The following is a 72,089-nucleotide window of genomic DNA, read 5'->3' as shown; positions in this document are numbered from 1 at the left end:
AAGCAACCTGATCTGATATTTATGGAAGACTCCATAAAAGGAAGAGAGAACACGTTCTCTTTTCAAGCATATATTGAATATTCTCCAGACAATACCATATGTCAGGCCACAAAAGGAAATATGTATTTGGGACATACCATCAAAAGCACATCATTTGTATTGTGGCAAAGATATTTTAGGGTGATCAACCCTGTACCAACCAGCCTTGAGTAGCCAGGAAGTTTGTGTACAAAAAAGAAAATATTTGTAAATAAAGAGATACTAAATGTTCTCATCAATAAATTTGGTAAAAATCAAAATTAGTTTTACACTAGTTTTATATGTTTATTTTTCCTGTCTGCCTCTAAAAGTGAAACAGATACACATTGATTTAATTGCTAAACTTACAAAGATGTTTTGGGTGCCTTGTAATTTAAAAAAACAAATGAAAATTAGATGCATAGGTTAAAGCTTACTTTTTTTTTAATACTGTCTCAAAGAATACCTTTCCCCATACCCTAACTGAGCCAAGGCCCAGTTTGCATTAATTTATTAGGCATGGAAACAAAAGAAACTTGAAGGCTGATTGGAATCTTGGAAGCTCCACATTTGATGCCTCTATATTGTGGACCCTAGAAATTTAATTGCCACTTACGTTGCAAACATAGCACCTCAAATTCTATTTCTCTGTGGCAAAAGATACTGAGGTAGAAATAGTAGCAGTGTTAGTAACCTCTTACTGTACATAATTCTCTTTACTGGCCTACCTAGGATGAAAGTAATATAACCAAGGTAGGTAGATTTTTCTTCTGAGATTATATTAATTCTGAGAAATCATCCAAAGATAACTCAGGTTTGAAATAAATATTTGCACTGTCTTTCACTCCAAGTATTTAGGATAGAGTTTTCAGGCTTCCTCTAGGTGAGTATAGTGAAGGGGCTACAGAAAACACAGAAAGACTCCTTTTCTCTGTTTTTATTCCTTGCTTAATAAAGAGATATCCATTAGCACATTGAATGTCTGACTGTTAGGTTCTATCTTGGGTGCGAGAAATACAGATGAAATGTGAGAAAATCCATGCTCTCATGGAATGTACAGTCATAGAAAACATTATGGAAGACAAATAATGATCAAGTAAACAAAGAAATAATTATGAGTCACAATTAATGCAATTGAGAACAACTGAAGGTGAAGGATACCTGTACATAGCATAGTCGGGATACATCAACCCAAGAAAATGAACTCTTAGCTGAGACTTGAATGACAAATATAATCTAGTCATGCAACATCCTGGAGAAATAACATCTCCAAAAGACGGCAGAGCAAGTAAGTGCAAAGACCTTAAGGAGCAAATGTTTGAGAAAGTGTGATAAAGGTCTGAATTACCAAAGTGTGATGAGCAAGGAGTAAATGGCAGGAGATCATGGTCAAGATCATAAAAAGGCCTTGTAGGTCGTGAGAGGGAATTTGGATTTAAGTGCAATGGAAAGACATTGAAGAATTTAAAGCTATGTGCAACGTAATTTGACTTAAATATAGATTTTAGTTCACTTTAGTCATAGGAAGAATACTCTATACTTTGGTGAGGGAGTACAATTAGGAAGACCAGCTGGTAAGTTATTACAGTAAGCAGTCCATATGAGATATCATGGTGATTCAGATCTGATGGTGGCAATAGAGTTAGGAGATTTTCTTAATGAATGATTTCTACATATTATGTAGGTAAAGCTGATAGGTCTTGCTGAATGATTAGATCAATGCAGGAATTGAAGGACAAGAGGATTCAAAAAAACTTTTTTATTATCATTATACCTTAAGTTCTGGGGTACATGCACAGAATGTGCAGGTTTGTTACATAGGTATACAAGTGCCATGGTGGTTTGCTGCACCCATCAATCCATCATCTACATTAGGTATTTCTCCTAATGCGATCCCTCTCCTAGTCCCCCACCCCCTGACAGGCCAAAATGTGTGATGTTCCCTCCCTGTGTCCATGTGTTCTCATTGTTCAATTCCCACTTATGAGGGAGAACATGTGGTCTTTGGTTTTCTGTTCTTGTGTCAGTTTGCTGAGAATGATGGTTTCCAGCTTCATCCATGCCCCTGCAAAGGACATAACAACTGGGAGTACATGGCTACCTAGGATTGAGGGAGTAATTACTAGAAATAAAAATTCTATTTTTTACATGTTATGCTTGACACATCTATGAAATGACCAAGTGAAGAGTCCAGATAGATAATTAGATATATGAATCTGTAACTAATGATAGAACATCAGAGATATAAGTTTCAAAGTCATCGCCATATAAATGAGATTACCTTTAAAAATAAAAAGAGGTCATTGATGAGGAAGTGACATCATATCTGAGCCCTGAGATGTTTGAATCTGTCGAGGTTAGATTGAGAAAAATAAACCAGCAAAAGAAAATGAGAAGGATCTCATTTGTTATCTTCTGTTAGAAAGGTAAGAGAAAAGCAAGGAGAGTGTGGTGGAATGGAAATGTAGTAAAGAAATGTAACACATGTCACTGTGTTACAAGGAGGGAGATACCAGCTTTTCAAATGATACTGAGAAAAACTAAATTGACAAAGTAGCCATCGGATTTAGCAACATGGATAAAATTGGTGACCCCAACAAGAGCAAAGGTAGTGGAGTGTAGGGGCAGAGGCTAGGTCAGTGGGGAAGGTTAAGGAGAGAATGAAATGAGAAAACACAGACAGGGTAAATACATAATATTTTTAGTAAGTTTTGTTACTGAGGAAAATAGAGAATGGAGTGTGGAAATGAGGCAAAGTTTTAGAGTTTTCATTGGTTTTATTTTTCTGTAGGATGATATGGTGAGTGCATGCAAATTGAAATGATTTAATAGAGGGGGAAATATTAATAATATAGGAGAGGGTTGGTAATTGCTGGAACAATTATGTTACAGTCATGGTCCTGACCCCAAAAAGTAAACCCTCAGACCAGAGATAAGGATATTCAGGTGAATGAGGCTGAAAATATTTAGCTCCCAGATTCCCTGAAACTTCAAGATCACCAGCAGCAGATTCCTCCCCATTGCAAGAGAAGAACAGCCACCCTATTCCTAGATACTGTTCAACTATCTCAACCTCAGGCAAATTAACATTTGTTCTTCACAAGATCTGCCCTACCAGTCCTCAGTATTTCAGATCAAGATTTCAGCACAGCCCAACCAATTAAGCACAGTTTCTCTTATAAAGGAAAATAGCTTCAAGCTAATACTATCTTATACTGCTAATATCTCAGTAGGAATAGGGGAACATGCTGGAAATGGGTCTTGAGGGTACTGAACCAAGAGGTCCTCTTTACTTAGCTTGTATTCAGTTGGTGCAAAACTAACTCCGGTTTTGCCATTAAAAGTAATCGGCAAAAACCGCAATTACTTTTGCACCAACCTAATATATGGAAAATTTATTGAATGAGGGCCTTTCAGTAATGACTTGGGACTCAATATGCTGGCATAGGCACATAAATCCAGACCTCATATTTTATTTGGATGGCTCCATGGAACTTGGACACACTGATGACTGGTATACAAGTTGGAGTTGCTGCAACTTCCTTCATATGATACTAAGAAGGGATCAGGGAAATTCAGGGAGATGGGAAAGACAAACTACATAAGACCTGAGAAACTACCACCTGACTAGGTGCCCTGAGAGATCACAAGGGACATCTGTTTACTGAGACATAATGAATGCCCTGGTGAGGAGAGCACTGGCAGCAATGAGAACTCAGTGATGGACTGCTCTCTGTAAGCCAGAGTTGCCTAGTGGGAGAGCCTGTCAAGAAACTGGACTCCCAAGTGCCAGTGAGTTTGCTGGAATTGCTATGTGCAGTATTCAATGATTGTTACTACATTTGACAACAAGGCCAGCCAGAGATAATCAGAATACCATGATGTACAGGAATCTGCTGTAATCACTAACAGAAATGGTGTTCTTAGAATTCAGATAGAAAGTGAAAAAAATTGTTTCTTGAATTACATAAGAAAAAATAAAATGCCAAGAAGCTACTGCAATGAAAAATCACTGTTCCTCCTCAAGCTTCAAGTACAAAGTCACTTCACTAAAAGTCCTTTGATTGAGGAGGAGGCTGTGTCCTGTTGAGCAAAGACCCTGTAAAGAAATGCATGGCTAAGTCTATGCATAGCTCACGGCATTTTCACTGATTTAGGAACACTGAATACTCCAGCAAAGCTGAATAGAAAATAAAGGAAGGTAAAGTTGGAAATGTGGGTTAGTTTCAAATTGTTGAAAGACACTGATGTAAACAGTAAATTGAATTCATTATTTATTCTGCAGACAGAGACTTTTAAGAGGGCGTAAGATGATCATTCTTTTGCAAATACTTCAGACTGGGATATAAACTATTTAACATTATAAAATTTTGCTTAAAGAAAAGGGGTAGCTCTTTATCAAGAAATTTACTTTAGAAGATGGCAGACAGGAGGCAGGACTAGCTTGAAGTTCCTGCTCTGATCAGCAGTGTGTGGAGACTCACATTGTGAACTTTAGCTCCAAGAACTACTGCAGAAACATACTAGGAAAGCCAAGAGAATCCACAGACCCTTTGAAGGAACTGGATCACCACTTCAGGCTCCCTGAGACACTGAGAAACCGTGCTTGTATCCACAGCTGCAAGACCTGAAGACAGATCATATCATAGGACTCTTTGCAGACACTCCCCAGTACCAGCCCAGAGCCTGGTAGCTCCGCTGGGTGGCTAGACCCAGAAGAGCAGAAACAATCACTACATTTTGTCTCTCAGGAAGTCCCATTCCTAGGGGAAGGTGGAGCACCACATCAAGGGAGCACCCCGTGCAAAAAAAGAATCTGAAGAGCAGCCCCTGAATCCAAGATCATCCCTATGACATAGTCTACCCAAATAAGAAGGAACCAGAAAACAATTCTGGCAATATCACAAAACAAGGTTCTTCAACACCTTCAACAGATCATACCAGCTCAGCAGCAATGGATCCAAACCAAGACAAAAATCTCTGAATTGCCAAAAAGAGAACTCAGGTCGATTATTAAGGTAATCAAGGAGACACCAGAGAAAGGTGAAGTTCAACTTAAAGAAATCAAAAACATGATATAGGATATGAAAGGAAAATTCTTCAGTGAAATAGATAGCATAAATTAAAAACAATCACAACTTCTGGAAATCAAGGATATGCTTAGAGAAATGCAAAATGCATTGGAAAGTCTTAGCAATAGAATCGAATAAGCAGAAGAAAGAACTTTGGAGCTTGAAGACAAGGCTTTTGAATTAACCCAATCCATCAAAGACAAAGAAAAAAAAATTTTTTTAAGTCTCCAAGAAGTTTGCAACTATGTTAAACATCCAAACCTAAGAATAATTGGTGTTCTTGAGGAAGAAAAGAAATCTAAAAGTTTAGAAAACATATTTGAAGGAATAATCAAGAAAAACTTCCCCAGTCTTGCTAGAGATCTAGACATCCAGGTACAAGACAATGAGAACACTTGGACACAGGAAGGGGGACATCACACACTGGGGCCTGTTGTGGGGTGGGGGGAGGGGGGAGGGATAGCATTAGGAGATATACCTAACGTAAATGACAAGTTAACGGGTGCAGCACACCCATGGCACATGTATACATATGTAACAAACCTGCACATTGTGCACATGTACCCTAGAACTTAAAGTATAATAATAAAAAAAAAAAGAACACCTGGGAAATTCATCGCAAATAGATCATCGCCTAGGCACATAGTCATCAGTTTATCTAAAGTCAAGACAAAGGAAAGAATCTTAAGGACTGTAAGGCAAAAGCATTAGGTAATTTATAAAGGCAACAAGTTCAACACAATGAATAGAATAGTACCTCACATCTCAATACTAACATTCAATGTAAATGGCCTAAATGCTCCACTTAAAAGATGCAGAATAACAGAATAGATAATAATTCACCAGCCAACTTTCTGGTGTCCTCAGGAGACTCACCTAACACAGAAGGATTCACATAAACTTAAGGTAAAGGGGTAGAAAGAGATATTCCATGCAAATGGACACCAAAAATGAGCAGGAGTAGCTATTCTTATTTCAGGCAAAACAAACTTTGAAGGAACAGTGGTTAAAAAGAAACAAAGAAGGACATTATATAATGGTAAAAGGCCTTGTACAACAGGAAAATATCACAGTCCTAAACATATATGCACCTAACACTGGAGCTCCAAAATTTGTAAAACAATTACTACTAGACCTAAGAAATGAGATAGATGGCAACACAGTAATTGTGGGGGATTTTAATACTCCACTGACAGCACTAGACACGTCATCAAGACAGAAGGTCAACAAAGAAACAACAGACTTTAACTATACTCTACAACAAATGGATTTAACAGATATTTACAGAATATTCTACCCAACAACTGTAGCATATACATTCCATTCATCAGCACATGGAACATTCTCTAACATAGACCATATGATGGGTCACAAAGCAAGTCTCAGTAAATTTTAAAAAACTCAAAATTATGTCAAGTACTCTCTCAGACCACAGTGGAATAAAATTTGAAATCAACTCCAAAAGGAACCTTCCAAACCATGCAAATGCATAGAAACCAAATAACCTACTCATGAATGATTGTTTGATCAACAATGAAATCAAGATGGAAATTTAAAAATTCTTTGAACAATAATAGTGACACAACCTATCAAAACCTCCAAGACACAGCAAAAGTGGTGCTAAGAGAAAAGTTCATAGCCCTAAATGCCTACATCAAAAAGTCTGAAGGAGCACAAATAGACAATCTAAGCTCACACCACATGAAAATGGAGAAACAAGAGCAATCCAAACCCAAACCCAACAGAAGAAATAATGAAGATCAGAGCAGAGCTAAATGAAATTGAAAGCAAAATACAATACAAAAGATAAATGAAACAAAAAGCTGGTTCTTTGAAAAGATAAATAAAATTGATAGACCATTAGTGAAATTATCCAAGAAAAGAAGAGGGAAGATCCAAACAACCTCAATTAGAAATGAAATGGGAGACATTACAACTGTACCAGAGAAATACAAGGGATTATTCAAGGCTACTATGAACACATTTATGCACATAAACTAGAAAACCTAGAGGAGATAGATAAATTCCTGGAAATATACAACCCTCCCAGATTGAACCAGAAAGATATAGAATCTCTGAACAGACCAATAACAATCAGTGAGGTTGAAATGGTAATACAAAAATTGCCAAAAAAAAAAAGATTTCTAGGACCAGATGGACAGAGCTGAATTCTCTATCAGGTATTCAATGAAGATTTGGTACCCATCCTATTGACACTATTCCAAAAGATACAGAAAGAAGGAATTCTCCTTAAATCATTCTGTGAAGCTAGTATCACCCTAATACCAAAACCAGGGAAGGACATAACAAAAAAAAGAAAACTACAGACCAATATCCCTGATTAACATAGATGCAAAGATCCTCAGTAAAATACTAGCAAACTGAATCCAACAGCATATCAGAAAGATAATACACCATGATCAAGTGGGTTTCATACCAGGAATACAGAGATGGTTTAACATACATGTCCATAAATGTGATACACCACATAAAAAGAATTAAAAAGAAAAATTACATGACCTCTCAATAGATGCAGAAAAAGCATTTGACAAAATCCAGCATCCCTTTATGATTAAAACCCTCAACAAAATCAGCATAAAAGGGACATTCTTAAGGTAATAAAAGCCATCTATGACAAACCAACAGCTGACATTATACTGAATGGAAAAAAAGTTGAAGGCATTTCCCTTGAGAACTGGAACAAAATACGGATACCCACTTTCACCACTTCTATTCAACATAGTACTGGAAGTCCTAGCCAGACAAGAGAAAGAAATAAAAGGCATCCAAATTGGTAAAGAGGAAGTCAAACTGTCAATGTTTGCTGATGATATGAATGTATACCTAGAAAACCTTAAGGACTCATTCAAAAAGCTCCAGAACTGGTAAATGTATTCAGTAAAGTTTCAGGATACAAAATTAATGTACACAAATAAGTAGCTCTGCTAAACACCAACAGTGACCAAGATGAGAATCACATTAAAGACTGAACCCCTTTTACTATAGCTGCAAAAAAAAAAAAAAAAAAAAACACTTAGGAATATACCTAACCAAGGATGTGAAAGACCTCTACAAGGAACACTACAAACCACTGCTGAAAAAAATCATAGATGACACAAACAAGTGGAAACACATCCCATGTTCATGGATAAGGAGAATTAATATTGTGAAATGACCCTACTGCCAAAAGCAATCTATAAATTCAATGCAATTCCCATCAAAATACCACCATCATTCTTCAGAGAACTAGAAAAAAAACAGTTCTAAAATTCAAATGAAATTTAAAAAAGAGCCCACATAGCCAAAGCAAGACAAAGCAAAAGGGACAAATTTGGAGGCATCACTTTATCTGACTTCAAACTACAATATAAGGCCATAGTCACCAAAACAGCATGGTACTGGTATAAAAATAGACACATAGACCAATGGAAAAAAATAGAGAACCTGGAAATAAAGCCAAATACTTATAGCTAACTGATCTTCAAAAAAGCAAACAAGAACATAAAGTGGAGAAAGGATACCCTATTCAACAAATGGTGCTGAGATCATTGGCAAGCCACATGTAGAAGAATGAAATTGGACCCTCATCTCTCTTATACAAAATCAACTGAAGATAGATCAAAGACTTAAATCTAAGACCTGAAACCATAAAGATTCTGGAAGGTAATATCAGCAAAACTCTTCTAGACACTGAGTTAGCAAAAGACTTCATGACGAAGAACACAAAAGCAAATGCAACAAAAACAAAGGAAAATAGATGGGAGTTCATTAAACCAGAAAGCATTTGCACAGCAAAAGAAATGATCAGCAGAGTTAACAGACAACCCACAGAGTGGGAGAAAATTTTCAAAATCTATACATCTGACAAAGGACTAATGTCCAGAATCTATAAAGAACTCAAATTAGCAAGAAAAAAAAATCTCATCAAAAAGTGGGCTAAGGACATAAATAAACAATCCTCAAAAGAAGGTATGCAAATGGATACCAAGCATATGGAAAATGCTCAACATCATTAATTATTAGGGAAATGCAGATCAAAACCACAATGTGGTACCACCACACTCTTGCAAGAATGGCCATAATCAAAAAATAATAGACATTGGTGTAGATATGGTGAAAAGAGAACACTTTTACACTGTTAGTGAGAATGTAAACTAGTACTACCACTATGGAAAACAATTTGGGGACTCCTTAAAGAACTAAAAGTAGATCTACCATTTGATCCAGCAGTCCCACTATTAGGTACCTACCCAGAAGAAAAGAAGTCATTATATGAAAAAGATACATGCACATGCATGTTTGTAGCAGCACAATTTGCAATTGCAAAAATATGGAAGCAGCCCAAATGCCCATCAATCAGTGAGTGGATAAAGAAAATGTGCCATATATATATATGACATATATATATGGCATTTATAAATACATACGTACATTTATACATACATTTCCATTTTATTTGTGAACATCCTTGCCTATTTGCTATGCTTGTATTACACAAACTTTATTGATTGGATATGGGACATGATCTTTGCTGGCCAATATTTTGATTGAAATTGTACCAACTCATCACCAAGTAAATTATTGTCAATTATCTGTAATATCTAATGTTATTGTGAGGTTCGTTGGTTTTTATTTTTTACCTTTTTTATATCTTCAATAAATGTTTTAATGAAACATTAGAAAAGATCCCAAATAAGGCTCCTAGTCTGCTTGCAACATAAAAATAAAACTTTATTCTTTAATCCTCACCTTAATCAGTTCCAAATGTTTCTACCCTCAGGTTTATCTGTTTTAGTATATTTTGAATTGATTACACTCATGTATGTTTGAACATGAATCCACTCATATTCATCCGCAGAGTGGTCATATTACTTCAGAAACTAGAGGGAAATTCTATCAGGAATCCAGGCACTGAGAAAAACAGGACAATCAAATCTTAATTTTGCTTCCAAGAAAAAGGTCAGTTCTAAATCTGATTCTAGAATTAAACGTGATCGTGCACGTGGATATCAACAGAATTAAATGGTTTTCATTTCTCCTTCTATAAATTCTTCTTTAATCCTAATATTAAAAGTAAACTATTTATAACCTTAGTAGAAATGCCATTTGAGCCTTCATTTTTATCCTTACCTGATTTTAGAGTTAATCTTTTTTTGGGGTCTTCTGCATTCACGTGGGTGATTCCTCGTAGGTATAACTATATTTTGACACTCAGAAAAGCAAAGAAATTCTCAGCTAGGCACAAACACTAGTTTGACTGTTAGCCCAGCAACTGAGAGATGCATGCCGGTAACACCTCTCTCTGTTGACCTCCACTAAGGCTCTGGAGGCAGAATGGAATAAGAACAGTGTAATTATGCTATGTTCATTCTTTAAAAACAAATCTGATAGGTGAATTTTCTCACAGCATTAGTTTGCTAGGGCTGCTATAACAAAGTACCCAGTGATTGGGTGGCTTAAACTACAGAAATATGTTCTCTCACAGTTCTGGATGTAATTCGAGATCAAGTTATTGACTCAGGATGGTTCTGTGTTAGGGCCATAAGGAAAAATCTGTCCCGCGCTTCCATCCTAGCTTCCTGTGGTTTGCTAGTGATCTTGGGCATCCCTTGGCTTCTGCTGTATCACCCCAGTCTCTGCGTTGATCTTCACATGGTATTCTCCGTGTGCATGTCTGTGCCCAAATCTCCACATTTTGTAGACACCAGTCGTTGGGCTGTCAGCCTCTAATCATGTAAGTCATCTTAACTAATTAAATCTACAACAACCCTATTTTCAAATAAGGCCACATTCTGAGATATTGAGGTTAGATCAGGAACATACAAATTTTTGGAGGACACATTCTACCCATTATATGCATCTTCTTCTATACTTTGCCTAGTTCTGGTACCATCACCAGGTTTTACTCACATAATTCTCACCTATGCATATATGCAGAATTAAGTAAGTCAACTGTATGATCTCAAAATATTGTATGAGGTATATCTGTATGTCTATAAAGTAAGGGGAAGTTTGCCTGATTGACATCTGATTGGTAAGTCATCTCTAACAGTGCATGCTGAGGTCCTGCAGGCCCTCATGAATCCCAGCTATAAACAAAAATGGAACAAAATGGCACATGTGCCTTGATACATTGCCATTGACCAAGGAAGTTCACAAGGTAGGTTTCTCCATGTTTGAACTGAGAAAAGCATATGTGTATTGATAATCTAGTTACTATTGTGAAGAATAAAAATCATCTGATTTCAAATATTGCTGGTAGTTAAGCCCTCATAAAAATATTAAAAGCTGAGCTCCCTTAAAGCTCCACAATATGGACCAGTTGGAGTCCAGTCAGGGCCCTGTATCTCCCTATCTTTCTGTCCCTTGACTAAGAACCATGACCTAAAAGGCAAATAAGAGCCAAGGCTTTAATGCTAATGACTTTATTGATGTTTGGTAGTTTGAGAAAGGAAAGACCCAGAAATTTACACTTTCAAAAGGTCTTTCGTCACCAGTTGATCTCCATCAGTTTCTGAAGCAAAGAGAAAGATTTTAGATAGAAGTAATAAATTAACCTGGGCATAATCTATGCCTGATAGCTCTACCATTAAGTGGTCTCCCTGCACGAGATACCAAGAGAGAAAGGAGAAGAAGGAAGGGGGAAGGGGAAGAAGGAGAAGGAGGCTAGGAGAGGAGGAAAAGAAGAAAGGAGAAGAAAAAATAGGAGAGAAAAAAAGAGTAGAACTTGGGTAGACTATGGGCTAATATAAAAGTAAAAGTGTCAGAAAAAACTCACAGTGGAAATAGCACTTGCTCTTATAAAAATTAAAGGGACTTGTCTTTGGGTAAGGTTGAAGCAAGGAAAATTGTGGTAAAGACAAATCTGGACAAAGACTTTAAGGGAGATTAAAGTCAAGATTTTTTAAATAAGAGAAATGAAAAGCAACAAGAAGACAGAATTATGGAATTTAAAAAGAAATTCAGTAGATTATTGAATAAAATACAATTAGGATTTAGGGAATTACAGAAGGCCATCTTTAGCTGGTTTCCCTTGTCACTGGCCAAGAGGAGGGCCTCTCTACTGAACGCCCTGGCCACCTCTTCCAGGCTGGCCTCTCTAGCTACCTCTAACATCTCTGCCACCCTGGGCAACCTGGCAATCTCAGCCTCCTATGTCACCTCCACCATGCAGCTTTCACATGAGCTGTCCTGGCCTCCCTGGACAGGCTGCTGTCCCTGGCCTGTCTTTTTATTTTTGCCCTTCTTGCCACACTGGCATCTGAGCTCTCCTTGAGGTTTGAGTTGTGATTCCTCCTGAGTTTCTTCAATTAATTCATTAGCAGCTTAGGTGAAATGACACAGACCCAGAAAAGAACAAGTAAACAGCAATGTTAGCCATAAACTTAATTAAGGCGAATATAGAATCTACCATAGTATAAACTAAGTGAGAAGTAATATTTTACTGGTTTAAATGGCATTAGGTGGTGACCAGGGCCCAGGCCCTAGAAGAGAAGTGGAAGAAAAATCCTGACTCTTGAGAGAACACGCACTTGGGTTGGGCACCTCTCGCTTGCCGCATCACCGAGTACTCTTCAGCCCTCCATATACTTGGGTTCTGCATCCACAGATTCAACCAACTGTGGATCAAAGGCATTTGAAGAAAATAATAGAACAATTAAAAATAATGCAAATTTTAAAACATACAGTTTAACAACTACTCACATAATATTTACACTTCATTAGGTACAAAAGTAATCTACAGATTATTTAAAGTACATCAGAGGATTGTGTAGGTTGTGTGCAAATACTACCCAATTTTATATAATGGACTTAAGCATCTCAGATTTTGATATCCACAAGGGGTCTGGAAGCAATCCCCCATGGTTATAAAGAAGTGACTATACAATACATGAAATCATCCATAAACTTCCAGGCTTCTCATGGTGTCTAAGAAAAACCACCAGACAGAGCCACTGTGTCTACTTATAAATATACATGATACCTTGACACAAGTCTATTGAACAGGGGATAATTATCAGCCACCTTGTCTGTGCCAATAGCAGAGCAATCATACAAGGCCCACTCTCCCACTGTTTCTATTACTTTCCACAAACTATTAAGTCTATAGTTTCACAAAAAGAATATATAAATAAAACCCAACCCATATTGTATCTTTTTCAAATTTCTAGTACCTATAATTAAATCCAAGCCCTCACCATCTTTACTTTTTTTTTTGGCTCAAAAAACAGCAACTTATTTTCACAGTTCTGGAGGCTGGAAGTTTGAGATGAAAGTGTCTGTTAAGTTTGGTTTCCTCCGAGGCCTCTCTAGCTGGAGAGGCCACCCTCTTGCTGCCTCTTAACATGGCAGTCCCTTTGTGCATGGGTGCTCCTGGTGTCTCTTCCTCTTCTTACAAGGACACCAGTCATACCGGGCTAGGATGCAACCCTAAAGGCCTAATTTTAACTTAATCACCTCTTTGAGGGGCTTATCTCCAAATATGGTCACATTCTGAGGTACTGGGGCTTAGAACATTGTATTAGTCTGTTCTTACACTGCTGATAAAGACATACCCAAGACTAGATAATTTATAAAGAAAGAGAGGTTTAATGGAATGACTGTTCCACGTGGCTGGGGACGAGGCCCCACAATCATGGCAGAAGGCAAAAGGCATGTCTTACATGGTGGCAGGCAAGAGAGAATGAAAGTGAAGCAAAAGAGGAAACCCCTTATAAAACCATCAGATCTCGTGAGATTTATTCACTACCATGAGAACAGTACGGGGGAAACCACCCCCATTATTCAATTATCTCTCACCAGGTCCTTCCCACAACATGTGGGAATTATGGGAGCTACAATTCAAGATGAGATTTGGGTGGGGACACAGGCAAACCATATCAGATGTCAAGATATGAATTTGGGGGGAACGCAATTCAGCCCAGAACACACTCTTCTACTTCCATGTTTTTCACTTACTACTGGCTCTTCTACCTCAGTAAAGGACATTCTCAAATCCTTTTCATATTTGAACCACCAACAACCCACTCCTAATTCAGATCTTCCCCCTGTTGTATCTAGATGACTGCCATCACTGTCAAGGTGTGAAAATACCCTAAGCTAGGAATCTCAAACTCAAATATAGAGGAGCCAGGGGAATCATGAGTGGACCAGGTGGTGAACAAGAGAGTACTACCAGTGCCATGTAAAGGTAAAGACCACTGTCTATTGCCAGGTAACTTCAGTCAGGTATGAAAACAGAGTCTAGGGTATCCTGTTCTGTTTTTTCAGAGAACCCAGAAATATATTTATATGAAGTTTCCCAAGTTTTATATGCTGGTAACAAAAACAGAAACTCCCCCAAAAACTGTAGGCCCTCACTGTCTTTCGTATCAACTTTCAATTACTTCTTTGTGATCTCATGGTCATGACTCTTACTTACGATCATTCTCTTGCAGACTAACATACTTTTAATTGCATACCCTAGATGTGTCAAACACTAAGATTCAAAGAACCAAAGGCAGTCTGTGTCCTCAAGCTGCCTTCATTGTTGTCAGGTGAACAGAGAAATGATTGTGTCACTCTGCTCTTCAAAAATCTCTTTGCCACAAAACTAAATAACAAATTCAAGTTGCCATTTGTAACAACCTTCACAATCTGGAACTCACCTGCATTTCCAACTTCATTATCTTTTATTTTCATTTCAGCCATATAGGATTATTCTATGTTCCTAAGCCATTGAAAATGCCATGAGATATGTGTAGATTTAGCTGTGCATTTCCTTCTGTTCCCTTCCCGGCACTCTCCAAGGCACAGATCACATATCACTTCCTACATGAGACTTTCCCTTTCATCTCCTGCTCTGAACTTTCATAACACCCTTTTTTGCCACTCTTTTGATGGTGATCATCATTAGGTGTTATGTCCAAGCTACATCTTCCATTAGATTCTGAATTCCTTAAGGACAGTGACAGTGTTTAATTTACTTTTTTGTATCCCCAGTGCAGAGAATAGGGCCCTGCCTGAGTGATTGTGAAGCATTGAATTTTATTGAATTAATATTGGGGAAGAATAATGAAAATATTTCTTTCAGAAATCATCAAATAGGCATGGCCAAACAACACCAGCCAAGGCCAGATACCTTAGGCAAGAAAAAAATTAGAAAGAAAACAGGGACCTCACACTGGACCTCAGAGAGCCCTCGTATCTAAAGCAAATCATTCTTTTTTTTTTTTTTTTTTCTTTTTTGAGTCTTTTTTTTGAGATAGAGTCTTGCTCTGTTTCCCAGGCTGGAGTGCGGTGGCGCAATCTCCACTCACTGCAACCTCTGCCTCCCAGGTTCAAGTGATTCTCCTGCCTCAGCCTCCCAAGTAGCTGGGACTACAGGTGTGTGTCACCACGCCCGGCTAATTTTTGTATTTTTAGTAGAAACAGGGTTTTTACCATGTTGGCCAGGCTGATCTCAAACTCCTGACCTCAAGTATTCGCCCTTCTCGGCCTCCCAGAGCGCTGGGACTACAGGTCTGAGCCACCGCACCTGGCCTTTTTTTGGTCTTTTGTTTTTCTACAATGTGGAACCAAAATCTAATAGAATGGTTGCGAAAAAAAGTTTTCATGGTTAAACATGATTATTTGTATTACAGTAAAAACTTGTAGAAATGTTTTGTTAGAACAGTAATCCAGAGGTTCATTCAATTCATTTAGAACAATTCTTAATAACTTAATTGAACTCGAAATAGCTCACATGGTAGTTAGGTCTTTTCATCTTCCTCTTGAGAGGCTCCTTCAAAGAAAGAAGAGAAAAAGAATGAAGTTTGAAATGACATCATAAACTCAATAGAAGGGTCATTGACAAGTCAGAAACAGGGGAAAAAAATCATTAAGCGTAAAAGTTTTCTTTAAACAACAAAATTGTTGGTTTACTCACTTACTCACTTCTGCCACTTCTTTGGTGGCATAATTCATTAGCTCTCTCATGTACTCTGGGCATGTATTATATCCTTCCTACACAGAGTCTCTCCCCAGGCCATTAGAACGGACTTCAAATTTTTCATGTAAACTGTGTGTGACTAACAGTGGCTTTAAATTTCACTCACTCTGAGACAAATTAGTATTTAAGCAGATATCAGGACTTGAAAACTAAAGAATGAAGCATTTGTGTTTTAATTCAGAGTGGCAAAAGAAAGAAAGTGCAATGATACATTCACTGATTGACTACAATAATGTAGGCAAATTTTACGTATCTTTATGCTTCAAATTAGTTATATGTCAAGGGAGATATTGCTCTTGCAAAAATGAGAGATTTGTGTTATTCAATCATTAGCCATTGGTTGTAGAAAGATTTAGAGAAAAGCATTTACAAATAAGTACTGTGTCTATATTCTGCTGATGTTCAAATGCTAATTACAACTCTGACACAAGAGATTCTAATGTGAAAATGAAGGAGATGGTCCATATTTAACATTATTGGGCCAAGTATGGTGGCTCATGCCTGTAGTCCCAGTACTTCAGGAGGACGAGGTGGGAGGATATCTTCAGCCCAGGAATTCAAGACCAGCCTGGCCAACATGGTGAGACTCCATCTCTATAAAAAACGTGATGGTGTGTGCCTATAGTCCCAGCTACTTAGGAGGGTGAGGTAGGAGGATAGCTTGAGCCCAGGAGATGGAGGCTGCAGTGAGCTGTGTTCACGCCACTGCACTCCAATCTGGGTGACAGAGGAGGCTTGTCTCAATCAATCAATCAATGTTATTATTGAGAACCACTAAAACTTTCAGGTTTTGTAATTCTTGTTTTCCCTCTGGGACTCCCTAAACTCAATTTTGAGAATGTTTGAGAATTTTGAGAATGTTTATTAAACAAAGAAGAAAACTATGGTAGGTTCTGAAGAAAAAAGAAAAGAACACATCCCTGAATAAAGGTTTACCTTACTCTTGAAAGAACTCTTCAGCAACAGTACTTAGGATTTTAAGAGAAAAAAATGAAAAAGAAGACAAATGTAAAACATGATTTAGTAAAACCCCAGCTGTGAATTTCTAGAAAGACACTTAGGTTTAGACACAAGAGATTTAAAAATGCCTAAGACAGCTTTAGGGAAAAAAAATTATAAAGATTTGGATACAATAAACCAAAATTTCCCAAAGTAGAACCCTAGTCCCAATCATTGACTCTGAATGAGGGGTGACCTGTATTTTAAAGGATTAAGGAATGGAATGGAAAGAATTTAATAGTGCCTGCTTAGCATCAAAATTTTGACTAAGTACAAATTTAATCAAAATTATCAATATTTTTGAATGTTCAAGAGTTTGATGTCAAGGAAATGTGATATCTAGATGAATTATAGAATTATAGAATTCTATTATAAATTATAGAAATAAAAAATATAGATTTTCCATTCAATTTAGATGCCCTGGTTCACACAAACAGAATCAACAACTGAAAATCCATATACATTAGAACGGCAAAATTACATCATGAAGACGTTGACTTAAGACTTAGGCCGAGATTTTCAGGGAAGTATCTGCAATCAGTGAAAAATAGAAATTCAGGTTTCCTCCTCTTTTATTGACCTACTCTCTGAAAATAAAGTGCTTAATTTCTGAAAGGGTCAATCTAACTCTAGTATTTTCCATGCATTTTAACCCCGTTATCCATTGTATTGTCCCCATTTCCTCCTCTTGCCATCATCTATGCTCTGAGCAGAGCTCAGGGTCACCAAAGCCTTTGAGAGCAGGACTAGCAGCACCTTGATGGAAGCCATGGTATCCATCTCCCTTGAATTCACCAAGATGGGTAATCAAAAGAATAAAAAAGCAGATTTGGAGAAAAGCTTAAGGTTGCTGGATAAGAGTCATGTGGAATTTTCTAGAGTCTCACATGCACCTGGAAAATAGGTGCTCAACCAACATTACAGGAATAAATATACTGCTGTGTAGCTCAGGATTCGGCTTGGGGTGAAATATTTACTTTTGAGTCACAAATGTATAGGTGCTTAAAGCCGTAGCAGTGAATGAAATAAACCCCAATGTGTAAGTTAGACAAGAAAGGAAGAAGATAGTTAAAGACTCTCCTGAGAAAACCAAAGGTTAAGATATAGAAAAAATCAAGGAGCCCAGGGTGAGGATGCTATCAGAAACTACTTAATGACATCAACAGAAGAAGAAGTCAATTAAGATTAAGAATGAATAGTAGGCATTGTGAATGGGTAGCACAAAGTCTGCAGAAGAGAACATTATGATATAAAAGTAGAATTGGATCAAACAAGAAAGCTTTTATGGAAAGTACAACTAGAAAAGCACAACTGAAATCCACAGTAAAGGCAGAAAGAAGCAAAAAATATTCACCAGAAAATCAAATAGCATGTGTTGTAGACTATGTAAATATCTAGGACAGACAGTATGCAGTGGAATGTTGATTACAAGTCAACAATTCAAAGCCAGCCTGCTTGGGTTAAAATCGTGACTGTTGTCACTTCCTAGTCACATAAACCTGGGAAAATTACTCAGTCTAATCTGGCCTCAGTTTCCTCGTGTATAAATTAGAAATGGTAATAGAGCTCACTTTTTTGGGTTCTCATGAAGATTGAGTCAAAATATGAAAAGGTCTTTTAGTAAATGCTCAAAATTAATGCTAGTTATTATTATAATAAATATGTTTCTAGAATGCAGTGGGAAAGGACATAGCATAAAGATTGTAATGCAATAACAGAAAGGAACAGAGAATGGGCAGCCAACATATAGACAATTTGGCACAGAAGCAAAAATGAAAGATTAGTAGAAAAAAATTTTCCTAGCTGAGAAAGTCACATGGAGACTGAAAGAGCAAATCAATACAAATAAAAGTCCAAACTAGTTACATCTCATCAAAAATTTAAAACTACAAATATAATTTTTGTCACGTGCCACATAATGACATTTTGGTAAATGACAGATTGCATACACAACAGTGGTCCCATAAGATTATAATGAAACAGAAAATTCCTATTTCCTAGTGACATTGCAGCCATCCTAACATCATAGGACAATGCATCACTCACCTGTTTGTGATGATGCTGGTGGAAGCAAGCCTACTGCATTATCACTTGTATAAAACTATAGTGCACACAGTTTTTTATAACACATAATATTTGATAATAACAAACAACTGTTACTGGTATATGTATTTACTATACTTCTATGTATTTACTATACTTCTTATCAGTATCTTAAAGTATACTTCTACTTATAAAAAGAAAATTAAGTGTAACTTCTGCTTATTTAAAAAAAAGAAATTCAACATAAAATGGCCTCAGGCAGGTCTTTCAAGAGGTATTCCAGAAGAACGCAGTTATCCTAGGAGATGGCAGTTGTAGACTTGTTATTGCCCCCAAAGACCTTGCAGTGGGACAAGATGTGGAGGTGGAAGACAGTGATATTGGTGACCCTGACACTGTGTAGACCTAGGCTAATGCATGTGCTTGTGTCTTAGTTCTTAACAAAAAAGTTTAAAAAATAAAAAAAATAAAAATTTTAGAAAAGAAAAACCTATAGAGTAAGGATATCAAGAAAAAATATTTTTGGACAGCTGTACAATGTGTTTGTATTTTAGCCTGAGTGTTACTACAAGAGTTAAAAAGTTTAAAAAATGATCAATAAAAAAATTCATAGTAGGCTAAGGTCGATTTATTACTGAGGAAAGATAATTTTTTAAATAAGTTTAATGTAACCTAAGCATACAGTGTCTATAAAGTCTACGGTAATGTACAGCAATATCCTAGGCCTTCACATTCATTCACCACTCACACATTGACTCACTCAGAGCAACTTCCAGTCCTGCATGCTTCATTCATGGTAAGTTCTTGATGGTAAGTTCTCCATTCATGGTAAGGCCGTGTCTCCACCCAAATCTCACCTTGAATTGTAATAATCCCCATGTATCAAGGGCAGGTCCAAGTAGAAGTAATTGAATCATGGGGGTGGTTACCTACATGTTGTTCTTGTAATAGTGAGTGAGTTCACATGAGATCTGATGGTTTTATAAAGGACTTTGCCCTCTTTTGCTCAGCACTTCTCTTGCCTGCCACCATGTAAGATGTGCCTTTGTTCTTCCTTCACCTTCTGCCATAATTGTGAGGCCTCTTCAGCCACCTGAAACTGTGAGTCCATTAAACCTTTTTCCTTACAAATTACCCAGTCACAGGCATGTCTATTAGCAACGTGAGAAGAGACTAATATAATAAATTGGTACCAGGTCGTGGGGCACTGGTGTAAAGATACCGAAAATGTGGAAGCAACTTTGGAAATGGGAAACAGGCAGAGGTTGTAACAGTTTGGAGGGCTCAGAAGAAGACAGGAAAATGTGAGAAAGTTTGGAACTTCCTAGAGACTTGGAGTGCTCAGAAGACAAGAAGATGTGGGAGAGTTTGGAACTTCCTAGAGACTGGTTGAATGGCTTTGACCAAAATGCTGACAGCGATATGAACAACAAGGTCCAGGTTGAGGTGGTCTCAGATGAAGATGAGGAACTTTTGGGAACTGAAGTAAAGGTTACTCTTGCTATGCAAAGAGACTGGCAGCATTTTGCCTCTGCAATAGAGTTCTGTGGAACTTTGACTTTGAGAGAGATGATTAAGGGTATCTGGCAGAAGAAATTTCTAAGTGGCAAAATGGTTCAAGAGGAAGCAGAGAATAAAAGTTTGGAAAATTTGTAGCCTGACAATGCAGTAAAAAAGAAAAACCCATTTTCTGGGAAGAAATTCAAGCCTGCTACAGAAATTTGCGTAAGTAATGAGAAGCCCAATGTTAATCACCAAGACAATGGGGAAAATGTCTTCAGGGCATGTCAGACACCTTTGCAGCAGCCCCTCCCATCTCAGGCCCAGAAGCCTGGGAGGAAAAAAATGGTTTCAGGGGCTGGCCCCAGGGCCGCCCTGTTGTGTGCAGCCTAGGGACTTGGTGCCCTGCATCCCAGCTGCTCCAGCCATGGCTAAAAGGGACCAAGGTACAGCTCAAGCCATGGCTTCAGGGGGTGCAAGCCCCAAGTCTTGGCAGCTTCCATGTGGTGTTGAGTCTGCAGGTTCACAGAAGTCAATAATTGAGGTTTGGGAACCTCCACCTAGATTTCAGAGAATGTATGGAAATGCGTGGATGTCCAGGGAGAGGTGTGCTGCAGCAGCTGGGCCCTCATAGAGAACTTCTGCTAAGGCAGTGTGGAAGGGAAAGGTGGGGTTGGAGACCTCACACAGAGTCCCCACTTGGGCACTGCCTAGCGGAGCTGTGAGAAGAGGGTCACCATCCTCTACACCCCAAAATGGTAGATCCACCAACAACTTGCACCATGTACCTGGAAAAACTGCAGACGCTCAACACCAGCCTGTGAAAGTAGTCAGAAGGGAGGTTGTACCTTGCAAACCCACAGAGGCGGAGCTGCCCAGGGCTGTGGCAGCCCACCTTTTGCATCAGCATAACCTAGATGTGAGACATGGAATCAAAAGAGATCATTTTGGAGCTGTAAGATTTGACTGCCCCATTGGATTTTGGACCTGCATGGGGCCTGTAGCCCCTTCACTTTGGGCAATTTCTCCCATTTGGAATGGGTGTATTTACCCAATGCCTGTACTGCCACTGTATCTGGAAAGTAACTAACTTGCTTTTAATTTTACAGGTTCCTAGGTGGAAGAGACTTGCCTTGTCTCAGATGAGATTTTGAACTGTTGACTTTTGAGTGAATGCTGAAATGAGTTAAGACTTTGGGGGACTGCTGCGAAGGTATGATTGGTTTTGAAATGTGAGGACATGAGATTTGGGAGGGGGCGGGATGATATGGTTTGGCTGTGTCCCCACCCAAATCTTACTTCGAATTGTAATAATCTCCATGTGTTAAGGGCAGGCTCAGGTGGAGGTAATTGAATCATTGGGGCAGTTACCCTTATGCTGCTCTCGTGATAATGAGTGAGTTCTCACAAGATCCGATAGTTTTAATACGAGGCTCTTCCCCCTTTTGCTCGGCACTTCTCCTGCCTGCCATCATGTAAGACATGTCTCTGCTCCTCCTTCACCTTCCACCTTGATTGTGAGGCCTCCCCAGCCATGTGAAACTGTGAGTCTATTGAATCTCTTTTTCTTTATAAATTACCCTGTCTCAGGTATGTCTTTATTAGCAATGTGAGAACAGACTAATACAGTTCTCTATATAGGTGTATTTTTTTTAATCTTTTATACTATATTTTTACTATACATTTTCTATGCTTAGTATGCACAAATACCACTCTGTTACAAGTGCCTACAGTTTTCAGTGCAGTGACATGCTGTACAAGCTTGTAGTCTAGGAGCAATAGGCTGCACCATATAGCCCAGGTGTGTAGTAGGCTATGCCATCTACGTTTGTGTGAGTACACTAAATCATGTTCACACAATGGTAAAATCACCTAACAACACATTTTTCAGGCATATTTCCATCATTAAACAATGCATGACTGTATTTTATTTTATAGAAGTATCCAGGTAGTAGAGAGAGGTGGGTACAGTTATTCACAAGGAAATAAAATTCAGACTTGCCTAATAAACATAAGAAACAATAATATATGTCACATAAAGTTAAGGAATTGTACACTAAAGCTAGGAGATGCCATTTTCTAAATGCGAAATCAGCAGGGGTGATGTATTTGGTGAAGAGTATCAATTAATATAAACAACTAGGAAAAAGATTTGGCAGCATGTACTAAAGCTGAACATGCCCATATTCTATGACCTGGCAATTTTTGTTCCAGGAATAGACACAACTGTGATGTAAGATATGTGCACTAGAAAATGTGTATAATTATTAGCAGTATGATTTGAAATAGCCCAAATTAGAAATAACCCATATGCCTGTCAGCAGGAAAATAGATGAGTAAATTGTAGTATAGTCATAGAATGGAATATTACATAGCAATGAAAATAATAACACTACTCCTACCACACTCATAGAAAATGCTGAGTGAAAGAAACTGAACTGGGAAGAGTAAATATTATATTGTTACATTTTACATAAAGTTTGAAACAGTAAAACTAATCAACATGAAAGATATGTGTACAGGCAGTGGAGAGTAGTATCTGAGAAACAGTACAAGGGATTCCTTTGGAGTGTTATAATATAATGTAAAATATTACTGTACGACTTAGTGAGCTGGACTGCATTACATAGATGTGTTTGCTGTATAAATATCTGTCAATCTGCATAGTTATAATTTGTACATTTTTCTAGAGGTATATTACGTTTTAACAATAAATATTTACTTAAAAATTATTAATTACATGATGTACATTTGTGTACACTATATAATTTTTTTAAAACTTTGTTAGTAAGAATATAGGAAGCAGCCATTCTCTTATACCTTTGGGGAGTTCAAATTGATGCAATTTTTGAAAGACGAGTTGTACAAACTATCAACATGTAAAGTGTGCCTGGTGTTTTATCCAGAAATCTCAGTCTTAGAATTTATCCTGCAACTATTATTGCATAATAGGTAAATAAATGAATAAGAAATTTTATTGCAGCACTGCTTATAATGGCAAAATACTGGAAACAATATAAATGTTCATCAAATTTGTTAAATAACTTATAGATCACCAATACAAAAAATATATAATTCAGTTATTAAAAAGAATTCAGGAAATATAAATGTGTGGTATGCATATGGAATTATATCCTAACTATATTATTAAATAAAAACAAAGATTAGTATGATCCCATTTCTATATAAAAGGAATATATATACACATATATATAATGATTTTTTCACTCAGCATTTTGTTGAATGTAGTAGTAGTGTGTTCATTTTCATTTTTATTAATAGCAGTGATCATTTTTTTCATTTTCATTAATATAAATTGGTGCGAAACTAAGTGCAGTTTTGCCATCACTTACTTTTGCATCAACCTAATATATGCATATATATGAGATACAGATTTGTGTTCAGAAAATATTTCAAATTACAGACAAAAATGTTATTAGTGATTTATTTCTGGAAATGAAATTGTGGTGGAAGTCAGTAAGACTTTTTCTTTTTATACTCCTATATTGTTTAAACATTAATGATAACTTTTAACATTTTTAAAATACTGTTAAAAATGAAGACCCTAGCCAGCAAGCTGTAGTCTAATAAAATGAAAAAGAACTGCCCTGCAATTTGCCTTAAGCCTTAACTTCCTACTTCCTCATTTGCTTCTGCCAGGTTCAGATCTTGGCCTTTAAGCATCACTTGAAGTCTAGTTTTTGCTCCAGTAAACACTTGACACCTTCCTTTCCATCATCCAATAATTAACTTGTTTAGCCTTTAATTCCACGTGGCTCTATGAGGCTTTGACCTTTACCTGCTTTCACCTGATAATTGACCTTCATTTTACTCCTTAAAGCCTTCTTCCAAATGTAACTTTTACCTTCACCTGCTGCTCTTTAGAATTAATGAGTCACGATCTTGATTTTAATATTCACATGCCCAAACTTGAGACTGACAATATATGCCCAAAGTATTGTGTAAGCCCTTTTAGCCATCTTATTATTTAATCTAATCCTGACAACCTTGCAAAATAGGTAGTATTATCATTCCAATGTTGTAAGTAAATAAATTGAGGTATAGATTATATTTATCTCTATTACAAAGCAGCAGTAATCAAAACATTATGGTGCTGACATAATAACAAGCATATAGACTAATGAGACAGAATAGAATCCAGAAAGAAATTCATGCATTTATATTCAACTAATCTTTGACAAGGCTTTCAAGAACACACAATGGGGGAAAGGATAGTCTCTTCAATAAACGCTGTTGGGAGAACTGGATAGCCACATGCAGAAGAATGAAAGTAGACACTTATCTCACACCATCTATAAAAATGCACTCAAAATGAACTAAAGGTGAGATCAGAAACTGTAATACTACTTTTAAAAAAAACATAGAGGCCGGGCACGGTGGCTCATGCCTATAATCCCAGCACTTTGGAAGGCCAAGGCGAGTGGATCACAGGGTCAGGAGTTCAAGACCAGCCTGGCCAACATGGTGAAACTTGGTCTCCACTAAAAATACAAAAATTAGCCTGGTGTGGTGGTGCACACCTGTAGTCCCAGTTACTCGGGAGGCTGAGGCAGAAGAATTGCATGAACCCAAGAGATAGAGGTTGCAGTGAGCCGAGATCGTGCCACTGCACTCTATCTAGCCTGGGTGACAGAGCAAGACTCTGTCTCAAAAAAAAAAACCATAGAACAAAACTCCTTGACATTGATCTGGGCAATGATTTTTTGGATATGATCCCAAAAACACAGATGACAAAAGCAAAAATAAGGAAGTGAGCCTACATCAAAATAAAGACTTCTGCACAGCAAAGGAAAATAATCAACAAAGTGAAGGAAAGAGACTACAGAAAGGGATAAAATATTTGCAAACCATGTATCTGATTAAGAATTAATATCTGAAATACATAAAGAACTCAAACAACTACCTAGCAAAAAACAACCCAATAACCCGATTAAACAATGGGCAAAGGACCTGAATAGACATTTCTAAAAATAAAACATACAAATGGCCAACAGGTCAATGAAAATGTGCTCAACATCACAAAGCATTAGGGGAATGCATATCAAAACTGCAGTGAGATATCACCTTATAACTATTAGAATGACTATAATCAAAAGACAAAATATAAGTTTGAGCAAGGATGTGGAGAAAAGGGAACCCTTGTACACTGTTGGTGGAATTGTCAATTAGTACAGCCATTATGGAAAACCATATGGATGTTCTTCAAAGATTTTTGAAAAAGAAGTACCATATAATCCACCAATCTCATTTTTGAGTGTACATGCAAAGGAAATCAAATCAGTATGTTAAAGATATATCTGTAGTCCCATGTTAATTGCTGTTCTAGTCATAATAGCCAAGATATGGAAACAACCTAAGTGTCCATGGATGAATGATTTTTTCAAAAATGGTAAACACACACACACATACACACACACACACACACACACACAGGAATAGTATTCAGCTTATAAAAAGAAGAAAATTCTACCTTTTGCAACAGCATAGATGAACCTGGAGGACATTATGTTAAGCAAAATAATCCAGACACAAAAAAACAAATACTGCATGATCTCACTTAAATGTGGAATCTAAGAGTCAAACTAAAAAAATCAGAGAGTAGAATGGTAGAAGAAATGAAGAGATATTGGTCAAAGGGACAAAGTTTCAGTTATGTGGATGAACAAGTTCTAGAGATCTGACATACATAGTGGTGACTATAGTTAATAATACTGTTACTTGAAATTTGCTAATAGAGTAGAATTGTCTTATCACAAAACAAATAAACAAAAGGTAACTATGTGAGATGATAGATATATTAATTAGCTTCATTGTGGCAATCATTTCACAATATATATGTATATCAAAACATTAAGCTGTATATGTTAAATATACATAATTTTTATTTATCAGTAATACCTCAATAAAGCTGGGAAAAAAAAAGCTGGAATATTTGGATTGATCAAAAGACATCATAAACACACACACAAAAAAAAGATACAAAATGGGAGCACTTTTTTTTTTTTTTTTTTGAAACGAAGTTTTGCTCTTTTATCCACCTGGTAGAGCCAGAATTATGGTGGAGAAAGAGAAGCACTTGCCCTGGGTACAAAATTTCAGGGGGTGTCAAAAAACTCAGTACTCAACAACAATGCTATATATTTGTTTGTTTATTATTTTTATCAATAATTTTAATGCAACATTTAACAATCAAAATTAACACAGAAAAATTCATAATTAGCAAAATGTTGAAATTTTAAATAAATACCAGTGTCATACTATATTAGATACTACAAATATTTTCATAGTATCTATATTGAAACTAGAGGCAAAAGGGAAAATATATTCTCCTATATACATGTTTTTATATATTTTTAATGACTATTTTTTTCTAGAACATTAAAGTAATGGGAAAATATACTGAAAAACTGAAAAGTAGGTATATTGAAACTTACAAAATTATTTTTAAGTTTAAATTTTTTTTAACATCACAAACACATAATTTGTTATAATTTTAATTTCCTGGCTTTCATGGAAGCAAATACATCATAATATTTTTAAGATGTCTTTCTCTGATTGCCTTGTTTTCAGTTAAGAGAATTGCCATGTTTGGATTCCTCAAGGAACTAGAACTATAAATACCATTTGACCCAGTGATCCCATTACTGGGTATATACCTAAAGGATTATAAATCATGCTACTATAAAGACACACGTATGTTTACTGCGGCACTATTCACAATAGCAAAGACTTGGAACCAACCCAAATGTCCATCAATGATTGACTGGATTAAGAAAATGTGGCACATATACACCATGGAATACGATGCACCCATAAAAAAGGATGAGTTCGTGTTCTTTGTAGCGACATGGATGAAGCTGGAAACCATCATTCTAAGCAAACTATCGCAAGAACAAAAAACCAAACACCGCATAATTGGAAAAAACTACTTTAAAGTTCATATGGAACCAAAAAAGAGCCCGCATCACCAAGTCAATCCTAAGCCAAAAGAACAAAGCTGGAGGCATCACACTACCTGACTTCAAACTATACTACAAGGCTACAGTAACCAAAACAGCATGGTACTGGTACCAAAACAGAGATATAGATCAATGGAACAGAACAGAGCCGTCAGAAATAATGCCACATATCTACAAGTATCTGATCTTTGACAAACCTGACAAAAACAAGAAATGGGGAAAGGATTCCCTATTTAATAAATGGTGCTGGGAAAACTGGCTAGCCATATGTAGAAAGCTGAAACTGGATCCCTTCCTTACACCCTATACAAAAATCAATTCAAGATGGATTAAAGACTTAAATGTTAGACCTAAAACCATAAAAACCCTAGAAGAAAACCTAGGCATTACCATTCAGGACATAGGCATGGGCAAGGACTTCATGTCTAAAACACCAAAAGCAATGGCAACAAAAGCCAAAATTGACAAATGGGATCTAATTAAACTCAAGAGCTTCTGCACAGCAAAAGAAACTACCATCAGAGTGAACAGGCAACCTACAAAATGGGAGAAAATTTTCGCAACCTACTCATCTGACAAAGGGCTAATATCCAGAATCTACAATGAACTCCAACAAATTTACAAGAAAAAAACAAACAACCCCATCAAAAAGTGGGCGAAGGACATGAACAGACACTTCTCAAAAGAAGACATTTATGCAGCCAAAAAACACATGAAAAAATGCTCACCGTCACTGGCCATCAGAGAAATGCAAATCAAAACCACAATGAGATACCATCTCACACCAGTTAGAATGGCAATCATTAAAAAGTCAGGAAACAACAGGTGCTGGAGAGGATGTGGAGAAATAGGAACACTTTTACACTGTTGGTGGGACTGTAAACTAGTTCAACCCTTGTGGAAGTCAGTGTGGCGATTCCTCAGGGATCTAGAAGTAGAAATTCCATTCGACCCAGCCATTCCATTACTGGGTATATACCCAAAGGACTATAAATCATGCTGCTATAAAGACACATGCACACGTATGTTTATTGCCACATTATTCACAATAGCAAAGACTTGGAACCAACCCAAATGTCCAACAATGATAGACTGGATTAAGAAAATGTGGCACATATACACCATGGAATACTATGCAGCCATAAAAAATGATGAGTTCACGTCCTTTGTAGGGACATGGATGAAATTGGAAATCATCATTCTCAGTAAACTATCGCAAGAACAAAAAACCAAACACCGCATATTCTCACTCATAGGTGGGAATTGAACAATGAGAACACATGGACACAGGAAGGGGAACATCACACTTCGGGGACTGTTGTGGGGTGGGGGGAGGGGGGAGGGATAGCAATGGGAGATATACCTAATGCTAGATGACGGGTTGGTGGGTGCAGCGCACCAGCATGGCACATGTATACATATGTAACTTACCTGCACATTGCGCACATGTACCATAAAACCTAAAGTATAATAATAATAATAATAATAATAATAATAATAAAAGAAAAAAAAAAAAAAAAAAAAAAAAAGAAAGTTTAATTTCCTCGATGCGTTCTTCTTAGGACCCGGACAAAATTACTTTTAGTACAAAGTTTAAATATTTTCCAATTCTACATTGTAATTTCTTCCATTTAGTCTAAACTTTTCCTTTTTAAAAATGTATACATCAGGAAAGAGAATAAAGGGAAAGATTGTTTTGACTCTTTTTTTTATTATTACATGTGCACAACGTGCAGGTTTGTTACATATGTATACATGTGCCATGTTGGTGTGCTGCACCCAGTAACTCATCATTTAACACTAGGTATATCTCCAAATGCTATCCCTCCCCCATCCCCCCACCCCACAACAGGCCCCAGTGTGTGATGTTCCCCTTCCTGTGTCCATATGTTCTCATTGTTCAATTCCCACCTATGAGTGAGAACATGCAGTGTTTTTGGTTTTTTGTCCTTGTGATAGTTTGCTCAGAATGATGGTTTCCAGCTTCATCCATGTCCCTACAAAGGACATGAACTCATCATTTTTTATGGCTGCATAGTATTCCATAGTGTATATGTGCCACATTTTCTTAATCCAGTCTATCATTGATGGACATTTGGGTTAGTTCCAAGTCTTTGCTATTGTGAATAGTGCCGCAATAAACACACATGTGCATGTGTCTTTATAGCAGCATGATTTATAATCCTTTGGGTATATACCCAGTAATGGGATGGCTGGGTCAAATAGTATTTCTAGTTCTAGATCCCTGAGGAATCGCCACACCAACTTCTACAATGGTTGAACTAGTTTACAGTCCCACCCAACAGTGTAAAAGTGTTCCTATTTCTCCACATCCTCTCCAGCACCTGTTGTTTCCTGACTTTTTAATGATCGCCATTCTAACTGGTGTGAGATAGTATCTCATTGTGGTTTTGATTTGCATTTCTCTGATGGCCAGTGATGATGAGCATTTTTTCATGTGTCTTTTGGCTGCATAAATGTCTTCTTTTGAGAAGTGTCTGTTCATATCCTTTGCCCACTTTTTGATGGGGCTGTTTTTTTCTTATAAATCTGTTGGAATGCATCGTAGATTCTGGATATTAGCCCTTTGTCAGATGAGTAGATTGCAAAAATTTTCTCCCATTCTGTAGGTTGCCTGTTCACTCTGAAGGTGGTTTCTTTTGCTGTGCAGAAGCTCTTTAGTTTAATTAGATCCCATTTGTCAATTTTGGCTTTTGTTGCCATTCTGTTTCTTCCCCTAAAATAACATTAAAGAAGGAGGTAAGAGTCAGAACAATCACTTTTGGTAGGCAAGGACTTCATGTCTAAAACACCAAAAGCGATTGTTTTGACTCTTACCTCCTTCTTTAATGTTATTTTAGGGGAAGAAACAGTAATAATTCAAGAGTATTATATTCAGGGCACCCTGGTGTTATCCAACAGCAAAGTGAGCAGTGGTTTACTATGGAATTGAAAGATATGAGACAAATATACATTGCTAAGAGCAATAATTAAGACAACAACCAAGACTGAAATTTCTACTCACCACTGTATCCAAGAGAAAGCTGTTGTTGAAAAGATTTGCAGAGGTGTGGGTGGTCAGCCTAAGTTTGGATAACATTAAAGAGCTGCCTTATGATTTCTTTCCTTCTGCTAATAAGCTTTTTCCTTAGCTCTACCTTCTAGTGCTATATATTTCTCAGACTACTCTTTTCCAGGCGGGCATTCTTTTCTCTTTTTTGGTCATCCACTGGTTTAAACTCAGTTGTTTTCTTACTGGTACTATAACTGGTCCTAAATTTACTGTAAATTTATATTTACAGTAGTGGCTAGAGTCACCCCTATTAAAAATTTATTTTGTCTCAAAATGGCTCATAGGACCATGCCTTCAGCACTTTTCTGGGAACAAGCACTGTTTCCACTTCTCTTGTTTTTTGTTATTTGTTTTTGCTCACCACACCTCAGCTTGGAGTGTAGAAGTCTAAAAGAAGGCACTTAAAAATAGTTTCATGAGCAAATATTTAAAGTGATAGATAGCTCAATTACAATGATTTGATCTTAGAAAATTATTTGAATGTATTTGATTATCATATATACTTTTAAAATATGTACATTGGTCATGTATCAATAAAAAAATTAATAAAAGTCTCACAAAATCCCCTACAAACATTATTACAACTGAAATATTTAAAGTTTATTTTTTCTTTTCTGTTAATGGCATTCATCCTACAATCAATGCATATTTTAAGGAAGCTAGCTGTTTTTCAATATTAAAATTACATGACATTAAAGTGATGTTGTATCTTACAATAAATGAAATCATAGAATTGAAGAAGTAAATATGTACACACCACTGCCGTTTTCCCTGATGCAATAAGCAAAAACACTTGCTTCCACTAGTTTATTGGATTTAAGAATGATCACCTTGCTAACCGTATCAGAATTAGGATTAAAGTAATATAACCTCAAAAATGTAATATTTTATTCCATTTATTCTACGAATAAAATATTTTTTTTGTTTTTGTTTTTGCTAAATGAGAAAAAATGCATTTGCCTTAGAGAAACAAGCTTGGAGAAACAGAAGAGTTACTCTCCCAATATGTACTTCTTTCTAGAAGTACAAAATATTGAAGAACAGGCAGGTCCAGAAACAGAAAAGCTATAAATTCAACCACTTAAGGCATGACAGCATCTTATTCTCTAAGCTGGTAACGTGGGAGAATATTGATTATTCCTCAGTGTATGTTGTTTAAAAGTGGGGATTTAATAGTAACTGAAATAGAAAACATACTATAAATTTTTCACAATTTGTACCAGTCACCGTGGCTTTATTTTTTAAACAAATATTATAAATAAATATTACATATAAAAATTCCAAAATCGTTATTAGGCATTTGTTTAATAAGATTGACATAGAAAAGCTTTAATCTGTTTTCCTTTCTTCAGTTCCATTAGAAGCTAACATAGGGAAATAAAATGGAAGGATATTTAAAGAGCAAATGGCTTTTATTTTCTGTGTGTCAACGCCTTGACATCTGAGGCCTTGCTCACCCTGGAGAGACCATCCTTCCCAGGATTAGCCAATTCTGAGAGATAGCAAGCAACCCATCCAGTGAGCTTGCTTTACAAAGGCAAATCAATTCAGTGTCCACACCCCACAACCAGCTCCTTTAGGCTCTCACACTCCAGACCACTATCCACCTGTCCTAATCACCCAGGGTCTCAGACAACCAGCAACAGTCTCTATACCCCAGAGCCCACTGAAACATCACCCAGGGTCTCAGACAACCAGCAACAGTCTCTATACCCCAGAGCCCACTGAAACAAACTAGCTAATCCATAACCTTCTTATCCTGCATCAACCATTCCTTCCCACAGAAACCACAATAGAACATCTTGCGCACAGTCCTGTCCTGCTCCCTCTGCCTCCTGACTGTCATGGAGGCTTCCATGTGTGAACACCCACAGCATGACATGGTGTGTCCCATTCTCTTGTGATCTGCAAATAATGCACTATCTCTTCAATGGTAGTCATCTTCTGATGTGTTGGTCTTACCATACCTAAATAATAATAATACTTATATTAAAACATGTATATTTAAATATGGTATATATTAAAAATTATTTGTAATAGCAAAAACATTATAGCCATTTACATGGCCCCCGGCAGAGGAATGCTGGAGTTAATTCTAATATATCTATCGTATAAAATCCTAAGCAGCAGTAAAAAAAAAAGAATGAGGCAGTTCTTTATCAATTGACGTGGAATTATCTCCAAGACATATTGTCAAGTAAGAAACTAAAGCTGGAACACAATGGATATGCTATGATGCATACTTTATGTTTAATTAAGTACACAAAATAACGGTATATATTTATAAATGTTCTTAAACATAAAGGCACCCGAAAAGGCCTGTTTGGATAACAAATCAAATCGATTATAGTAGTTATTTTTAGGTAAATCAAGAAGGATTTTTAGTTTGTTCATAATTTTTAAAAATATGTTTACACTGACAATGAATTTATATATTAATTGTGGAATTCAAAGTAAATAAAAATAAATTTTAAAAGTTGATAGCTACACTACACAGCTCATGGTGGTCGGAAGTAGTCTTACTTAGTAAGCAGTTAAGTGGTCAATTCCAATTTTTGACTAGCATTATCATCAACCTACCTCTTGATATTCAAAGTGCCTAAGGCCCGCCATGTTTAGTGACAATTAGACACTAACAGCAAGATTAGTCTCATTTCATCACTCCAACTGCAAGCTCACTTTCATTTCAGTACTATGGGAACACAATAATTTTCTTCTTTGTTGACTCAGTAAAACAAAATCAGAATTACAACTTTGCAGAGGAGTATATTGAAGGTAAGCCTTGAGCAACATAATACAATGCTGAGCTATATGCAACTTTTGGCTACTACCTTTTAGTAAACATAATTTTTCTTTTTTTTCTAACAAGTTTTCTTTGAAAAAGTATAAAAGACACATACTAATATTTATGTGGAATTCTTTTTTCTGGAGTTTCTTCTTCCCCATCTCTGAATAAAATATAAAAACAAATGAGAATATTTGCCAGCATAGTCAGCTATAGCTTATACCAGCAATTTCTTTGTTCATTGAATTCATACAAGGTACTATCCATATGCTTCATGCATTTTCATGCCATATTATGAAGCACATCTGTGCAAAGGTAGGCTTCATTAAAGTTCATTAATTATTTCTTAAATTAACAAGTTTAAATTATACAAACGGGAAAAATCTGTCATATTGAAGTGGACATCATAAGAGATGGCTCCCATGGATTTCACTAGTCTACTTTGTGCTTTAACTTAAGCAGATTAGTAAATGTCATTGGCATGGATTTCTTCCATATATTTCCCCAAAACAAATAGTAAAAGATTAGATCAATATCAAACAAAAGATTAAAATAATACCAATTACATACAAAATAAAACAGGAACAAAGAACCTGTATGGCATGTGGACTTTCAGAATTATCTGCAGGCCATTTCAATGATTACACTGAAATGTGTGTACTCTGAATATTTTCCAGAATCCCTTAGATTTCATATTCTAAAGAAACTTTTGGGATGCCCCATTGGTCCATAGGTATCCCAGTTGGACAGCAGAGAAGACCATATGCTTTGCTAATCCAGTTATTTCCAGTACCCTTGAACTCAAAATTAATCAAAACCCTTGAATGAGACACAGAGCTCAAAAATAGTTGATGATGAGCTTTTAATATGCAGATTTTAAGAACAACGATTGAGAGAGTAATGTTTGGACTGAGATGAGTCAAGAATAAGCTCAATGATGCCTCCATCTGAATCCATTTCTCCATCCAATATCTGGGAGGAAAACAGAGAAGAAAGTAATTCAACCAAGGCTTAAAACTGATGCCTAACTTTTAAGTGATGTGAGATTTATGCTTTCTTTTCCTTAGAGATGGAAGGGGTGCAGAAGGGAATAAAAGAAAGGAAGAGATCTGGTTGCTTAGTGAAGGATAAAGACCATATGCTAATATTATCAACTGCATAACCATAGGGGTTCCATCTGTCATGTCCATCCCTGCATTCTCACTGTGTGACATATTGTGGGCATCCAATAAATGTTCATTGAATGAATAAATAATTGAAATCTGGTGGTGTATATGCAGAATTTCTCCTGAGATGGCATGCCCTTTTATATGTCATAGAGAAAGTGGACTACATTCTAGACCATTCTAACTATAAATTCTATACTATAGTTATAATAGAATATAAAATAGGAGGTTGGGTTGGAAGAATACTAAGACAAAAGGTACAGAAAGTATTTTAAGAGAGTCAGAGAACTGATGAGGAGATCATGTTGCCCGATACTTACTTATGCCTTGGATTGTGGAGGTGAATTGAAAAATACAGGGTCAATCATAAGAGGATGTGTGCACCTCAGGCCACATCTAAAGGTACCACAGCACTTCCTAAGATCTCTGCATTCATAATCATTTATACAAGGAACCCCAGAACAATAGGTGGAAATCTTAGGTTGTTGCTTAGAGGCCTGTTTGCCCTGATAGGGTCTAAATTTCTTTTGACTTGACTCTTGACTGTGGCTCTGTTGCTTTGTGTCAAAAGATTTTATAAATTCAGGACACGTACCCGGCTTGCCCTCAACTATGAAGGAAAAAAGGAACTGTGAGATTTTTACCTTCTCTTATTTGCACCAGGAATTTAATTTCTTTAGAAGATATGTCTACTGAGATGATGATTTTAATTCTCAGTAAACTGTCGCAAGAACAAAAAACCAGACACTGCATATTCTCACTCATAGGTGGGAACTGAACAATGAGAACACATGGACACAGGAAGGGGAACATCACACTTCGGGGACTGTTGCGGGGTGGGGGGAGGGGGAGGGATAGCATTGGGAGATATACCTAATGCTAGATGACGAGTTAGTGGGTGCAGCGCACCAGCATGGCACATGTATACATATGTAACTAACCTGCACATTGCGCACATGTACCCTAAAACCTAAAGTATAATAATAATAATAATAATAATAAAATAAAATTAAAAATAAATAAATAAATAAAAATAAAAGATATGTCTATAATCTCCTTAATTATGCTCTTCTGTTAGCTGATTTTGTTCCTTAAATCATGTTTTAAAAGCACTATAAAGCACTACCAGGTATATTTCTAAGGTGTAATTATAAACTGGCTCTTAGACTAAATCCAACCTGTTTATTGTAATAATTTGATATGTATTACATATGTATGGAATATATATATTTAGAAAATATATATTTGAAATATATACATATTTGGAAAGTATATATTCAGAATATATATAGATTTAGTATGTGTATGTTCACTTGGAATATGTGCATTTGAAATAAATTGGGGCCAAGAAATTACTTATACAGTATGGAAAGATGTTCAACTCCTGTTTTTCTATTTTAATAGAGCTTTATTGCAGTGCTATATATTAAAATATTTTCATACGTGTACACACTTTTTAAATTACCAGACGTGTTCAAATGTAGGTTTACCTGGAATGCACTATAGGACATCTAAATTGTGGATGATCAGCAGATACAGACAGCTTTAATTCGTTCATTTACTCCCTTGTATGTATTGGGTGCCTACTGTGTATTCCAGAGTTGTCAGCACTCCAGATACAGCAGTAAACAGAAAAAAACAAAAAAGAGTGGACAAGATAGATAATAAAGATAAACTAGTAAAATTTACAGTATATTAGACAAAGATTACTGCTAAAGAGAATAATTAAATCCAAGGAGATTCCTAAAAGTACCTTGCAATGCTAAGGGTCCCTAATTCTTTAACTCTAGTTATGTAATCTACATAAATGAGTTATTTTCAGAAGTTTTTGCACACTGTATATGTTATCTGTTCACATTTACTGTAATTCAAGAAGCACTGATCAAATTTCACTAGGACTAACAGGAATAGCTTTCTCCCTTTACATGAGGTCAATTAGGTTACAGGCTTCTTATTAAAATGCAAACAAATATCATCAGTAATTAGTAAATGACAGGGAGCATTATAAACTTCCATAATGATTCTATGCCATTATGACACTATAGAAAGTTAAGAAAATTAAACATATGAATATATTAACTCCCGATGTTCATTATACCATAGACTTGGAAACACTGTACATAAGAGAAAAGGGTAAAAATATAGTGTCAGAGACTGGAGGCAGGAGGATCACTTGACCCCAGGAGCTCAAGACCAGCCTAGGCAACATAGCAAAATCCTGTCTCTACAAAAAATACAAAATTAGCCAGTTGTGGTGGTGTGTGCCTATAGTCCCAGTTACTTGGGAGGCTGAAGTGGGAGGATCACTAGAGTCCAGGAGATGAAGGCTGTAGTGAGCTGTCATTGCACCACTACACTCCAGCCTGGGTGACTAAGTAAGACTCTGTCTCTCAAAGAAAAGAAAAAAACAATACACACACACACACATAATCTGTAAATTAAACAATAAATAAAACTAACATGGTTGTCTGAACTGACTTCCTAAAAAAGAAAAAAAAAGGAAAAATAGTAGAATTATAGAATCAATCAAGTATTAGTTTCAGCCTAAAGATGAATTTTTCTTTTCTCTATAACCCTTAGTTTCCTTTAATAGGAGAGTAACAGAATTGGAGAAGCTTACAATCATTTTCGTGGAGGAGCTATACATACTACAATGTTTTCTTTCATCAGTCTGATTAATTCTGGAAAAAAGTTTTGATAAAATGTCCTGCATAGCTCATTTTTCTGTGACATTTTCTTTCACTATGAATTTGTTCAATCCTCTCAATTACCCTGTGAGTAATTATTCTCCAACTCTTGCTTGTTTATCAGATGATAGTGATGTCTCTTACCTTCCTTTCCCTCACTCCCTCTTTGCTATGCGTAACATGGTCCCAGTTTCAGGTGGCAGAATTACATTATGTTACATTACTTTTGCACATTGCACAAGGTACTCAGTAACTAATTTCAAATGCAAGTCGGTCCCTGATCTGAGAGTAAAAGTAAATAAATATAACGCTGCCCTTTATTTTCTACTTCATTATCTTCTCTGGCAGGGAGTGCTAGCCCAAGTTCTCTTTCTCCTCTTCTTTGCTGATAGAACCCTGATTTTTTTCAGGGGAGTAATGTGCCCAGTGGATCTCAAATGGGAGCATTTTGGAAATCTTTGCTGGCTGATCTGACTGTCACAGCACTGGAGCTTCCTAACTGTATTCAGTAAGTGAGGCAGGGCTGCCAGGTGTCCTGCAATGGGTGGAGCACCCCCAAAGGAAGACAGAGGAGCCGAAATACAGGAGCCTGTCTACCTCCGGACTTCCCATTATATACAAAAATGAAACTGCTATTTGTTTAAGCTTCAGTTAGTCAAGAGTTCTATTACTTACAGCTTAACATAATTCTCAATAAGCCCTCCAGTCATGAACATCTGTCCTCTATTTCATATCATTCACCAAAAAAATGTGGTAAATCTCATATTCCACTTAGGGAAACAAATGCTAGAAGAAAAAGAGATAACCAGGATCTCACCTTGCCATTGTGCATCCTGGTCTTGCCAAACACCTAGGGGAAATGGAGAATAAAGTATAAAATGAGTGCTTTCTTCTTGCCCAAACATCTTCTTTCAGCAAATTCTAAAGTGACTTGATAATATGTTGTTCTCATTCTAAGGCAATTACTACAGTAAGTGATTGGAAAACAAAGTAGCTCTTTTCTATTTGCCATACTACAACCATTTGTCATGTATAATCTCAGTGAATATGTAGCATAAAATTATGCTTGACATAAATATTCCTTTATGTTATCGATTTTTCACTGTTCAATAGGAATATTATTTTGTCAACTATATGCACCTGTAATATGGCAGAATGGATTCTTCTTCATTACAAACCCAGTCCCTCATTTATAAGTAAACAGAATAAGGATTTTCAAAAGAAAAAATATTTTAAGTTTTGGATGATTTTAGATTTCAGAGTGGTTGCCAAGATAATAGACAGTGTCTGCATACCTCTCACTTACCTTCCTTTCATGTTTGCATCTTACATAACCGTGATACAACTATCAAAATGAAGAAGTTAGCAGTGGTAGAGTACTCTTAACTACACTACAGATTTTATTTAACTTTCCCATTTTTCCACTAATGTTCATTTACTGTTTCAGGATTCCATGCAAGATCCCATATTGCGTTTATTTGTAACTTCTTAGTCTCCTCTAATCTGTGAGAGTATCACAGTCTTTCCTGTCTTTTATGACCTGTATACCTAAGAAGAGTACTGGTCAGCTATTTTATAGAATGTCTTTCAATTCGTGTTTTTCTGATTTTTTTATAACTAAACTGGACTTACGGATTTTGGACAAAGTACCACAGAGGTGAGAAGAGCCCTTCTCCTTGGATCATATCAGGGGGTGCCTGATATCACTGTGTCTTGGTACTTACTGATGCTGTTAACTTGATTACTTAGTTAAGATGGTATCTGCCAGGTTTCTCCACTGTAAAGTTTCTACTTTTTGTTGTCTATATGTAAATGTTGTTTTTAAAAGTGACTAAATACTAGGACAAAGACAGAATGTGTCTACCTCTAGGATATTAGCAAGAATTAACCTTTGCGGTGAAAAAGTATGATTTGCTTTCAGATCCTCCATCTGAAGACAACAGGTAGGGAAATTATGGGAGCCCTGCCCTCATCCCCTTTACTGGCCAGTGGCCATCGACTTGCTGTGAGTATTGGCTACTAGCAACTCACAGCTACCCCATTCTCCAGGTAACTACCCTTAGCAGTGGCTCTCTGACATGAAGGCATAAAAGTCTGGCCTCCTTGCCTCAAGTGAAACTAACTCTGTGGAGCAATAGGTGTTCCAGACATTTCTCTGTGGGGTTAGACTAAGCTAGTCTGCACATGAGACCACATTTTGCTTAGCTTTATTCCTTATCTACCCTGCTTCCTAAATCCCCTCTCTGGGAGAGCTCTCAATAAATATTTTTAAAAGCAGTCCCATTTAAGGATTGGCTTCTGAAGAATCTGACATAACACAATACATCACTTGGAGTTATTTCCCTCTCCACCTTCACATGCAGGATCCAAGACCACTTTTTCCTCCCTACCCAACAGTAGAGCCCAGCAGTAGAACCACTCATCAGAATCAAATGCAAGAAGAGACAAGTGGTGGCAGTGGATAAGTTGAAAAGATAGAAGGATGAGCCTGAAAAGGATTCAGAGGGGAAGCCACCTGCCATCTGCCTTGGGTGTTCTCAGCATCAGGGACTAAAACCTTAAACCTTGGATGGAAACTTAAGAAAAAGATGTGCATGCCCCAAAGCCCACCCCTGTATGAAATCAATACTGGCTGGACTGTGTTTCTTAAACTCAAAGAAAAGGATTGAGAAAATGGTCTCTGGGCTACTGTACAGAAAACTGACTGGCTGACAGATCTTTTGGTGGCAAAATTCTGGAGGATACAACCATATAAGGAAGAGGCTAAGGAAGAAGAACTAATAAAATAGAATAGCAACAACCTAACAGATAACAACAAATTTAGAAGAGGCTAATGCCATCAAACATTACTAGAAGAGAGTTTCCGAAGGAGTAGGATGAACAGCAGTTAGTGTCAAATGCAAGCTCATTTTGATACTCATTGAGCTCATTGAAACTTTGAAAGCTAGATTCAATAGAAAGATGGCATTGGAGACAAAACTCCTGTTGATTGGAGAGTAATTAGAAAGTGGATTCTACAAATCGAGGATTATTTTTCAAGAACTGAGTGAGCTGATATATAACTGGCTTGAGGATTAGGTAGGATTCATTTTTCTCTTTAAATAAAGCAAGATATGATTAGGAGGAAAGAGCAGATGCCAAGAGAAGAAGTAGAATTAGATGTTAGAATTATCTAGTTTTATCTAGATAATTATATAGAATCATTCTGGATAATTATTTAGAATTATTTAAGATAATTTTTTAGAATTATCTAAAATCTAGAGGTAACTAGAGTCAGGGAAAATTAAACTTATAAAATACTAAGCATAATGCTTAAACCCTGGTTTCTCATGATGATTTCCTTGAAAGAAAGAACCTGTAATAATTTGAGCTAGTTTTCATCATATTGTGATTACGCTTCTGTATGTATTAGAGTTTTATTTTCACTCATGATGCTAGGGTGTCACCCTGTGGTAAATGTAAGTATAGCTTTGATGCAGCCCACTTTATACATCATCCTATTTCTAGATATCAATTGCAACCATTTTCATGGTCCTTTTATTTTGTTCTTAATGTGGCTTCCTACTTTAAGTTTATTTTTAAGTAATATATAACATTGAAAACATATAAGACCAAATATAGAATGTAAATTACAAAGAGGAATATTAGATAAACTAACAAGAATGAGAAAAATAAGTTCTTAAAACTAAATACATGATTTTAAAATTTAGCTGAAAACTTTGTAACGACACCTGAGGTTGACTTGTAAATATTTCAACTTTTAAATTATGTTTTATATTATTTCTGTGTGAAAAATGGTACTTTTTGAAATAATAAAATCCATAAGCATGGAGAGGTTCAAATGATAAATTTACAATAGTTACTATTAATCTTATTCCAAGCACTACTTTTTTAATGTTCATTGCAATAGCACAACATATAATAGATGCAAACATAACTATGAAAAAATAATTCAATCAAGTTTACTCCATTCTTGCTCATTTCATCTGGCTCCTTTTAATCTCTTTTTATTTGATTCTAATAACTTAGTCATTATTATTTTGTCATTATTTATTATTAGCTTAGTGTAAAAGATAGATAAATAAATTATTTACATGATGAAAGATTTCAGAACTTCAGTGGAATGGGAAGCTTCGTGTCGATGCCATTTCAACAGGATTTATTTCAGTCTACATGCTTCCCAAGAATGTCACCATCTCTAAATGAGAACTAATCCTTGTCATCTACTTTGGTGCCTCCACATTCTGGAAAAAGAACATTATCTCTAACTTTCTCACGAACTGGTTGAATCTCTCCACCCTTTCCTTTAGAGCCTTATCCAACAGCTACTACTGTGGCTGCCAATACTTTTCCTTAAGATTTTTCCGGAAGCACAGTGGCTCCTTTGGTTACAGTTTTGGCGGCACACCTTTCAACCAATACTTGGTCAAAGAGTGGAAGTAATTTTCTAAACACTTGCCCTGCCATGAGCACCTCTATCGCCGACTTTTACTCCGCTCTCATACAGTACTGCAAAGAAAGACTGACTCCCTTCGTCATTATCTTAATCCTATGGGTCTATGGAATGTGTATCACTTGTTTGTATTACATAATCTATCAGTAAAAACGTTGAATTTAGTACTTCTTTTATGTACTACCTTACTAAGTATATTCGAGCCTTACTCGGATGGTCTGTTACCTAAAGGCAGTAAGTCACATCACATGTTTCTTTTGTACCCGCTACATAATAGGTATTTAGTAAATACATTCTTAATTTAAGATTAATAAGTTGAAGAAGGCTTATCTTTACAATTCTATAGAAAAAAATAACTTCTTTAATCAATTCAATTAGCATTCTACAATTGTATTTTAATTGACCAAAGTGACAAGTGTATCGACAAGAAATTGTCCTTTGATTAATTATTTCAATCAACTATTAGAAATGCTATTCAAAATAAGCCAAATATCTCCCTGAAATTTCAATACCACATGATTAAAATAATAAGGCAAGACTCTTGAGAAAGGATAAGAGAAATCTTAGAAATGTTAGGGTGTAGTCGTTGTTAATCTGTACTACTGATTAGAAGAACTGACATCGTATGTAACTGGTAGAGAAATCAATAGACTAAAAAGACAAATATGAAATGGAATCATGATTTAACAAGTCATGTGCTGAGTAGACTGTCTAGTCAGTTGTTATGTTGGAATTAGGGTTGAAATCGTAATATAATTCTGTTACATCTTGTTCTCTATGGTCTAGGAAAAAGGAAAGGAAAAACATGCCTGAAGCAAAAAAGACAGTTTAGTTGCTAACATGTCTCAAAACTTTATACCTGTCATCATGTCAGACTTACCATTTTCTTGGTTTTGAACTTCTTCCTGGGTTGTGCTCAAAGCCAGCGAGGTAGCTAAAAGAAAGAAAGAAAATATCTTTAAATCAGACTCATACTTCCCTCTCTGCTGGAGAAATTTGGGGATCCTCACTTATATAGCTTATAGAGAACAATAACAGCATTGCTGCTATCCAGGACTGGCCTCCACAATTTGAGGCTTTCCTATGATTTACCACCTATTTCATGGTGTTCTGTTACTAACAATTGTCAAATGATATATGGATTCTGCTGTCTTCCTTAACTGTGACAAGAATGACAAACAACAAAAGGTTAAGACAACACAAATGTAATTGCCTGATGACACAAAAACTCTTTTGGGAAAGGATCTAGGAGAACTTTCTGATTTGTCAGTAGAAAAAAAGGAGTCACAAAGGAGCATCAGAGAAAGCGTCTATAATAGAGAGACCCACATTAATGTATAATATCTAATGAAAGATTTAACTTAGTTCATAGAAATTCAACTTAAAAATAAAGATGGATGACGCCTTATGCATTCCCTTAGCAAAAATGTTGGAAGTGAGATGTTGGAAGTTGTATAGAGGATCCAGGGAACAATGTGGTGAACAATGGCATTTTTTCACAACACCTTGAAAGGAAAATTAAGACAAACTTGCCTCCATAGAAGGAAATTAGGAAGTAAAAAAAAAAAATGTTGGTTCTCACATAAACATAAAACGTCAAATCCAATGATTTCCATGAACTCAGGACTTGGCTCCTCCATTTCTTACCTTTTTGACCTGGAGCATTATTAAAACTGAAAGAACTTAATTAATTACTTTCTAAAGACTTATGCTTGTCTCAAACACTGCATATCTGAAAAAAAGTTTTCTAATGGTAGAAATTGATACTTTACCAATTATCTATGAAAAATTACAAAAATAAAAAAGACTATTTTATAAGCAGGAGAAAGGCTTGATTGAGAGAATACACCCAAGAAGAAAACTTTCCTTGAGTAACAGAACCCAAGGGTTAAGTGTTTATCTTGTGAAGTCAGATGCAGTGTCAAAATCTATCTTCATCATTTACTAGCTGTGTAATTACAGCATACTAATTAACCTCTCTAAGCTGCGTTCATTCTCTTTATCTATAAAAGAGAAGCAGTAATTAACTCATATCATTTTGTGATAATTAAATAACATTACTGTATAAAGTACTTAGCACATCCATAAATATTCAATAAATATTAGTGATAATGATGAACGATATGAATGTTCCTTAGAATGCATGCATTTCTTCTTTGGGATATTTACAGCAGGATGAAAGAAAAGATTGCCTCCCACATACTGACAGCATGTATTAGTATATGGAGGGTGAGGATGAGTTGGTAAGACAGCTAAGTAGTAGGTTAAAACCAGAGGCAGGATCCAAGGCAGTGACAGCCATGTCTTTGGCATGCGGAGGAAGACATTAACAGAAAAGAATCAGAGCTATTACAGAGAGGAGGCAAGATTGTGACCAATTATCTTCTTTTATACAAGATAAGGGCAGAAATTAGAAAACAAATAGGATAGTCAGTGTCAAAGAGAAAGTTGATAGCTGTATAGTATTCAGAATGAGATGTGGAGAGATGGTGGTGGTGCACAGGAGCACACTGCAGAAATAACTAATAGTGGCTGTAGGAAGAAGTGACCAGATGATGACTGTAGTGTTTTTAAAAGTAACACACAAAAGTAGTCTCACCAGGGAACAGGACAACAGTTATTATAAACATAGACTAATTTCACATTATTATTCCACTACTGTCTTCTCTTAAGCCCTTATGTGAGTTTCTACAAATATAGCCTTATTCAAACATCTACTTTGTATTTTCAACTTTTTTCTTTGCCCTGACTCACATAATTTGGATAGGAAGACTATTAGAATTTCAGTTTAGAAAATTTTAAAAGCTATCTACTTCAAAGCCGTGTGAATGGAATAAGAAGAACAGTCGTAGAAGTTGGGGAAAATCATTAGCTCAGCTTGGCACTCTGTTTACCCAAAGCCAAGTTAAAGTGCATTGAACTTCAAGAGAAGAGCTTTAATTCCCTTTGGATTTGTATGAGGATTGGAATCTTCCATTTCAAAAGTGAATCCTCAAAATTCCATCTCCTGAAATGTTATTCCATCAAGGGCTCCATCTAATGATGCAAATTTGAGAAAGAGCAGTATGTTCTATTCATGGGTAATCAAACATGGGCTTCTAAACTGACATCTACCATTTGTGTCATCTTTACAGAACAATATTGTTTGTAGGTGAAAACAATATTGATGTAGGTGAAAAATGTATCTACGGTATTATTGAAACTGGTTATCTCCCAATAGATATTGCTCTTTTATTTTCTCCTTTAAAACCTAAATTTTTATTAATCTAACTTTATAAAACTAAACTTTATCTTAAAATAACGAAGCAAAAAATATCAGGGAATCTTTTTTTCCCAAATCTTTAATCTGAAAATGAGGAGAGTGAAGTGAAGCCCAGAGTGTTTTAAGGACTTGAGAAAGTACTTGTTATTCGTTATAGGAGAAGAATTAAAAGTAAAACTTGAGTTTTAATTCTTGAGGTTGCTTTCTTTTCACGTGCCATATATATTCATGACAATTTGAAATAGATGTTATATCAATGACTTTGAAAGATTTTCTTGAATAAAAGCTTATTAACTTTGCTCTGTACCTTCCATTTTTAAATAGTAAGCCTTCATCAGAGCCCTTTGGGAATTGGTGGGTATACAGAAATAATCGGTGAAATGTTACCTATCTCTCAACATTAAATTGAGTCCTACAGGGATCCTAAAACACAAAAACAGGGAGATAAAGGAAAAACATTGTTGTCTTTATTATTTTATTGCCATGGATTATTTATGATTGATAGCTTTATTCTCAATGACGCAGAATGTGCCTCCTCATTATAGAAGGTTTCCATCACAGGATTTAGAAAAAGCTCCTCAGTCAGATTTCCACCGGTTGTTGAGATTGGCAGTACAGCTAGATATTCCAGGAAAGGTTAAAGCACAAAAGTCAGTAACACTAAGTGGAACAGCAAGAGAAACACTAACAAACACTAATGGCTGTCTGATATTCCTGATCGGGAGAGGAATTTTCTAAAAAATATATTATTCAAACTTTCTTTAGATTACGTTGATCTATGTTAGGCATCAGTCTTTATATACAAGGGTTAAATATTTAAGTTTGTTTTGCTTTTTTTCCCCTTAATACTTATACCACACAGAGCTTCTGAGAGTTTTCTTAGGGTCAACCACCATATCACTCAAATAAGAAAATAGAAAGTTAAGGGACTGTGATTATTTTTGTTGGTTAACAAAATGTATTGTTTAAAAGGATTAGAATTTTGAGAGAAAATAGTTTCTTTATTGATGCCAGTGCCCATTTAAATGAGGTATGCTGAGCTTCCTGATATGTCTTCCTATTTTATTCAACAAATAATCTATAGGTCTAAAGTCTTATTTCTCATGAATTATAGTTTCCCTTTATGAAAACACGTAGAATCAAAGGTATGCAGGAACAATGCAATAGCATCTAGCGGTCTATTCTCCTGCCTTAAAATGGTTATATGTCTACCTGCTAACTCAGATATATTTACAATATCCTTACAACATATAAATACATAAATTCTTCACTCTCTTTTACTCTGGAATAAACAAACTTCATTATGGAACACTGCTCAGATTCCTTTACCTATTGTTAATTCTTCATGATGCCATAGAAAGGTTTAATTTCAAAAAGTTATATGCAATGTTTATGTATTACATTTTGGATAAAACACAATTTATATTTAAGGATCTCACTTCATTTTCAATAGGTCAGGATTTGTTTAATGGAGAATGAAAAACAAGATCCTACACAGTGGAATAATTGTTCTAGTAGGAGCTATTTGCAAAACTTATTGAGAGGTGGCCTCCAAAAGTGTTCTAGGAAATCATAAAAACAGCAATTGACAGGACACCAACAGAGCAGATCATAAAGAAGACATTTGCAACACAGGTCTTTAAGAAGGGCTGTACCAGAAATTAGAAAGAACTCTTACGAATCAATAAGAACTGTGAGATAACCATTCAATAATAGGCAAATAATTTGAACAGACACTTCACAAAGCAGTAAATTGAAATAGCCAATAAACACAAGAAAAGATATTCAACTTTGTTAGTCATTATGGATACAAAATGAAAACAATTAAGTTAGATATGCTTTAGAAAAAAAAGTAAAGCCACATCTGCAAAAAATCTTAGAACACCAGAGGCCAAGTCCACTGCTTCAGAATAGGATTTGGACTACAGAGCTATATCTGCTTCCCTTGAAGTAGGCAATATACTCATGGCCTGAAAAATTTAGCAGTCAGAAAAAAGCACTTTTTGGGAAAGAAGAGAGCTTACAGAAAGGGATATATTGTTCCTCACCTGGATCTGGGGGCCCAGACTGTGCTCCAAAAACATCAAGGGTTCAATTTAAGAATAAGCTAACAGAGATGTTCTTTATCTAGATCTCATAAGCAGTTACACAAGTTTATTTATATGTAAAATTTTATCAAGCTATAGAATTAAGATATGCACTATAGTGTACATAGGTTATGCCTCCATTAAAATGAAGAAGTGAGCCAATTAATTAAATTCTTCTAGTGGACAGGACTCATAGGCATAAAGAATTTTGCTATGTTTTTTCACTGAAATCTGGTACCAGGCTAGATCCCGTGGCCTAGGATCCAGGCTGGCCCACATAGACTCAGACTCCAGGTCTGCCCAGGTCCAGACTGGTTCCCATGACACCAGTGTCCAGGCCGGCCCCTGGAACCCCACACTGCAGATTTACTTGAACAAACCCAGGGTCCTGAACTGCTACAGTACACCCCAATACCAGGCTGGCCTCATGGACCCAAGCTCCAGGACCACTGCTACAGATCCAGGCTCCAGGACAGACTTTGTCGATCCAGGACCAAAGACCCAAGCCTACTATTATATCATGGACCCAGGTCCCAGGCCCTCTGCAGCTTCTAGCTGGCTGCTATGGATCCAGGCTTCAGGCTGGTCTTTGTGGATCCCACCTCCAGGCCTGCTTCTACAGACCCAGACAAAAGGTCCACCGCAGTAGACCATGGTGCCTGGCCAGCTTCTGTTTTTCCAGGTGCCAGACCTGCTCAAATATTAATCCAGACACCAAACCATTCTCTCCAGAGATTCTGTTACATGGCCCACACAGAATCTCTAGATGAACTGACTGGTGAAGGGTTTTCCCTGCTGAAGCCAGTCTATAAAGAATGGAAAAGGTACCTACTCCATCAAAAGCACAAACTCTAAGGAAATAGACATCTATGAGCTACCTGTAAAAGAATTCAAAATAATCATCTTGGCCAGGTACAGTGGCTCATGCCTATATCAGCACTTTGGAAGGCCGAGGTTGAAGAATCACAGGAGTTTGAGATCAGCCTGGGCAACACAGCAAGACCTCTTATCTACAACTTTTTTTTTAAATTAACTGGCCGTGGTGGCACACACCTGTAATCCCAGCTGCTCAGGAGGCTGAGGTGAGATGATCACTTGAGCCCAGGAGTTTGAGGCCACAGTAAGCTATGATCATGCCACTTTACTCAGCTAGGATGACAGAGCAAGATCCTGTCTCAAAAAATAACAGTAATCATTGTCATTAGCACCATCACCTTAAAGAGGCTCCGTGAGAACAAGAGAACACAAATATACAACTAAGCAAATATTAGGAAAATAATACAGGAATAAAATGAAAAGTTCCAAAAAATGGAAACTATTAAAAGTAAAATCAAATAGAAATTTTGGAGCTGAAGGACATAAAGATTGAACTTAAAAATATCATAGAGACTTCAACTACAGACTTCATCAAGCAGAAGAAAGAATCTGTGAGCATAAAGACATGTCATTAGAAATTATCCAGTTATAGAAACAAAAAAAATGAAAAGGAGTGAAGAAAATCTGCGGAATTTATAGTACATCATCAAGAGAGCCAATGTATGCATTATAGTAGTAACAGAATGAGAGAAGAAAGAGAAGAAGCAGAAAGTTTACTTAAAGAAATAATGGCAAAAATCTTTCCAAATCTGGAGAGAGAAATTAATATCTAGATTCATAAAGCCAAAAGTAACCAAACAGACTAAATATAAAGAAATCTTCACAAGACACATTATGATTAAATTATCAAAAGTCAAAGACAAAAAGAAAATTTTGAAAGCAGAAAGAGAAAAGTAACACATCACATATAGGGGAAACCCAAAAACATTTTCAACAAATTTCTCAGCAGAAACCCTGCATCCAGAAGAGAGTGGAATAATATATTCAAAAAGCTAAAATTTTAAAAAAGTGTCAACCAAGAATACTATACTCACTAAGACTGCCCTTCAGATATAAAGGAGAGAGAAACATTTTCCCAAACAAAAGCTATGGTAGTTCATCATCACTACACCTGCCTTACAAGAAATGCCAGAGAAAATTTTTAAAGTTGAAAGGAAATAATTCTAACTATAAACATAGAAATAAATAAAACTATATAACTCACTGTTATATGTTATAAAAGTCTACTTTTATAACGGTTATATGTTATAAAAGTCTACTTTTATAAGTATGTTACAGTGCAAATAAAAATTTATTAAATTATGCAGCACCAATCCACATAATTTAAATCATTTTATGGCACAAATTGATTTTTAATTATATTCATTTCTTTTCTGTTCATTCTACTAAAATTGTATATCACTTAGTCCTTATGATGGGTAAAAGTTAAAGCAGTCATTATACATTTGGCAAAATCCATAGAATTGTATGTACAATGCGTAGTGAATCCTAATATAAAATAGGAACTTTAGTTAACAATAGTGTGTCCGTATTGATTCATCAACTGTAACAAATGTGCCACACCAACACGAGATGTTAATATAAAGGTAACTGTGGGATAGGAGATGAATACATAGGAACTCTGTACTTTATGTTCAATTTTTCTTTAAATCTAAAAGTGCTCTAAGAAACAGAGTCTGTTAACTTTAAATAAAAATAAAATAAAACTCACTTAAGGGAAGAATATAGTAAAATTCATATACTCTAATATAATGGTAGTGCATAAATAGCCTTCAACTCCAGTATAATAAAATACAAAAGTATTAAAAATAACTATAAGTACAATAATTTGTTAATAGATATAACAATGGGTATATTGTTTATATATTTATTATATGGATATAATAGGTATATATTATATAATAGATATGTAGATTAACAATAATAGATTTGTTAATAGGTACATTAAAAATGTAAATTTTAGCATCAATAACATAAAATCTGGGAGCGGGAGGAGAAGTCAAAATGTAGAGTTTTTTAATGTGGTCAAAGTTAAGTTGTTATCAGCTTAAAATAGATTATTATACTATAACATGTTTTATGTAAGCATCCTAGTAACCACAAAGAAAAAAACCTGTAATCAGTATGTAAAAGACAAAGAGAAAGGATTTAAAGTATATCACTACAAAAATACCATCAAATCACAAAGGAAGTCATCAAGAGATGAAGAATGGAACAAAAGAACCACACAAGTCAGAAAACAATTAACAAAATGGCAGCAGTAATTCTTTACCTATCAATAATTACTTTGAGTGTAAATGGATTGAATTCTACAATCAAAAAACTTAGAGTGGCTGAATGGATTAAAAAACACAAAATTCAACTACATACGGCCTACAAGATACTCACTTTACCCTTAAGAACACATATGATTGAAAGTGAAGGGATGGAAAAAGATATTTCATGTAAATGATAACTAAAAGAGAGCAGACATGGCTATACTTACGTAGACAAAATAGGTTTTAAGTGAAAAACCATGAGTAGAGACAAGGAAGGTCATTATATAATGATTAAAGAGTCCTTTCATCAAGAGGATTTAATGATTGTAAATAGATACGCACCCAAGATCAGGGCACCTGACTCTGTGGAGCAAATATTAGCAGAACTGAAGAGAGAAACAGACAACAATACAATAATAGAAGGAGACTTTAATACCTTACTTTCAACAGTGGAATGATCTTACAGGCAAAAAATTAATAGGGATAGGGAAACCATCATATCTAAATAACACTATAGACCAAATGAACCTAATAGACATATCTAGAACATTCCATCTAACAGCAGTAGAATATGTATTCTTTTCAAGCACACATGAAGCATTTTACATGGTAGATCACATGTTAGGTCAGAAAACAAGTCTTAACCAATTTAAGAAGACTGAAATCATATCAAGTATCTTATCTGACCACAATAGCATGAAACTAGAAATTAATAACAGTCAAAATATTGGAAAACTCACATAATGTGGAAATTAAACAACACACGCTTGCACAGCAAATGGGTCAAAATATATATTGAAAGGGAAGTCTTAACCAAGGAAGTGAATAGTCAGTGCACTAAAAGCTATAAAGCATTGACAGAAGAAATTGAGCAAGACACAAATAAATGGAAAAATAGCTTGTCTTCATGGATTGGAAGAACTAATATTGTTAAAATGTCCATAATACCCAGGGTGATCTACAGATTTAATGCAATTCCTACCAAAATCCAATGGCATTTTCACAGAAATAGAAAATCCTAAAATTTCTATGAAAAAAGTCCAAAACACTCTTGAGTAAAAATAACAAAGCTGGAGGCATCACACCATCTAATTTCATAAGGTACTACAAAACTATGGTAATTAAAATGGCATGGTACTGGCATAAAAGCAACATATAAACCACTGGAACAGAATAGAAAGTCCAGTAAACCCATGCATTTATAATCAATTGATCTTCAACAGAGGTGCCAAGAACACACAATGGGGAAAGAACAATCTCTTCAATAAATGATGTTGGAAAATTGAATATCCACATGCAGAAGAATGAATTTGGACCACATCATATATAAAATATTACACCATATGCAAAAATGAAATTAAAGACTTAAGTGTAAGACCTGAAACCGTAAAATGACTAAGTGAAAACATAGAGAAAAGTTTGGCATTGATCTGGCCAATGATTTATTTAGATGTGACCCCAAAGGCACAGGTAACAAAAGCAACCATAGACCTGCATCAAACTAAAAAGCTCTGTAGAGCAAAAAGCAACAATCAACAGAGTGAAGATACAACCTACCCAATGAGAGAAAATATTTGAAACCATATATGTATTGATGAATTAATATGCAAAATGTGTAGGAAACTCAATCAATAGCAAGAAAACAAATAACCCAATTTAAAAATGGGCAAAGGACTTGAATAGGCATTTCTCAAGAGAAGAGATACAAATGAGCAATAAGTATATGAGAAATGCTCAGCATCACTAATCTTTAGAAAAACGCAAATTAAAACCACAACGAGATATGATCTCACACCTGTTTAAATGGATTTTATCAAAAATACAAGAAAAGTATTGGCAAGGATGTGGAGAAAAGGGATCCATTGTACACTTTTGGTGCAAAGGTCAGTTAGTACAGCCATTATGGAAAACAGTATGAAAGTTTCTCAAAAAGTTAAAAATAGAACTACTATATGATCCAGATATCCCACTTCTGGGCATATATTCAAAGGAAAAAAAAATCAATATGTTCATATAATGCTGCCCTTTCATGCAGCATTATTCACAATAGCCATTTATGAGATCAAGCTAAGTGTCCATCAACTGATGAGTGCATAAAGAAAATGTAGTGTGTGTGTGTGTGTGTGTGTGTGTGTGTGTGTTAGAATGCAATATTATTCAACCTTTAAAAAAAAAAAGAAATTCTGTCATTTGTGACAACACGGATAAACCTGGGACATTTTGCTAAGCAAAATAAGCCAGACACAGAAAGATAAATACTGCATGATTTCACTTGTAGTAGAATCTAAAGAAAGTAGAATGGTGGTTGCCAGGGGCTGGGATTGGGGTTGGAGAATGGGGAGACAAATGTTGATAAACAGGTATACAGTTTCAGCTAGACAGGGGGAATAAATTCTAGAGATCCATTTTTACAAAAGGGTAACTATAGTTAATAATAATGTATTGTATACTTGAAAATCAGTAAGGGAATATATCTTTATTAGTCTCACTATATACACACACACACACACATAAGGATAACTATGTGAGGTGAAGAATATGTTAATTAGCTCGATAGCTAATTAACTCTTGGTAATTATTTTACAATGTATACATATTTCAAAACATCACATCATATATTATAAGTATATATAAGTTTTATTTGTCATTTATACCTCAATAAAGCTGATGGTAGAGAATTTTACTACTGGAGGTAATAGACAGACAACATAATGAAGAGCTAAAAGTTTTGGCATTCTGCTGGAAATAAAGACATACAGAAAGGAGACTGGAAGATTTTGAATGATGGCTAAGTTTACCTGGACCTATATTTTTACAAATAAGAGTGCCGTGCTTAAAAAAAAATACTGTAGAACTCATGTTCCATTTAGTATTATGATACTAGGAATATGAGCTTCAAAAGGAAATAGAAATTCAGATTTCTCATAAACTAAGGGGGAGAATTCCTTAAGTAAACTGTATACAATGTTTATACAATTTTAAAGAAAACAGAGAGTTTCACATTTTATTCTCTGAGAGTGTAGATAAGGCATAAACTCACTGTTAACTTCTTAAAGGTGATATTCCTTCCTGTGGAGTGTAAGTTTATAGTTTATGGACTATGGACATCTGTTAGAAATTGACTGATAGCTTAAGTAGAAAACAATATTTTCTTTTTTTCATTTTTTCTACCTCTGTAACTGATAACAGTATCAAAGGAACATTGCTTTTGCTCATTAAATGGTATTGCTCAAGGCAAATTTTCAAAACTTAACTGTGGAGATATTTTTGTAATATTTTTATGTGTAATCATCCTTCTTATCACTTGGAAAATGAATATGTGTGAGACTGTTGGTGGAAAGCAACAGAATATTTTTCAACTTTGGAGATTCAAGCACCTATAATTGCTTATGTGAAAATGACTCAGTCTTAACTACAATGAAAGGAAAGTGGACTCTAATGAGGTATCTGAATGGCCTGAATAAAATGAGCAGAAGATGACATTGGAGAGCAGACTAATGCGGAATTTAGTGTTTAAAAATTTTAATCGATAACGCATGAGATATTTTATTTGAAAAATTAATAGGAGATAATTTTTCCTCTGACAGTGTTTTTATTGTAAAATTTGGATTCGTTTTGTAACTATAGGATAATGTATTTGCAATGAGGTACTAAGGAAAAGAGAGGCATGCTTATCCTGCATACACTTTTGTCCTTCATTCCATGTTTCCAATCTCTGCCCACCTCCCTTTCTGTTCCTTCCCAGGCGATAAGGACTTTCTAATCTGAATGTTCAGAACCAAGGATATTAGGATATTAACTAGATTATATTTTAGGGATAGGTTTGCTGTTTCAGAATCCTTGTGCAGCACACACTATTGGTCATTTACCTCCTGGAATATATTCTAGCTGGGCTTTCTCCCTTAAGGCAAACAGATTATTCTCTTCTCTCTTCATTATTTGGCTAGGTCAATAAATACTCAAGGATCCCTTCCTGTGCTCAGCCTTCTCAAGGAAGAAATAGAGTCAAAGGGCTCACTTAGGTACTTGTAATCTGCTTTGTACCAAATAGTCCTGCTTTACCCAGTGCTTACCCAGATAATTTCAAATGTTACAATGGAAGTTTTCCATTCACACATCAAAATTTCTGAAATGTAGCATATACTACACTGATGATCACCTTTGCTAAGTACAATCAGGCTGAAAAAAGTCAGTATACAAGTGAAAACCTAAGGAAATAATAAACAATTGATTCTAAGGATTTTTTGAGATAGAGTCAGAAAGAAAAAAAGAAGAAAAGAAAGGCATGGTTCATATGAACAGACATGTAAGCAGTGATGGATTTGTTAATATTCTTGAGAGAGCAATTGGAGAATTAACTAATAGCATAAAAGACATTGACTAATGAAAGGTTACAGGAACTGACATATAGTTGTAAAAATAAAACAGGTACCAAGTACTTGAACTTGGGCAATTATGGGATCATCAAGGGTAATTCTGTCAATCCACAATTTTTCCCCTGGTGTCCTAACTTTGGTTTTTAAGTTTATGTTAGATGCAACTCAACAGAAGTGTGCTTTTCTTTTTTCCACTATTATTTTCATATAAGCTCCTACAACAGGAATTGTGTGGCAAAAATTTGAGCAGCAGGATCCAGAATGACTGTTTCAATGCCACTGAAATCTCACACTGTCATCTAAGAATACTTCTTTGGCAATCGTTCACTTCTCAATCCATTGTAATCTGGCTTCTCCTCATGCCCTGAATATTCTGCCTAGAAATAGAGATGACCTGAGATGCAGGGGATAGTTCGTGACTTTGCTTGAACAGTATACCTAGTGGCAAGTGAGCCTACAAGTGTAGTTGCTTGTTAAGGGGTAAACAGTGAAGATACCTCAGGTGGGCAAACATCATTGGAACAAGCATGAGGAGCATGTCATGAGTATATCATGACAGATGTCCCTTTCTTTGACTGGAGCTTAGCTACCTTTAGTTTGCCCCCAGTTCTATCCTCAGAAGCAGGGTTCTAATCCTCCCCCATTTCTCTCCACAAAGACAGGGTTCGTGGAACACAGTAGGTATTTTCTATTGACTTATTTGAGGTGCATTCAGGTTAGAGATCTTTATCTATTTTGCTCACTAATACACCACAAATACCTAAAATAGTGCTTAGGACATGGTAGGCAATCAGAATATACTGGATAATCTTATATAATGTTAAATGTTAGAAACCCCAGAAGCTGTTTTTATTAGCTCAACTTTGAGTTAAATATGGATTAATGACACTACTAATGGAAGAATTCTTGTGTATAGCAATCTCTGATAGATACATAGAAAGTTTTTATTTTTGCCTTCCTAACATACTAATTACAATCCATGAACCTACTAATGCATGTTTACTGTTTTAGCCATCTCCCCACTTCCAGAATCTTCTAACAACAATAACAATAGAACACCTGTCATTTTCTTCGCAATGGAATACATGTCTCCAAAGTCCTGAATTATCCTGCCTGTTGGATTCTTTATTTTTCTCAGTTGTAGAGTAAAAATGGAAATAAAAAAGTTCTAAGTTTCCAATTTTTCTAATAAGAGTTGTAAATATTCTGCTACCACTTTTTTTAAACAATTTAAAAAGCAACTACCATATTTTCCAGGTATAGGTTCAAGGACATAAAATTGCAGTCATCATGATTGAACTTGATTCTTTTGAGTAGTACATTGCCAAATGATTTATTGCTTTAATGTCTTTAATACAATTATAATGACTTTGTTTTAGTGTAATCATTTTTTTTAACATTTGACTCCTCTTCTGATGTAAGTTCCACGAGAGACAGGAGTATCTGTCTTTTTCAACACTATATTCCTGATACATTTTGTTGTCTAGAACCTCTGAGGCACCAGGTTGAGCAACCACTGTAAATGGATTGACAATACTTTTATATATGTGTACAAGTATGTGTTTGTGTATATTTGCACTTTTAGAGATCTTTTCTTTTTTTCTGGGCTTATACCTAAATTCAAAAGGACTGAAAATTTACATTCATGTAAAATGTCTTACATACAATATTATAATACAGTAAAAGATGCTGGGCAAAATTATAGCAATAATAACTACTACAATTACTGAGTGCATGCTATGTGATTTTTTTTAAATAATTTTATTTTTTGAGACAGTCTTGCTCTATCATCCAGGATGCAGTGCAGTGGTGCAATCTTGGCACTACAACCTCCACCTCCCAGATTGAAGCGATTCTCCTGCCTCAGCCTCTCAAGTAGCTTGGATTACTAGGCTACTAGTCTAGTAATCAGTCTGGGTTCAAATTTTATTCCAATTACCAACTAATTTTTGTTACCACTGCAAATTATTTAATTTCCCCATCTCTTAGTTTCTCATCTATAAAATGTTGTTAATTATAGTACTGCTCTCAAAATATAGTAAATATTACATTGAAAGAGCTTAGAACTGTTTCAATCATGATATGGTTTGGCTGTGTCTCCACCTAAATCTCATCTTGAATTCCCACATGTTGAGGGAGGGACTGGGTAGAAGGTAATTGAATCATGGGGGCAGGTCTTTCCCATGCTGTTCTCATGACAATTAATAAGTCTCATGAGATCTGATGGTTTTAAAAAGGGGAGTTTCCCTAAACAAGCTCTTTTTGCCTGCCACCATCCACGTAAGATGTGACTTGCTCCTCCTCGCCTTCTGCATGATTGTGAGACCTCCCCAGGCATGTGGAACTGTAAGTCTACTAAACCCTTTTCCTATATAAATTACCCAGTCTCGGGTATGTCTTTATCAGGGGCATGAAAACGAACTAATACAGTAAATTGGTACCAGGAGTGGGATGCTGCTGAAAAGTTACCCAAATATGTGGAAGTGGCTTTGGAAGTGGGTAGCAGCCAGCTGTTGGGACGGTTTGGAGGACTCAGAAAAAGACAGGAAGATGCAGGAAAGTTTGAAACTCCCTAGAGACTTGTTGAAGGGCTTTGACCAAAATGCTGATAATGATATGGACAATTAAATCCAGGCTGAGATGGTCTCAGATGGAGACGGAAAGTTTCTCAGGAACTGGAGCAAAAAAAAAAAACTGAACTCTCATTATGTTTTAGCAAAGAGATTGGCAGCATTTTGCTCCTGCCCTAGAGATTTGTGTAACTTTGAACTTGAGAGGGATGATTTAGGGTATGTGGCAGAAGAAATTTCTAAGCAGCAAAGCATTCAAGAGGTGACTTGGGTGCTGTTAATGGCATTCAGTTTAAACAGGAAACAGAGCATAAGAGTTTGGAAAATGCGCTGCCTGACAATGTGATAAAAAAGAAAAACCCATTTGCTATGGAGAAATTCAAGCCAGCTACATAAATTTGCAAAGTAATGAAGAGCCAAATGTTAATTGCCAAGACAACAGGGAAAATGTCTCCAGGGCATGTCAGAAACCTTTGCAGCAGCCCTTCTGATCACAGGCCAGGAGGTTCAGAAAGAAAAACTGGTTTCGTGGGCCGGGCCCAGGGTCCCTCTGCTGTGTGCAGTCTAGGGACTTGGTGCCCTGCATCCCAGCTACTCCAGCTATGACTAAAAGGGGCCAAGGTACAGCTCAGGCTGTTGCTTCAGAGGGTGGAAGCCCCAAGCCTTGGCAGCTTCCATGTGGTATTGAGCCTGCAGGTGCACAGAAATCTAAAATTAAGGTTTAGGAACCTCCACCTAGATTTCAGAGGATGTATGGAAACTCCTGGATGTCCAGGCAGAAGTTAGCTGCAGGGTCTGGGCCCTCATGGAGAACTTCTGCTAGGGCAGTGTGGAAGGGAAATGTGAGGTTGGAGCACCCACATGGAGTCCCTACTGGGAGAATAGGGCCACCATCCTCCAGACTCCAGAATGCTAGATCTACTGACAGCTTGCTCCATGTGCCTGAAAAAGTCACAGACACTCAACATCAGCCCATGAAAGCAGCCAGAAGTGGGACTATACCCTGCAAAGCCACAGGGGCGGAGCTGCCCAAGGCCATGGGAGCCCACCTTTTGCATCAGCATGACCTGGATGTGAGACATGGAGTCAAAGGAGATCATTTTGGAGCTATAAGATTTGACTGCCCCTCTGGATTTCAGACTTGCATGGGACCTGTAGCCCCTTTGGCCAATTTCTCCCATTTGGAATGGCTATAGTTAGCCAACGCCTGTACCTCCATTGTATCTAGGAAGTAACTAACTAGCTTTTGATTTTACAGGCTCATAAGCGAAAGCGACTTGCCTTGTCTCAGATGTGACTTTGAACTGTGGACTTTTGAGTCAATGCTGAAATTAGTTATGACTTCAGGAGACTTGGGAAAACATGGTTGGTTTTGAAATGTTAGAACATGAGATTTGAGAGGGGCTAGTGGCATAATGATATGTTTTGACTGTGTCCCTACCCAAATCTTATCTTGAATTCCCACATGTTGTGGGAGAGACCTGGTGGAAGGTAATTGAATCATGGGGCAGGTCTTTCACATGCTGGTCTCATGATAGTGAATAGGTCTTATGAGATCTGAGGGTTTTAAAAAGGGGAGTTTCCCCACACAAGCTCTTTTTGCCTGCCACCATCCATGTAAGGTGTGACACAGTACTCCATGCCTTCTACCATGATTGTGAGCCATGTGGAACTGTAAGTGCATGAAACCCTTTTTCCTGTATAAATTACTCAGTTTTGGGTATGTCTTTATTGGTAGTGAGAAAAAGGACTAATACAAATCATATGATATGCAGCCAGGCATGGTGCTCATGCCTGTAATCTAGCACTTTGGGAAGCCTAGGTGGGTGGATCACTTGATTCCAGGAGTTCAAACCAACCACCACACCTGGCTAGTTTTTGTATTTTTAGTAGAGACGGAGTTTCACCATGTTAGCCAGGCTGGTCTCAAACTCCTGACCTCAAGTGATCTGCCCACCTAGGCCTCCCAAAGTGCTGGATTACAGGTATGAGCGTTCATGCCCGGCCACCATATTATGTAATTGAAATGGTTCTAAGCTCTTTCAATTTAATCTTTACTATAATATTTTCAGAATTAATAACACTTTGTAGATGAGAAACTAGGAGAGGAGGAAATTAAATAATTTGCAGTGCTAGCACAAGTTAGTTGGTAATTAGAATGAAATTTGAACCCAGACTGTCTGGCTGGCAGCCATGCTACCCTGAGCATTGAGACATTCTGTTACATTCTAATAGTGTGAATCTCATTTACTCTTTGGATCTGTTGTTCTCTACTTGCGACTACACCAATTGTCCCAGGCTTGTGGGGAGAATTTCGTGATATGATTTATGAAAGTTTTGGAGAAATGCAAAGTGATTTCAGTTAATATACAATAGCCTATGATCATTACTCATTTTTTTCAAGTCACTGTTTCTCCGATCTATGTATTGATCAGAGGTTGATGAATACAAATATTCTTTTATTATTTCTTCTATTATTGGTTGTTGTACTACAGTTCAGCCAATAAAAGATAGCTAAGAATAAGGAAAACAATTAATAAGTACATATTAATAAAAATTACATCAATGAAGCAGGATGGACAAATGCAATAAACTTCACCTCACAACTAATCTTTGAGAAAGAATTTTAAAATAAAGAACAAAGTCTTAACCATGCTGGAACAAAAGCAGGAAACGTCACTAGAAAACCAAATATATTTATATGCATCTAAAAGAAATCTGACAGGATCAAATTGAGGAAGAAAATCTGGGCCCAAAAATAGAAATCAGATAAGATGGCTGATATGGGTGAGATGAATTCTGCAGATTCTGCTAACTTGAAATTAATGAAAATAAAGAGAAGTCTGGAGCCAAGGGCAATCATCCTTCGAATGACTGCTTAGAGATGGAATGTAAAACAGTCAGGCAGGTTGGCCCCATTTCCACACCCCCACACAAACACAAACATTTATACACACACACAGAGAGAGAGAGAGAGAGAGTCATGCAGTTAACAGTGTAGCATTTGCTTCCAGACAGGAGACATTAGTATGAATAACTGGGTCACAGAAGTTAGCACAGTGTTCCAGGTGGTTGGCAACACCCAAAAGGAATGGAAAAATCTTTGTTCCTGCACTGGAAGGTCTTGCATTGGTAGATTCCAGCTGTCTCCACTAGAACACCGTAGGCAGGGGAAGAAGAATTACACTTGATTCTTTTGAGCAGTGCATTGCCAAATGATTTATTGCTTTAATGTCCTTAGTACAATGATTATGACTTTGTTTTAGTATAATCTTTTTTTTTTTAACATTTGACTCCTCTTCTGATATAAGCTCCATGACAGATGGAAGTATCTGTCTTTCAACACTATTTTCCCAACGCATTTTGTATTGTCTGGAACCTCTGAACCATCAGGTTGAGCTACCACTGCAAATGGTTTGACAATACTTTTATATATATGTGCATGTGTGTGTTTGTATATATTTCTACAGAACAAATCTCACCCATAGCCATCTTATCTGATTTCTATCTTTGGGCCCAGATTTTCTTCCTCAGTTCAATCCTGTCAGATTTCTATCCTTTAGATTCCAACCATCTCCATTCGAACATTGTAAGCAGGGGAAGAGGAATTCTCAGATGCAAATATAAAACTGCAAACAAGAGTGACAACCCACACAGTGCAGAACAATCTCATTAAAGAGAGGCACCAAATAGACAAATAATAAGAAAAAAATGAATGAATAATTATATAAAGAGCACAGGTACCGAAAAGAAATTGAGAAAAGAGTCAATGACTATTGATAATATAGTTGACTTCACTGAAAATTCAAGAGAAACCAAATGACAGACTATTTAAATCAATAAACAAGTTCACCAGGTAAAAGATTACTAAAGGATTTAAAATGATTTCTGCCACATAGTAAGTACTATGTAAGTATTAGCTAGTTATACAACAGTGACAAATAAAAAATGGAAGTTAAAAAAAAAAAACCTGTTTACAAAACTGCTGCATAAGATCTTCAAAGGAAAAAACATAAACATTACTGAAGGGCATAATGACATAAATAAGTGGAATGATAAGTTATTTTCAAGAATGAGAAGCAAGAGTATTGTAAAGATATTAATTCTCCAGGAATTCTCCAAATTTAGTGAAATTCTAATCTAAAATCCTAACAGAATTGTTCCATGAAATTTACAAACTGATCCTAAAATTAATCTTAAAGTTTCAATGGGTGATCACTGTGTACTTCAAGGACAATGATCTCAACTCAAAGAATTTAAGATTCTAGCTGTAACATGAAAAAATATGGTTAAATGCATGGCTGATCTGGTAAAAATAAAAGGAAATGTTCATAGATTTAACAAAAATAAAGGGAAAGCAAAAATCCAGGGAAGGAAGTAAAGCCTGAAATTTGCTCCTGTCCTAAGGGTATATGTAAATCAAGGATAATCTGAGCTTTCATTGATATAGCCCATGAGGACAAAGGACAGCCACAAAGCCCACATTCAAGTTGGACTAATGAAAAAACATTCTTCAAATTGGAGACTAATTCATAGAAACTCCTCCAGCACACGTGCACCTGGGATACAATAAAACTACACCCTGATTGTGATGGAGAGCTACAAGCAAACAAACAAGCCAACAAAAAGGGAACAACAAATGTATTAAAGGTTTCAACCTCGGAAATGAGGGGAGAGAGGGAAAATCATTGCCATTAAGAATTCAAAACCCATAAGCCAGCCTTCAAACATGTTTGCAACATTTAGTCCCCAAAACTTCAACCTGAAAATTTGTTTTAAAGTGATACCTTCAGTTTGCATGTAAGATGCAAAGGAAAACCTTTCCTGTAGAGGAAAGCAACTTCCACACAGATCCCAAGGAATACTTATAGATAAAATCCTCACAGCAGAAGGTTATAAGGGAATTAAACACACACATGTACTTAGGATGCACACACATGCACAGTGAGGAAACAGGTTGCCACAAGTAAACACCTGTAGAAACAAAACACAACAATCTGCCACTACCTAAAATAGGCCATAGATTTTTTTTTCTGCTTGTTTGGGATGATAGAAATATGATAGAAAGGGGAAGAGAAAACAGGGATGCCCAAGATGGATCCAGAAATAAGTATTAATCATGTATGTGTTGGGAATTCGAGTGCTCTTAGTAATCCAATTAAGACATTAAAATAATTCATATATGTCAATGATATGAGCCTCAGAAAGAAGAGCAAGAGTTACTATGGCCTAAAAGGCTCAGAAGAGAGCAGGACTTAAATTGGGCTTAGAGGAAATAAGATTTGCACAGTTTCTGAGAAATGAAGGGATATTTCAGGAAGTAGGAGAAATACAGAAAGGTGGACATTCTCAAGGAGTCTCCGCAAATAGGGACAGGCCTTTGGACAATCACGCAATACTTCCACAAAAAAGACTGGCAGAAAATACTTCTAAAGGAAGATGATTGACAACCTCCAGAAAATAGACTAGAAAGGGACAGGATCACATGTAAACACAGTGCTATAAGGCCAATTGGTCAATTGATTAATTATCTACTACTTATAAAATAAGTAAATACTGAGAAATAATTAGCTAATTGTAAAAACAAACATCTATTATCCAACTGGGCAAATGGGAACTATGTTTGATTGGAAGTCAGGAGACCTTAAATTCTCTTCCTAAATTTACCACTGACCAGCTTTGAAATTAAAACTATTTGGGAATCAGTTTTTATATTGAAAATTGGGGAGGAGGAAGGTCTAGGGAGAAGGGCAGATTAATTAATGATCTCACTTATGAACGCAGCTCTACAACTTCACAAAACCAAAAGAATGAAGAACTGTGCTCATTCCTCCGGTGCTCAAAAGAGGGCGCCCACAAGAGCAGCTGAGATTTACTGGAACCGATTTACTGAAAATCCCCGTTTTCATTTGCCGGTCTGAGTTTCATTACCCAAGATATCCACAGGGTGGCGACAACACTGAACTGAAAGTGAATTCAGAGTGGAAATTCTCAGAAACCGTGTTCTTCCACGGCCAGTGTTTACAGATTTCCCTCTCCCTGATTTTATGATGTCACCAATGACACAGAAGCTGGCGGAAAGCGTGAAGGCCGTACACAAGGCAATGACGGTGATGGCAATGATTCCCACGGGAGAACCAACTGTGATCCAGACCCTTGGCAATCCTCATAGTAATGCAAAGGAGACTTTACCATTCTCTTCCTCATTTTACAGAAAAAAAAAAACTAGAAAGAGAGAAATCAAGTAAATTATCTAAGGTAACTGAAGTAGTGAGTGACCTAGGCGGAATTCAAACCTTAGTCTAGGTTCAGTGTCATGATTCTTTCGTCACAGCCTGCTGACGGCTCTGAAGAAAGCCTGTTTGACTAACACAAAGTGGCCTTTCTTCCTAACCATCTTCCTCATTGATATAGAAAGGAGAAATTTTGCTATTTTTTTCATAACTGAAAAGAAGCTTAAAAGATTCTATTCATTTTTAGCACAGGATAATAACAATAACTCTTCAAGCCACTATTAAATAATGATTGTATAGCTACAGCAATTTCAATTTTAGTGTTTATATCAGGATCACTGACTTTTCTTCCCTAATGCTTAAATGGAGCAGGAACATTTCTCCATTGACTGTCATCTTAAGGTGTGTTGAATTAGAAATAACAGAATTCTATTCAAATTGAGTTAAAGGGAGGAAAAAGATGGTTTTTCAGTGTAATTACAGGTCATTTCAAAGAAACCAAGAAGTTTCTTTAAGTGATACAGGAGATTAGAATCAACAACTGGAAAACTAAGAATTACACAGTTGTTCAAACTTATGCTCTCTTTCTTTCCACATTCTCTAGTCCATGGTTTTCTTGATATCATTGGACTATTGCCTCTTTCTATTGACTGGCTTTCTCTTCTCTAGACCCCACAGCTCCTGAATTCCCACATCCTCAGCTTAAGTGACTATCAGAGACTGACTTATATCTGTGAATTTTGGCTCCTAACCTCTGAGAGAGAGAATCCAATATGGCCTGGCTACAGCTGTCGAGCAGCTAAAGACAAACAAGGGTGATGATTATCAAAGCAGTATGCTCTGAGAAACACAGACACCCCAGGAGACATATGTTATGACTGGCTAAATGTCTTTTTGAGAAGTTAAAAAGAAATAATTCATTTCCTGGATGATTGGGATGAAATTCTAAACCATTTGGCATGTCCACATTTCCCCCTGTATCTATGGTAATAACACTCATAAAACCATAATTTGGGATACAGATTTTAACAGTTTTTCCAAATATTTAAAGATGGGCCAAAATTATAATATTCTGAATTCATATTTCCATCTATACCTCAGTCTGACTATTTTTAGAATAAATTGTTTTTTTTTAATGTACCTTGCTGGGTGGAGTGGCTCACGCCTATAATCCCAACACTTTGGGAGGCTGAAGCAGGCAGACCACTGTGAATCCACGAGACCAGTTGGAGACCAGCCTGGGTGACATAGCGAGACCCTGTCTGTACAAAAAAATTAAAAACTAGCCAGGTGCAATGGCACAAGCTTGTAGCCATAACTACATGGGAGGCTGAGGTGAAATGATTTGTTTGAGCCCAAGAGTTCACGGCTGCAGTGAGCTATGATCATTACGCTGCATTCCAGCCTGGGAGACACAGGATAGAGTCCCAAGGAGACCCAAGATAGAGTCACTGAAATACGTTACCATTTGCAACGAGTACTTTTTTCCTGGAAAACAGTCCTTACATAATAAAGCAGGGCCAGGCAAAGTGGCTCATGCCTGTAATTCCAGCATTTTTGGAGGCTGAGGTGGAAAGACTGCTTGAGACCAGGAGGCTGAGGCTGCAGTGAGCCATGATTGTGCCACTGCACTACAGTCTGGGTGACAGAGCAAGACTCTATCCAAAGATAGCCAAATAGGAACAGCTCCAGTCTGCAGCTCCCAGCATGATCGACGCAGAAGATGGGTGATTTCTGCATTTCCAACTGAGGTACCTGGTTCATCTCACTGGGACTGGTTGGACAGTGGGTGCAGCCCATGGAGGGTGAGCCAAAGCAGGGCAGGGCATTGCCTCACCTGGGAAGTGCAAGGAGTCGGGGAATTCCCTTTCCTAGCCAAGGGAAGCCGTGACAGACTGTACCTGGAAAATCGGGACATTGCCACTCGAATACTGTGCTTTTCCAACAGTCTTAGCAAATGGCATACCAGGAGATTATATCCCGTGCCTGGCTCAGTGGGTCCCACGCCCACGGAGCCTTGCTCACTGCTAGCACAGCTATCCAAGATTGAACAGCAAGGCGGCAGCCTGGCTGGGGGAGGGGTGTCCACCATTGCTGAGGCTTGAGTAAGTAAACAAAGCAGCTAGGAAGCTCGAACTAGGTGGAGCCCACCGCAGCTCAACGAGGCCTTCCTGCCTCTGTAGACTCCACCTCTAGGGGCAGGGCATAGATGAACAAAAGGCAGCAGAAACTTCTGCAGACTTAAACGTCCCTGTCTGACAGCTCTGAAGAGACAGTGGTTCTCCCAACACAGTGTTTGAGCTCTGAGAATGGACAGACTGCCTCCTTAAGTGGGTCCCTGACCCCTGTGTAGCCTAACTGGGAGACATCTCCCAGTAGGGGCCGACTGACACCTCATACAGTTGGGTGCCCTTCTGAGACGAAGCTTCCAGAGGAAGGATCAGGCAGCAATATTTGCTATTCTGCAATGTTTGCTGTTCTACAGCCTCCACTGTTGATACCCAGGTAAACAGGGTCTGGAGTGGACCTCAAGCAAACTCCAACAGACCTGCAGCTAAGGGACCTGAGGACCTGACTGTTAGAAGGAAAACTAACAAACAGAAAGGAATAGCATCAACAAAAACCACATCCACACCAAAACTCCATCTGTAGGTCACCATCATCAAAGACCAAAGGTAGATAAAACCACAAAGATGGGGAGAAACCAGAGCAGAAAAGCTGAAAATTCTAAAAACCAGAGCACCTCTTCTCCTCCAAAGGATCACAGCTCCTTGCCAGCAACAGAACAAAGCTGGACAGAGAATGACTTTGACGAGCTGATGGAAGTAGGCTTCAGAAGGTCGGTAATAACAAACTTCTCTGAGCTAAAGGTGGATGTTCGAACTCATTGCAAGGAAGCTAAAAACCTTGAAATGGCTAACTAGAATAAACAGTGTAGAGAAGACATTAAAGGACCTGATGGAACTGAAAACCATGGCATGAGAACTACGTGACGAATGCACAAGCTTCAGTAGCCAGTTCGCTCAAGTGGAAGAAAGGGTATCAGTGATTGAAGATCAAATTAATGAAATGAAGCAAGAAGAGAAGTTTAGAGAAAAAAGTGGTAAAAGAAAAGAACAAAGCCTCCAAGAAATACAGTACTATGTGAAAAGACCAAATCTACGTTTGATTGGTGTACCTGAAAGTGACAGGGAGAACGGAACCAAGCTGGAAAACACTCTTCAGGATATCATCCAGGAGAACTTCCCCAACCTAGAAAGGCAGGCCAATATTCAAATTCAGGAAATACAGAGAACACCACAAAGATACTCCTCGAGAAGAGCAACCCCAAGATACATAATTGTCAGATTCACCAAAGTTGAAATGAAGGAAAAAATATTAAGGGCAGCCAGAGAGAAAGGTGAAGTTACCCACAAAGGGAAGCCCATCACACTAACAGCGGATCTCTCGGCAGAAACTCTACAAGCCAGAAGAGAGTGGGGGCCAATATTCAACATTCTCAAAGAAAAGAATTTTCAAACCAGAATTTCATATTCAGCCAAACTAAGCTTCATAAGTGAAGGAGAAATAAAATCCTTTACAGACAAACAAAGGCTGAGAGATTTTGTCACCACCAGGCCTGCCTTACAAGAGCTCCTGAAGGAAGAACTAAACATGGAAAGGAACAACCAGTACCAGCCACTGCAAAAACATGCCAAATTGTATAGACCATCAATGCTAGGAGGAAACTGCATCAACTAATGGGCAAAACAGCCAGCTAACGTCATAATTTAGGATCAAATTCACACATAACAAAATTAACCTTAAATGTGAATGGGCTGCATGCTCCATTTAAAAGACACAGACTGGCAAATTGGATCGAGTCAAGACCCATCGGTGTGCTGTATTCAGGAGACCCATCTCACATGCAGAGACACACATAGGCTCAAAATAAAGGGATGGAGGAAGATCTACCAAGCAAATGAAAACCAAAAAAAAAAAAAACACAGGGGTTGCAATCCTAGTCTCTGATAAAACAGACTTTAAACCAAAAAAGATCAAAAGAGACAAAGAAAGCTGTTACATAATGGTAAAGGGATCAATTCAACAAGAAGAGCTAACTATCCTAAATATATATGCACCCAATACAGGAGTACCCAGATTCATAAAGCAACTCCTTAGAGACCTACAAAGAGACTTAGACTCCCACACAATAATAATGGGAGACTTTAACATCCCACTGTCAATATTAGACACATCAAGGAGACAGAAGGTTAACAAGGATATCCAGGACTCAAACTCAGCTCTGCACCAAGCAGACCTAATAGACATCTACAGAACTCTCCACCCCATATCAATAGAATATACATTCTTCACAGCACCACATCACACTTAGTCCAAAATTGACCACATAGTGGAAGTAAAGCAGTCCTCAGCACATGTAAAAGAAGAGAAATCACAAGAAACTGTCTCTCAGTTTCACACTAGAACTCAGGATTAAGAAACTCACTCAAAACCGCACAACTACATGGAAACTGAACAACCTGCTCCTGAATGACTCCTGGGTAAATAACTAAATGAAGGCAGAAATAAAGATGTTCTTTGAAACCAATAAGAACAAAGACACAATGTACGAAAATCTCTGGGACACATTTAAAGCAGTGTGTAGAGGGCAATTTATAGCACTAAATGCCCACAAGCGAAAGCAGGAAAGATCTAAAATCGACACCTTAACATCACAATTAAAAGAACTACAGAAGCAAGAGCAAAGAAATTCAAAAGCTAGCAGAAGGCAAGAAATAACTAAGATCAGAGCAGAACTGAAGGAAATAGAGACACAACAAAACCCTTCAAAAAAATCAATGAATCCAGGAGCTGGTTTTTTGAAAAGATTAACAAAACTGATAGGCCGGTAACAAGACTAATAAAGAAGAAAAAAGAGAAGAATCAAATAGATGCAACAAAAAAATGATAAAGGGGATATTACCACTGATCCCACAGAAATACAAACCACCATCAGAGAATACTATAAACATCTCTACGCAAAGAAACTAGAAAATCTAGAAGAAATGGATAAATTCCTGGACACATACACCCTCCCAAGACTAAACCAGGAAGAAGTTGAATCCCTGAATAGACCAATAACAGGCTCTGAAATTGAGGCAATAATTAATAGCCTACCAACCAAAAAAAAGTCCAGGACCAGACGGATTCACAGCTGAATTCTACCAGAGGTACAAAGAGGATCTGGTACCATTCCTTCTGAAACTATTCCAATCAATAGAAAAAGAAGGAATCCTCCCTAACTCATTTTATGAGGCCAGCATCATCCTGATACCAAAGCCTGACAGAGACACAACAAAAAAAGAGAATTTTAGAGCAATATCCCTGATGAACATAGATGAGAAAATCCTCAATAAAATACTGGCAAACCGAATCCAGCAGCACATCAAAAAGCTTATCCACCAAGATCAAGTTAGCTTTGTCCCTGGGATGCAAAGCTGGTTGAACATATGCAAATCAATAAACATAATCTATCACATAAACAGAACCAAAGATAAAAACCACATGACTATCTCAATAGATGCAGAAAAGGTTTTTGACAAAATTCAATAGCCCTTCATGATAAAAACTCTCAATAAGTTAGATATTGATACAACGTATCTCCAAATAATAAGAGCTATTTATGACAAATCCACTGCCAATATCATACTGAATGCGCAAAAACTGGAAGCATTCCCTTTGAAAACTGGCACAAGATAGGCATGCCCTCTCTCACCACTCCTATTAAAACAGTGTTGGAAGTTCTGGCCAGGGCAATCAGGCAAGAGAAAGAAATAAAGAGTATTCAATTAGGAAAAGAGGAAGTCAAATTGTCCCTGTTTACAGATGACATGATTATATACTTAGAAAACCCCATTGTCTCAGCCCAAAATCTCCTTAAGCTGATAAGCAACTTCAGCAAAGTCTCAGGATATAAAATCAATGTGCAAAAATCACAAGCATTCCTGTACACCAGTAACAGACAAACAGAGAGCCAAATCATGAGTGAACTCCCATTCACAATTGCTACAAAGAGAATAAAATACCTAGGAAACCAACTTACAAGGGATGTCAAGGAGAACTACAAACCAATGCTCAACAAAATAAAAGAGGATACAAAGGAATGGAAGAACATTCCAGGTTCATGGATAGGAAGAATCAATATCATGAAAATGGCCATACTGCCCAAGGTAATTTATAGATTCAATGCCATCCCCATCAAGCTACCAATGACTGGAAAAAACTACTTTAAAGTTCATATGGAACTACAAAACAAGCCCGCATTGACAAGACAATATTAAGCAAAAAGAACAAAGCTGGAGGCATCACACTACCTGACTTCAAACTATACTACAAGGCTACAGTAACCAAAAGAGCATGGTAGTGGTACCAAAACAGAGAGACAGACCAATGGAACAGTACAGAGGCCTCAGAAATAACACCACACATCTACAACCATCTGATCTTTGACAAACCTGACAAAAACAAGCAATGGGGAAAGGATTCCCTATTTAACAAATGGTGCTGGGAAAACTGGCTAGCCATATGTAGAAAGCTGAAACCGGATCACTTCCTTACACCTTATACAAAAATTGATTCAAGATGGATTAAAGACTTAAATATTAGACCTAAAACCATAAAAACCCTAGAAGAAAACCTAGGCAATACCATTCAGGACATAGGCATGGGCAAGAACTTCATGACTAAAATACCAAAAGCAATGGCAACAAAAGCCAAAATTGACAAATGGGATCTAGTCAAACTAAAGAGCTTCTGCACAGCAAAAGAAACTACCATCAGAGTGAACAGACAACCTACAGAATGGGAAAAAGTTTTTGCAATCTACCCATCTGATAAAGGGCTAATATCCAGAAACTACAAGGAACTCAAACAAATTTACAAGGAAAAAAAACTCCATCAAAAAGTGGGCAAAGGATATGAACAGACTCTTCTCAAAAGAAGATATCTATGCAGCCAACAGACACATGAAAAAATGCTCATCATCACTGGTCATCAGAGAAATGCAAATCAAAACCACAATGAGATACCATCTCACACCAGTTAGAATGGCAATCATTAAAAAGTCAGGAAACAACAGATGCTGGAGAGGATGTGGAGAAATAGGAAGGCTTTTATACTGTTGGTGGGAGTGTAAATTGGTTCAACCATTGTGGAAGACAGTGTGGCGATTCCTCAAGGATCTAGAACCAGAATTACCATTTGACCCAGCGATCCCATTACTGGGTATATACCCAAAGGATTATAAATAATGCTTCTATAAAGACACATACACACGAATGTTTATTGCGGCACTATTCACAATAGCAAAGACTTGGAACCAACCCAAATGTCCATCAATGATAGACTGGTAAGAAAATGTGACACATATACACCATGGAATACTATGCAGCCACAAAAAAGGATGAGTTCATATCCTTTGTAGGGACATGGATGAAGCTGGAAACCATCATTCTCGGTAAACTATCGCAAGGACAGAAAACCAAACACTGCATGTTCTCACTCATAGATGGGAACTGAACAATAAGAACACTTGGACACAGGGAGCAGAACATCACACAAAGGAGCCTGTTGTGGGTGGGGGGATGGGGAAGAGATAGCATTAGGAGAAATACCTAATGTAAATGATGAGTTAATGGGTGCAGCAAACCAACATGGCACATGTATACATATGTAACAAACCTACATGTTGTGCACATGTACCCTAGAACTTAAAGTATAATAGTAAAAAAAAGACTTTAGCCTACGGAAAATTAATAATAATAATAATAATAAAGCAGATGTAGCAAGGATATTTAATATCTCGATTAGAAGCAAGTCAGTGAATTTTTAAAATGACATTCTGAAGTTGTTTACAACCAACATTTATTATTATACTTAGCAAAAAAGAAAGGCAAAAGTTACCAATGCATTATAAGTGTAAGCTATTATCAAAAGCTAAATTACATGCTGCTTATGCCCTACGTCAGTACTTCCCAAACTACAGTACCCTCTAGAATTGCCTAAAGGGCTTGTTAAAACATAGACTTCTGCCTGCCAGCCACCTTCTTCCCCTTCAAATTTCTGATTCATTAGGCCTGGGGTATATGGTCCAAGAATTATGGCATCTCTTGCAAATTTCTGGATGATGCAATGCTGCTTATCTGGGATTGCACTTTAAGAACTCTTGCTCTAAGCTCAGGACTGAGAAACCATTTCTAACTGACATTTTTCTAGGTTTATACAGAATTATACCAAACACAACCAAATGTAACAAAAACCAAAATCAAACAAATATACAGCAAAATTTTTAACTGGCCTACTTCCCAAGGTCCATTTACAATTTGGTACAATGGTGGTCTGGAGAGTTAAGAAATACATAGGTGCATTCACAAATGACATCTACATACTCTCAAAGGTAAGTGAAAGCTCAAAAGCTGGAGTCAAGGCTAGTACTAGTACTAGACAAAATGAAAAGGGAAAAAATATGTGCTCAAATTGTCACATGTTTGTGAAGAAGCATGGTATAAGGGAATTATTACAGCTTTGTTGCCAGGCCATCCAGTCTTTAAGATCTAGGTCTGCCATTTACTAAATATGGAATCTGAGGATTTACCTAACTCTCTGAGGACATTTGTTTGACTGTATCCTGGTTTTCTTAAT

General features: G+C 36.7%; 1 long non-coding RNA gene and 1 pseudogene across 1 annotated transcript; both read right to left on the bottom strand.

The window, feature by feature from the left end:
• Window positions 1–34,277: 34,277 nt before the first annotated feature.
• Window positions 34,278–63,172, bottom strand: LOC100937302 (uncharacterized). Its single transcript, XR_656221.3, has 7 exons — window positions 63,106–63,172; window positions 42,626–42,679; window positions 38,110–38,142; window positions 37,226–37,286; window positions 36,096–36,215; window positions 34,926–35,215; window positions 34,278–34,411 (listed from the first exon to the last, which is right to left on the bottom strand). It is a non-coding gene; the product is annotated as an uncharacterized LOC100937302 (long non-coding RNA).
• LOC100431929 (10 kDa heat shock protein, mitochondrial-like) lies at window positions 41,457–41,759 on the bottom strand (annotated as a pseudogene).
• Window positions 63,173–72,089: the final 8,917 nt, after the last annotated feature.

The sequence above is a fragment of the Pongo abelii genome, chromosome 10, assembly GCF_028885655.2.
Source record: "Pongo abelii isolate AG06213 chromosome 10, NHGRI_mPonAbe1-v2.0_pri, whole genome shotgun sequence".
NCBI lineage: Eukaryota > Metazoa > Chordata > Mammalia > Primates > Hominidae > Pongo > Pongo abelii.
This window is presented reverse-complemented; position numbering and strand designations above follow the sequence as displayed.